General features: G+C 37.3%; 3 protein-coding genes and 2 long non-coding RNA genes across 7 annotated transcripts; 2 read left to right on the top strand and 3 right to left on the bottom strand.

Moving 5' to 3' along the window:
* Positions 1–11,013: 11,013 nt before the first annotated feature.
* LOC143217583 (uncharacterized) lies at positions 11,014–12,015 on the bottom strand. The gene is made up of 3 exons (XR_013010859.1): positions 11,714–12,015; positions 11,453–11,515; positions 11,014–11,254 (listed from the first exon to the last, which is right to left on the bottom strand). It is a non-coding gene; the product is annotated as an uncharacterized LOC143217583 (long non-coding RNA).
* An 8,618-nt stretch (positions 12,016–20,633) lies between these two features.
* On the top strand, positions 20,634–21,242 carry LOC143217527 (uncharacterized). Its single transcript, XM_076441911.1, has one exon. The coding sequence runs from the start codon at positions 20,634–20,636 to the stop codon at positions 21,240–21,242; it is 609 nt and encodes a 202-aa protein (XP_076298026.1).
* Positions 21,243–29,030: 7,788 nt separating this feature from the next.
* Positions 29,031–31,867, bottom strand: LOC143217522 (uncharacterized). Of its 3 annotated transcripts, none has more exons than XR_013010836.1 (3): positions 31,254–31,867; positions 30,740–30,798; positions 29,031–29,358 (listed from the first exon to the last, which is right to left on the bottom strand). It is a non-coding gene; the product is annotated as an uncharacterized LOC143217522 (long non-coding RNA). The 3 variants fall into 3 exon arrangements; XR_013010837.1 differs by lacking the exon at positions 29,031–29,358 and adding an exon at positions 29,944–30,542 and having other exon boundaries at positions 30,740–31,055; XR_013010835.1 differs by lacking the exon at positions 29,031–29,358 and adding an exon at positions 29,944–30,542.
* A 6,564-nt stretch (positions 31,868–38,431) lies between these two features.
* Positions 38,432–39,393, top strand: Cox7b (Cytochrome c oxidase subunit 7B). The gene is made up of 3 exons (XM_076441867.1): positions 38,432–38,605; positions 38,988–39,154; positions 39,236–39,393. The coding sequence occupies exons 1-3, from the start codon at positions 38,560–38,562 to the stop codon at positions 39,290–39,292; spliced, it is 270 nt and encodes an 89-aa protein (XP_076297982.1). The 5' UTR covers positions 38,432–38,559; the 3' UTR covers positions 39,293–39,393.
* A 254-nt stretch (positions 39,394–39,647) lies between these two features.
* Sec3 (exocyst complex component Sec3) lies at positions 39,648–45,885 on the bottom strand. Its single transcript, XM_076441866.1, has 12 exons — positions 45,280–45,885; positions 44,673–45,218; positions 44,122–44,276; positions 43,504–43,731; positions 43,151–43,387; positions 42,826–43,066; positions 41,844–42,061; positions 40,976–41,166; positions 40,512–40,879; positions 40,290–40,435; positions 40,013–40,207; positions 39,648–39,944 (listed from the first exon to the last, which is right to left on the bottom strand). Exons 2-12 carry the CDS (start codon positions 45,118–45,120, stop codon positions 39,792–39,794), a joined length of 2,580 nt encoding a protein of 859 aa, XP_076297981.1. The 5' UTR covers positions 45,121–45,218; positions 45,280–45,885; the 3' UTR covers positions 39,648–39,791.
* Between the last annotated feature and the right edge of the window lie 26,204 nt (positions 45,886–72,089).

The following is a 72,089-nucleotide window of genomic DNA, read 5'->3' as shown; positions in this document are numbered from 1 at the left end:
TTGAGCGCAGTTTATAAATTTTGGGACAATTTAAATTAACAGTATCGAAGAAAACCAAGATCACTACTGCAAACCCGGATAATGAGGAGTTGTATCGTTTGCGAAAAACTAATTAAGACAATTTATTTTGCAACATTAGTATGCTATAACAAGGAACCAAGCGAGCAACGAGCATACGATGTTGGTTTAATGTGACGCCATATAGCAAACATTTTGATAAGTAGAAAACGTATAATCTTCTTAAAACGTACACTTAATAATGATAATAATATACTGCAACTAACGAATCGGGAAGTTCTTTGTGTGGCTCGTGAAGAGTCACACACCAAATAAAAAAAAAACATTAATAGCTATAGGTACTACTAGCCATGCGTACCACTAACCCTTTCCCAAGAGCAGTCCTATCCGCGAGCGAGCAAAGCGAGCGAGCAAAAACAACCCTACTCGCGAGCGAGCGAAGCGAGCGAGCAACAATAACCCTCTAGTTTCAAAATTTAAATCACTCTGGCCCCTCATCTAAAAAACGTAAAAAAAGAAAGTATTTAAATTTTTCGACATTGTAAAGTCGATTATCGAGGCTGAAAAAATTATTTTATAATAGCTCAATCCTTTCCGAATACAACAAAAAAAATGTAGTTCAATCGGGCCGGATATAAAAAATCGCAAATTTTGAAGGCATGTAATTTCTAAAAAGATATAACAAAAGTAACATTCGTTGATATTATGTAAGGGCTTTCAAATGAAAAAGTACGTCCGATACCGTGATAACAAAGTATATAATATCTACTATCGTACCTCGACTTGCAATCCGAGCCACGGGTCTCACAAGGTGACGAAACATGTTGATATACTTCCTCTGTGCGAGAGAATCACACTTTTCGAAAATCTAAGCAGACGATAAAATACCACGAACGTTCAATAGCTCGGCATACGTACCATGCAGTACCAGAGAGTATATGAGAGTGGAGAGTGCTCACGCCCGGGTTATGGCCGTGCCACTTTTGTCTGCCATCATCTCTTTTAGTCCGGACAAGAACCCGTCTCGACACTTAGTCCGGATAAGACTCCGTCTCGACACTTAGTCCGGACAAGAATCCGTCTCGACACTTAGTCCGGACAAGAATCCGTCTCGATACTTAGTCCGGACAATAACCTACATCATCTTTGGCCTTGATCAGAACGAACAGTTTATATCGTTTTATATAAAATATGTAACTAAGATATAGATCTAATATACAAGTCTCTAATTAATATAAATTAAATATAACATTAATTATAATGATAGAGGTGTATTTTAATTTTTCCGAATCTTGTAGTTGCAAACTCTAGTTGTAAAAAAAAAACCCGGAAGAATTCGAAGAAATACAGATTTCATATCGAGGCGTAAATGCAACCATCTTGAATATTATTAATTGAATAATGAGGTATTGTCATCAACACTATCTCCGATTTTTTCATATTTTTAGCTACAGTTATTATTAAGTGGGTATTCTAGTCTACACCACTAAAAAAATTGATTTTTTATTTTTTGCATTTTCTGAAAGTAAACAGGACTTTTTGAACACGAGGAAGGACCATTGTATGGACCTGGGTTAGCAGACTAGTCGTAAGTATGCCATTCTCATATAACGGGTATGAGAAACTTTAAACACGCGTTTTTCTCGAAACAAAGTTTTTTTACATGGCTGACATGATATCTCAAACTCTAGTGACTAGAGTCTAGTCGACCGATTGACTTCAAAGACGTACACCTTCAGTGGATGTGCCGATATCGTCGCTGAATCAGAGTTATAGGAAAAAATGTCTTATTTTTTTTAGCTCGCTAAACATGAAACAAGCCAAGAAAATCGATATTCAATATTCAAAGTGCTACCATTATGTAAATCTCAAGAAAAATGCCACGATATGTTGGTGAAAGTTCCATAAAAATATGTTTACACTTCTCGGCGTTCAGAAAAACTCAAAGAATAGTATCCCTGGCGTATAAATGACCCTCGGCAGACCCGTGTTGGGGACTTATATCGATAAATAAAATACGTACCCCCCGTTTCAGGTAGAGACGAGTCAAGCGGACCGCTATTATGAGCCGTTGTCTATACCGCTGGTCTCGAGTTGGTATTTTTACCAGCAGACTGTATACGACTAAGGGTGAGCGCATACTAGAGGGTCTCGAGAAGGCCGCGGAGCTTTGCTCTCCGTCTACCTGCTAGAGATTTGTTGCCGCATGGACTCCTTGCTCCCTTCCTCCAAGGCCCCTGCCTTCTCGAAACGATCCGCGGCCTTCCCGCGACCATCTAGTATGCGCTCACCTTTAATGACCCTATTTATACCTCGAGAACAATATTAGTAACCACTCTTGGCCATCGATACCTTTTTAATGAAGAGGTAAAAACCCCGAAACCCTCATCGCACAGTGGGCCCAAATGCCAATCTAGCTGATAACAAATCATAGTGATCAAACGCAGCTTCTTATTGCAACTTGTATGGAGTCGTTGTAACCGGGAGACTTCAATCTTTAAATTTATGGTAATTTGGACCACAAAAAAATTTTTTTAACTTTTTATAGTCATTTACATTAATGTAATTTTAGAGAGAAGGAGCATTTCTGCGGAAATTAAAGTTACTAGCGTTTTTAGTCACAAAATGAACTGAAACGGACACTAAAATAAAAACCTCATATATATTTACAAACATACACACTTGATTAGTTTTATACACACATCCATGCACTGAATACACACCTACACTATAGGAGAGATACTGACGATCTCTGGACAGGGAAATATAGCCGTTTTTTCCAAAAATTCGTGTTTGTTACGGGAAAAACCTTACGACCGAGGACTATTCCTCCCAACCATGATTGAGACTTCCCGGCCGCAGCCGAGGCCCCGCGGTCGCGCCCGGTCGCGGTCCTTATTTTATGATAGACAGGTAATTACCAGTTACTTGACTTGCACAGAAAACCGAAAGTCTTGGATTCTAAAAACATTTATAATAACCAGAATCCTGTTCAGAGTTTTCATCGATTACTGAGTGTTCATCTATCGCCGCGTGGACACACAGTTATCAATGCTTGTCATATTTACTCGTGCAATTTTTACTCTAATCCTGTCAATTTTCAGAATATTAAAAAAAATCTTTCACAAAACATTCTTTATATCAAATACAATTAAGTAAGTACTATAAGGTATCAGTCTTTTAAATCTTATACAGCCATCCTATTCGTTTATGTGCTGTCACAATAAAACATAAAATTCCGTTTTACACTAGAAGTATTAATTTTATGACCTACATTGATTAAACATTTTTTTACTCCTCTCAGTCAGTACTATGAACCACAAAAATCTTAAACCCTCTTTATGAGTGATCGCAAACTGTTCCAAACTTTAAAGTTACATTAAACAATTTCTGGCAAATTCTGGCAGCTGATTTTTACAAGAATTAAAAAACAGAGTCTACATTACGAAATCAAACAGGAAATTCGACGAATACGCGTAAATTTGGTTACTTACATTCGAAAAACTGAAATGCATGAAGTAAAAAATTGTCTACCTTTGAACACGGGTATTTGGAAAATTCATTAACTTTTGCAAATTCTGTAATTACAGAATGAAAGTACGTACTTTCTTCTACAAAACCCATGAAAGGCAAAATATTCGCATTTAATATTAACGTTTACCAGTAGCAAAAGCACTGACCGTTCTGGGGGACTCTTTATAAAGGCCGCAGCGACTATAGACTTTTGCGTAAATATTACCCTATATAAAAAGTATTCAGAGCAAAACAGAATATAATTTAAACATCTACAGGGGTTTAAGAATGGAAACAAATAAAAAAGTAAGTAATAGTATGTGATTGAAAATACGACTTTATATCAGCTAGATTGGCGTTTGGGCCCACTGTGCATCGGTTTGAATGGAATGAAGTCGTTCTTTACCATCGCACTAGTGTCAAGAATGGTTCTTTATTACTTTATTGTCGGTGCCACCAAGAATGACTCGGACATCTTTCTATGCCTCAATAGCAATGATGTGTTATACATATACTTTGCAGACCTCCAGGGTCAGTTGAGAGCTGCAGCAATTCATCTTGGGCTTTTCCCATCAACTCGCACACCGTGTGCAGTGACTCTTTGACCTTTCTTCTATCTCCATGGTGGACATATTGGAATGGATATACGAAATATGGATTTTTTTAAGATGTTAGAAAAGTCACTTTAATAGATAATGTATAAGAATTTTTTTCTTAAATTACTATTGCTTGGAATTTTGAAGATAAATGTACAGGTTACGATTTTTAACTTTTTTATCTATGCCTATAATGAAAATCTAAGATATGCCTTCTAAACAGAATTGGGAAAAATATGTACTTAGATACAAATTTCGGATCACGACTAATAGATACAAAATTTGTAATTAGTTACTCTCGAAGATATAAATACAAAAGTAACTTGTATCCGACGTTTAATTAGATACTGTTGTATCCGAAGCAGAAGGATCCGAAGCTACGGATACATTTGTAACTAGTTTCTGTATCTAATTCAAAGATCCTTTCGGATCCTTCAAAATCCTTTTGACCAGGTCGAGGCTTGAATGAACACGTTCCGAGGCCCGAGGGCCGGGGGATTGCTCGGCCGTGTTTATTGCACCACTTGGCCTAGGCGCCCGAGGCACCGATGATGGGCAAAAATATTGAATTAGATACTTTTTCCAAGATATCTTCACGAGTAAAAGCAGTAAGCAGTGACCGAATTCTATCGAGTTTAGACTTTTCTTAATCGGAAGAACGCCACGAACTGTCTCGTGGCACTTTCGTGCGGGCATCGCGGAAAAATAAACAAGTTCAGGATTCACTTGTCAGGGGTTTCATGCCGAGCTACCTGGCTTCACGAGTCGTGAAGATATCTTGGAAAAAGTATCTAATTCAATATTTTTGCCCATCATCGGTGCCTCGGTCGCCTAGGCCGAGTGGTGCAATAAACACGGCCGGGCGATCCCCCGGTCAGCCAGGTAGCTCGGCATGAAACCCCTGACAAGTGAATCCTGAACTTGTTGATCTTTCCGTGATGCCCTCACGAAAGTGCCACGAGCCAGTTCGTGGCCTTCTTCCGATTAAGAAAAGTCTAAACTCGATAGAATTCGGTCACTGCTTACTGTGTTTACTCGTGAAGATATCTTGAAAAAAGTATCTAATTCAATATTTTTGCCTATCATCGGTGCCTCAGGCGCCTTGGCCGAGTGGTGCCATAAACACGGCCGGGCAATCCCCCGGCCGTGTTTATTGTACTGCTATTGTGTTCTGGGCTCAGGTCTAGGGGGCCCAACCCTCGGGCCTCGGAACGTGTTCATTCAAGCCTCGAGCTGGTCAAAAGGATCTTGAAGGATCCGAAAGGATCTTTGAATTAGATACATCGTCGTACATTAGATACCATCGTCGCCAATTTTTCCACGCTTCTCCGAGCTCGCGTTTCGGTGGACCGAGTAGCTGAAACGCGAGTCGGGAGAAGCTGAGTCAACGATGGAAATGATCAAGATCCGCTAATGTAAGTTTAATTAATCATTTACAATTCAATCAAATATGTTTTTTATTTAAATGTATTAGATAATCAAATATTTCATAAATTTAATTTTTCTAACTATACAATCTATTTAAGCAAGTACAGTTTTTAAATATGTTAAATTTTGCAACAATCGTTTTGAAACAAATTAAGTTTAAAACAAATATTTTTTTATTAGTTAACATCCTTTTTTAACAGAATCTTGCAAGAAAAATTGTCTAAACAAAGTATATTTTTGCTCAGATAAAAGTTTTCGTATCCTTTTATATATAAACAGAATTTTCTAGGTAAATTAAATTGTTTCAACAAATATAATTTTTTGAACATGTAAATAATCTGTATTATTTTTTAAATAGGTTTAAGTAGATAATAATACATATTTAAATAGAGTAAAAAAAACCTTCAGATTTGAATAATAAAATGCATTTTCCTATATGCAGAATCATCGCTGTCATCGCTGCCTGCCAAAAGGTCAATACTTCCTCCATCGGCTTTCACCTAGTTAATTGTTATTGCATCCCTATCAATATATAGTTGTTATGTATTATAATAGTTATTTATTTGTTTTATATTATTTGGATTATATTTGTCTATGTATTATAATATTTGTGTTTTTTGAGTGTGTGTGTAATAAATGATATTAATTTGTGATAATAAATGATTTTTTGATTTTCGATTAATTGTTTTGTTTCGCCTTTCTTTTATTTTCCAGTCCATAGTTATATTCCGACTTTCAAACTAAATATAATTTCTAAAAGTCCTAAGTAAATAGTACCTTGTACATACATTTTCTAGTTTGTTGCAAGAAGAGCTTAAATGTTGTTCGATCTTTTTTGTTTAAATAAAAAATTAAATTAGTTATTCCGTACAACGTGTCTACTTCTGCAATCCTGTCTTTTATTAGACCTTATTAAATAATTGTTTTTTGCAGTTATTTTAATACACGATATTTCCTTCACTTCGTGAAAGAATCTTAGTTACATATTTTATATAAAACGATATAAACTGTTCGTTCTGATCAAGGCCAAAGATGATGTAGATTATTGTCCGGACTAAGTGTCGAGACGGATTCTTGTCCGGATTAAGTGTCGAGACGGATTCTTGTCCGGATTAAGTGTCGAGACGGATTCTTGTCCGGACTAACAAGGAGACCCCGCGTATCGAGACACCCAGATCTGAACGAAATTTTGTGTGAACATAGCTTAGACATCCTCATGAACTATCCCATTGGCTTTCTCTTGAATGGGCAGCCGTTTTCGAGATAATCGATATTGAAATGCGACATGTAAGTTATATTCAATGAGTGAAAGCCTCTTGTCACAGCGGTCCGCGGCCGAGTGGGTTGAGCGAATGTCTACCACGAGGTTGGTCGGGGTTCGCGTCCCGTGTCGGCATTTTTTTCACTTTTTTTTTATTTTTCTACGTTCTACACATTATTTCTAATATAATAAATAACAAGTAATCTAGTTTTACGATAGACAAGATATATGTTTGATAAAAATCTAACATATTCGTTGTGGTAAGTATTATAACGCAAATTATTTTTGCTGTGTTGAGGCCTTTAGCCAAAATACGAAGACTCTAATAAATTATCATAAAACAGTATCTTTTCAACTTCAGTATTTTTAAGTAATCGCCCTGTAGCGGCCATCGGCACGCACAATGAAACATTTGGCGAGCAAATGGTCTGGACGGTTTGCGAGGCAAGCAGCAATAAAGCTATTTTTGAGCCGTTTTTAATGCGTACAATTTATTGTTAGATGTTGTAGACCAGACCTGGGCGACGATGGCCCGAAAAACACATGTTGCTCTACTACTTTGGGACTGTCTTACCGAGCAAGAGAAGGAGAGAAACAGCAACATGTGTTTTTCAGGCCACCGACGGCCAGGTGAAGGGATAAAAGAAAGGAAAAGAAATGATAAAAAAAATATAAAAGATAAAAAAAATATTATAATTATATAATATTATATTATAATTATATTATAATTATATAATATTATATTCATTTACGCCAACGTGAACGAGGTAGCGTTTCCGGAAGATTTAAAAAAAGAAAAGTGCAACTGCAACGAAAGTGCAACAGTATTTGTGCGGTGTTCGTGGTGCAGAATATACTTATGTTTCGGGTGCTTTTTCGACGCTCATCACCCCACTACGTGCTGGCGGGAATCGTGGTGTTAATATATTTAATTTCTTGCTTATTTGTTGTAAACTTATTTTACATTATTGCAAAAACTTCGAAAAAGAAACAAAAAAATTTCCCCGCGCGGAAACATATATCTTGTCTATCGTAAAACTAGATTACTTGTCATTTATTATATTAGAAATAATGTGTAGAACGTAGAAAAATAAAAAAAAAGTGAAAAAAAATATTTAAAAAAAAATGCCGACACGGGACGCGAACCCCGACCAACCTCGTGGTAGACATTCGCTCAACCCACTCGGCCACGGACCTCTGTGACAAGAGGCTTTCACTCATGGAATATAACTTACATGTCGCATTTCAATATCGATTATCTCGAAAACGGCTGCCCATTCAAGAGAAAGCCAATGGGATAGTTCATGAGAATGTCTAAGCTATGTTCACACAAAATTTCGTTCAGATCTGGGTGTCTCGATACGCGGGGTCTCCTTGTAAGTGTCGAGACGGAGTCTTGTCCGGACTAAGTGTCCAGACGGGTTCTTGTCCGGACTAAAAGAGATGATGGCAGCCAAAAGTGGCACGGCCATAACCCGGGCGTGAGCACTCTCATATACTCTCTGCCACAATCTATTTTTAGCACTTGCCATGTTGCCACGTTGTATTGCTTTACACGGAAACGAAACTGAAAGCACAGACTTAACCCTAGTAGCATTTACGGTTGGCCAACGGTGGCCAACGGTTGGGAGTTTGTTGGGGAATGGTGGGGCATGGTTAGTGGTTTTGCCGACAAATCCCCAATCTAGGGCCAACGAAGAAAAATTACGTCAGTTTGCCGACGAATACCCAACATTGGGCCAACGACGAATAACCAACATAGGGCCAACGACGAATACCCAACATAAGGCCAACGAAGAAAAATTACCGTCAGTTTGCCGACGAATACCCAACGTTGGGTCAACGACGAATACCCAACATAGGACCAACGACGAATACCCGTCGTTCAAGATATATGTAGCGTCGATCGTCATTTGGTATTTGTCGATTTTCACTATTTCATTCTTCTGTGCTGTGTCGAACTGTCGAAGTGGTCGTTCTTTGTGTCGCGTGTTTTACTTCATTTCATTAACAAAAAATTTTGATAATGTACAAAGTGGTGGAATTTAATTCAACACCATTAATTTAATTCAATTCAGCATCATCGTTCGGTAGAACAGCAGCCATATGGATGCAGCTACGCCAAATATTTGTAAGTATATTGTTAAATTAGTAATGAGTGGTTTAGTTTAACAATTATTTATACCTATACTTAATTATATGTGTTACCACGTATTGTAGATACTTTCTAAAGACTGTGTGTAATTTATGCATGCATTCAATTGCAATTAACAATTTTGTTTCCTTTTGCTTTTCTTGTTGTAAGATTAATTTCTATGTCATTTTTCAGATTTTACTGAGGCACAAGTGTTCGATTGATCATCAGCCATGCAGCTACGCCAATATCTATAACTGCGAAAAACAGTTGTATTTTAAGTACGTCTTTATCCGATTCTTGTTTCACCATCTTAAGCGGAACTGTTGTAATTATCAGAACTATTGAAGAGGTGTAATATGAATGTAATATCATATTAATAATGTGCAACGTGTTATGTATGTAATATGAATGTAATGTCATATTACTAATGGGCAATGCGTGTTATGTACATAATATAATATGTAATGTAAGGTATCTTACTTTTATAATATGTAATATATGTATACATTTCGTACATATATATGTAAGAAATCCGTTATATGCTAGCGTGCATAATAAGTTAGTACTTATATATTAATATAATATGTGAGGCAAAAATTGTTACCTCACAAAATGACTGATTGTGAGATATCAAAATAAAATATTTTTATAATACACATATATATATATATATATATATATATATATGTATATAATTAATTGACCCTACAGAAAGAATCCTTTTGTTGGCTTTTCGTATTATAGTAATGTAGGCCCTACGTTGGGTATTACCGTTGGCCCTACGTTGGGTATTACCGTTGGCCCGACATTGGACGTGATCGTTGGCCCTACGTTGGGTATTACCGTTGGCCCGACATTGGACGTGATCGTTGGCCCTATGTTGGGTATTACCGTTGGCCCGACGCTGGCGCAACGTTGGCTGAACGTTGGCCCAACGTTGGCCCTGACTGTTGGCCCAACTGCAAAAAAGAGCGACATTTCTAACGGTTGCCCAACGCAAACCCCCAACGTAGGCCCAACGAAACGCCAACCGTAAATGCTACTAGGGATGCATTCACGTAAACCTAATTATATATGTACGACGTTCACTTAAGTAATCTACAGAACAAAAGTATAGTTTTAAAAATTATGTTTTGTTCATATTGGTAACAAATGTTAACGTACCAAACTAATTAATTTAAATTTGAATACGAAAGGTATTATTTTCCGATACGGAAGTATTAAGAAAAGTGTAATCAATCATGCACGGCATGTGTAGGCTGATATTTGTATATTTTTCGACTTATATTCAAACCGATGCGAGTTTCAGGGTTTTTAATTTTTACTTAAAAAGGTGTCGTTGGCCAAGAGTGGTCACTAACCCTAGTAGCATTTACGGTTGGCGTTTCGTTGGGCCTACGTTGGGGGTTTGCGTTGGGCAACCGTTAGAGATGTCGCTCTTTTTTGCAGTTGGCCCAACAGTCAGGGCCAACGTTCAGCCAACGTTGCGCCAGCGTCGGGCCAACGGTAATACCCAACGTAGGGCCAACGATCACGTCCAATGTCGGGCCAACGGTAATAGCCAACGTAGGGCCAACGATCACGTCCAATGTCGGGCCAACGGTAATACCCAACGTAGGGCCAACGGTAATACCCAACGTAGGGCCTACATTACTATAATACGAAAAGCCAACAAAAGGATTCTTTCTGTAGGGTCAATTAATTATATACATATATATATATGTGTATTATAAAAATATTTTATTTTTATATCTCACAATCAGTCATTTTGTGAGGTAACAATTTTTACCTCACATATTATATTAATATATAAGTACTAACTTATTATACACGCTAGCATATAACGGATTTCTTACATATATATGTACGAAATGTATACATATATTACATATTATAAAAGTAAGATTCCTTACATTACATATTATATTACGTACATAACACACATTGCACATTAGTAATATGATATTACATTCATATTACATACATAACACACATTGCAAATTAGTAATATGATATTACATTCATATTACATATTACAATAGCACGATTTCTCTCTCTCTCTCTCTCTCTCTCTCACATTACATATTATATTACATAAACAACACGTTGCACATTAGTAATATGATATTACATTCATATTACACCTCTTCAATAGTTCTGATAATTACAACAGCTCCGCTTAAGATGGTGAAACAAGAATCGGATAACGACGTACTTAAAATACAACTGTTTTTCGCAGTTATAGATATTGGCGTAGCTGCATCCCTAATGATCCATCGAACACTTGTGCCTCAGTAAAATCTGAAAAATGACATAGAAATTAATCTAACAACAAGAAAAGCAAAATGAAACAAAATTGTTAATTGCAATTGAATGCATGCATAAATTACACATATTCTTTAGAAAGTATCTACAATACGTGGTAACACGTATAATTAAGTATAGGTATAAATAATTGTTAAACTAAACCACTCATTACTAATTTAACAGTATACTTACCAATATTTGGCGTAGCTGCATCCATGGCTGATGATCCATCGAACACTTGTGCATCAGTAAAATCTGAAACATGACATAGAAATTAATCTTACAACAAGAAAAGCAAAAGGAAACAAAATTGTTAATTGCAATTGAATGCATGCATAAATTACACACATTCTTTAGAAAGTATCTACAATACGTGGTAACACGTATAATTAAGTATTGGTATAAATAATTGTTAAACTAAACCACTCATTACTAATTTAACAATATACTTACAAATATTTGGCGTAGCTGCATCCATATGGCTGCTGTTCTACCGAACGATGGTGCTGAATTGAATTAAATTAATGGTGTTGAATTAAATTCCACCACTTTGTACATTATCAAAATTTTTTGTTAATGAAATGAAGTAAAACACGCGACACAAAGAACGACCACTTCGACAGTTCGACACAGCACAGAAGAATGAAATAGTGAAAATCGACAAATGCCAAATCACGATCGACGCTACATATATCTTGAACGACGGGTATTCGTCGTTGGTCCTGGGTATTCGTCGTTGACCCAACGTTGGGTATTCGTCGGCCAACTGAGTAGGGTATATACACGGGTTCTGGGACACTTCCCAATTCAGGCGGTTCTGAGGAACTTTCCAATTCACAGGAGAGCGGTACCGCAGAGCGCTATTGCACAAGCATATATGAAACATGATACTCCTTTGGTATTGCACACGCATTACGGCATCTAGGCCAAGGACAGAGCCGTTAGGCACCGCCCCCTTCTTTCTTACGTCATCTAGGCCAAGGACAGAGCTGCTGAGTCATCACTTAAGGGCAGAACGCTATTGCACAAGCATATATGAAACATGATACTCCTTTGGTATTGCACAAGCATTACATCATCTAGGCCAAGGGCAAAGCTGCTGAGCCATCACTTAAGGTTCGCGGTACTCCCCCATTCTTTCTTACGTCATCTAGCCCAAGGACAAAGCTGTTAGGCACCGCCCCCTTCTTTCTTACGTCATCTAGGCCAAGGACAGAGCTGCTGAGTCATCACTTAAATTTTTTCGCGGGGGGAGGGGGGGGGGCAATCCCTCTGAAAGATTATACTCCTTTGGTATTGCACAAGCGTTACGTCATCTAGGCCAAGGACAGAGCTGTTAGGCACCGCCCCCTTTCTAAGAAAATGTAAAAAGGTGGGGGCCAATGCATCCTATAAGAACATTGTATTCCAAGCGTTGCGCTTCAGATCGAGACAATCAACACGAAAAAAGCATGATGTATTACAACAATCATCCGCTCACTGAATGTGATCATTCAAGCATCGAGGAGTCACACAAAAAGAGGAGACTAAATAATATGTAAGTAGAAAGATGAAAAACTTGTGAAAAAGAAATTTTGAAAAACATCTAATTCTTTTAAAAAAAAATCTGTTGCAGGAGTTTTGACAACAGCGACTCCATTTCACAATCATCGAGTAGTTTGCACAGAATCTTGAGTCGAAGATATTCCATAGCTGGCAATTATTTTAAATATCTCGAAATTGGTGTACACGTTGGCGATGATATTTGTGTGGAACTAACTATGGGGGATAACCGTGGTAACGAGATCACATTTTCCCGGGATGCATGGACAGAGTTGTTGCGCACGAAGGAGTGTATTTCCAATTTACTTTCTATGCAGAAACAGTGTAGAAAAATGAGTGATGATTTAACATTGCAAACAGTTAATCTCAATGGTATGAATCTAGTGAATTTGTCGAATCAGTTCACAGCTCTATACATCACGGAAAAAACTATGCATAACTTGTACAATCTCGAATTCTGCATACACAACATGTATTCATGGCTGATCGGCAATGTTCCCACGATTACCGATAAATTTATGAATTTTGTCATTGTGGTGAGGGATACCAACGCGAAGAATATCGTGAAAGCGATTGTCGAGAGCGAATTTTTTTATCAAAGTTCATTGATTGATTGTGAACTGGTGGCTTCATGCACTAATATCATTGCAGTCGAGGCGCAAAAAACGGATAGGTTAAAATATTAATGTTGTGTGAAAATTGTCTTTTGTAACAATACATTATTTTAAAAATAAAATTATTCAAGAATATCTCTTTTATACTTTTTTATAACAACATTACATACAATTCCTACAGAGAAATGAAGCAGAATTATCACAATATAATAAGTATAGTCGTTTTACAAAAATTAATTATCATAACTAAAAATACAAGTAGAAAAATATAATTAAAGTATATTCGTTTTAGATATCCACGAATTATGTGACGCATCCATTCCCAGCCATTTCACATATACTTTATTTCCTTTTCTGCGTAATATTTTTTCAACTAAGTATATGTCAGGATATTTTGCCGCGCGTATCTCATGTTCATAAAATCCTCCGGCGATAGGTTTGTTCGTAGAGTCGACCAAGAGATATGTGACAGGATTCGTTCGTTTTACCGCGATAATCTTGAATATTTCAGTTGACCAGTTTGGCGTGTATCCTTTGTCGAATAGGGTTTTAAACTTGCTGACACGCACACGATCATCGACCTTGAATTTGGCAGAACCAGCAATCTTCACGTTACTGTACACGGTGGACAGAAGGTGTCCAGCATTTTTACGGCTCACGTCGACAGGTCGCATGCGGATTGTACGATGTTTTCGATTATTGTAGTCCTCAGTCAACGTGGGAAGCGCATCGATCCAGCGATATTTTCCACTCAACGAGAAAAATTTCCACATGCTATTCTTCAGCGTGCGATTGAAACGTTCCACGACGGAAGCTTTCATAGTGCTAAATGTAGAATAATGGTGTATGTTACGACTCCTCAGATAGTCTTGAAACGTTGCATTGTAGAATTCTTTCCCCATGTCGGTCTGCAAGTTGTTCGGGGCTCTACCATCTTTCTTCAACGCTGACGCGAAAGCTTTGCACACGTCGCTCGCATTTTTACTATTCAAAGGAACTGACCATGCATATTTGCTAAATACATCGATTATCGTGAGAATATATTCTTGCCCTCCATTGTCTCGCGCATATTTTTGAACTTCAACGATATCGGCTTGCCAAAGATCATTGAATCCCCGCACGATCACACGTCTACGCGGGTAAAAACGTCTCGCCGGAGCATGCAGTTCTTCCACCACGTTTTCTTTACTCATCGTCGTTCTTGTAGCGCTCTCTCATTAACCGATTATTCACTTTTCAATCCAACTATTGAAGCGATGACTGATTCAGCTATCCAACTCGTTGAAAGCGACGCGTATCGTCTCTTGCTGTCGCTACTCAACTCGCTTTTCAATAGAGTCTTTACCTCATATATACTTTTCTTAAAATCTTCAGTTATATTTCCATCCCCTCATTTTTTTCTCTCAAGGTTGATGATTTTTATGATAACTTGATGACTCAATAATGCTACTTAATATTGATAATACAGATACAGGTACAGACAGGTACAGATACAGCTACAGACAGGTACAGACAGGTACAGGAACAGCTACAGGCAGGAATATGAACAGCTACAGACAGGTATGGACAGGTACAGACAGCTATAGACAGGTATAGACAGGTACAGGAACAGCTACAGACAGGTATAGGCGGGTACAGGAACAGCTACAGACAGGTATAGACAGGTACATGAACAACTACAGACAGGTATGGACAGGTACATGAACAGCTACATACAGGTACAGGAACAGCTACAGACAGGTACAGACAGGTACAGGAACAGCTACAGACAGGTATAGGCGGGGTACAGGAACAGCTACAGACAGGTATAGGAACAGCTACAGACAGGTACAGGAACAGCTACAGACAGGTACAGACAGGTATAGGAACAGGAACAGGTACAGATACATCTTGTACAGTATGTTCACGTATGATGATTGCTATCCATGGATTCCCTTCAAGGACCGTCGACACGTTTCTTGTCAATATTTCAAACTCGTCTTCTTTTTACTTTCTCCTTCAAGGTCTCGTTGATATCAGTTGATTTCATATTTTCATTTACATCATATCGAATGCCTTGTATCGTAGCCAGTATTTCAGACTTTATCGTTTCTTTAATGGTTTTCAGGTCTTTGATCAGTTTTTCATTCTGTTCAGCTAATATTTCAGACTTTATCGTCTCTTTAGCGGTTTTCAGTTCTTTGACCAGTTTCTTCACAATCTCGGACTCAAGCTTCACGTTAAGCATGTCCACGTATACTTTGGTTGCAACATGATCGTTTGCTTCAGGATTCGCCACGCGTCCGATCCTCATACCTTTCGCATCATACAATTTAGCATCATCATTTAAACATATAGCATTATCATGCACATAACTTTTAAAAACGCCGGGATAGAAAATCGAAGAAACATTTGACTCGGGTTTGTTCGCTTCGCGAAACATCATACCAAATTTGTCGATAGACATTGTTTCAAGCTAGTCCTCTTCTTCGCTTATCATCAACTCATACAACCGTTTGACCTGCTCTTCAATCCACAGTATTCGTTGAAATATCTCATCCAGTTTTATCCATAAACTTTGAAATCTCAAGTTCCAGCTTTCACCGCTGTCCTCCCCCGAGGATATTGTTTGATTCGTTTTACAACAATTAAGACGAATGCGCATTCTCTATCGAGCTGTAACAATGTCACCAATTGACATTTCATTCATCACTAACTCAATGAACGCACGCGCTTTAATTTATAATTATACCGGCTTCACGAAGTTCTTCGATTATTGACATTATTTCATTGTTATGGCTGGAATGTCCGGCATTCTTCGAAGCGGTTAACAATTTCACACGATCGACGAGTTCGTTTGGATCATCCCAATGCACGTAATCAATCGGATTGTTAGTCACACGCATAGAAGTTGGAAGTTGTATCCCCTTCCCACCACGTGACGAAAACATCGGTCCTATAATTTTCTTATACTTGTAACCTTTGTTTCCCTTTAGCTGATTCCCACGTCGATGCGCTTGCGTGAGAATGAGAATTCTTTTGTACACATTCTTATCATCCTCGGTGTACAACTGCTTGTCGGGTATTCTATTGAATATTAATTCATAAAGACCATGAGTCCCCTCGTACCTTACTCCGTTAATGATGATATCATCATTGCTGTTCACTTCAAACATTGAATTTCCCAGCATCAGTTTATTGTCTTGGAAATATACCCCGAACACGTTGTCGGAATTTTTCATTGATCCGGTAAAAAATTTTTCTAAATATTCACGCGCCAAAGGTCCGAAATTCTCGGTTAGATGTTGATTTTCCTCCCGATAAGTTTCTGGATTTTCAAAAATATTACGCATTGAAGATTCCAAAGATACTGTGCTCGGTGATTCGAAGGTATCCTGTTGCGATATCGTTGACTCGATCTCATCGTCAGCGAGCGTTACTTCATCATTCTTTTTCTTCTTTATTCTTCTTCTTCTTTTTTTCATAGATGACGATGGCGTCGTTCCCCTAATATCTGAGAATCTTCTTTTTTTTTGTATGGGAGACGGTGGTGGTGTTTCCTTAATATCCGAGAACGTGGTGTCACTATCCGGTTCAACAGTAGATGTATTTTGAACTAGCTGTTTCAACGGTTCGACGATCGGCTGTAAAGTTGTTCGCAAATTCGTCTCGGCCATCATTTTCCCAACTTTCAACGCTAAATACTTTTTACGTATGGTATCACTGGTCTTCGCTATTTCATTCACGACTGAAGCTCGCAGCTTTTCATTCTTTTCCTTTTGAGTTGACATATTGGAAGCGCAAGAGAGAGATTTACAGCCACGATACAGCACCGACCACCCTTACCGAGCAACTGTGCTCGTTACAATACAACAAACTCGTTAAATCCACGTCTGTAACGACCACGATTCGTAGGACTATCTTTATCGATTACGAGAAATCCATACTTCTTTCGCCAACAATTCGCACATAACGCGCTAAACGTTTCGAATGACATATCGGTATTTACATGATCCTGATGAATGTGACGCAAGTTCATGGTATCCTGTTTGAACAAAACCAGTAGATTGGCGTTGTCACGAATTAAATGTTTAGGTATTCTCGCATACGACTGACCCAAGTAGAAGCAATCAACGTGTGAATGTCTACCCATCGCAAAATACTCTCTCATGATATCCTGCTCGTCACACGCCACATCGTCGAAGATAAATATTGAATCGGGGCGTACCTCTGCAGGGGGTATTACGTCAGCGTTGTCTGCGAACGCGAAGTAGCCTACATCCTTCCCCACGGATGAGAACAGTTTGCTCAAGTATTGATATTTTGGTTGATTCAACGATTTTGAATACACATAAACGTTTGCAAATCGTAGTCCGTTCGCACTCTCTAGCAGGCTGATCATAACGTTTGTTTTACCACATCCTGACGGACTGCTTATGACACATCGTACATTGCCTGGTAACAATGATCCATGTTTTCGCATCGTCTCGCCACAATCGTCGAACGCGCGACACGTTGGAACACGAATATCCAAAGATTGCCTTACAAAATGCATGATTTGATTGATTCGATGAGGGAGGGGGAGGTAGTATTTATACGAGAGCTCGAATACCATCGGTATCAGTCACTCCCCACCCCCCGAACGTGTTCTTTTTAAAAGAGATAGTAGACAAAATAGCTTATGAATCATCGTTCACAACGGTGCCTCAGTTCGCATACGGGCAAGGGGTTTTTAAACAGAGCTATAAACGCGCTACCATTTGAATTGCATATACCTGGATATCAATTCTGTGGTCCTGGTACAAAACTAACTGCGCGATTAGCTCGTGGGGATCGAGGAATCAATCCGTTGGATACAGCCTGTCGAGAGCACGATATAGCGTATTCGCGATACAAAGATCTTGAAAATCGTCACAAGGCCGATCACGTTTTGGCTGATCGAGCGCTGCATCGGATAACGTCCGGAGACGTGACGTTGGGAGAGGTGTCCGCGACTGCAGTGTTTGCAGCCATGAAAGCTAAAACGAAATTGGGCATGGGTTTGATAAAGAAAAAAGGTGAAAAGAAAAAAAAAACAACGAAACGAATTCTCCCGATCGCCAAACGTGGTGGTTTTCTACCGTTGCTGTTACCCGCTTTGTCGGCTATAGGCGCATTGACGGGTGGTGCCGCGGGAGTAGTCAAAGCTATAAACGCTGCAAAAGCTGCTAAGAAACAATTACAAGAAGCGGAGCGACACAATCGAGCCATGGAGGGTTGTGGGATACATCTCGCACCGTATAAGCATGGAAAAGGTTTGAAGGAAAAAAAAAACAACGAAGAAGGACAACACGACGACAGATACCGAATTGATGGTCATGTGTAAAGGATTACCGTATTTTCGTGGAGTTTTTATGCGTGACGATTTACCGCTGCGTGCGTGGGTAAACGAGCGAGGTATAGTCAATCTAGATAATAGTCGTGGACCGGGAACGCACTGGGTCGCCTATATAAAACACGGCTCGCGTGTCAAATACTTTGATAGTTTTGGAAATCTTCGACCACCGATCGAGTTGATTCGCTATTTCGGCGCGAACGTGGCGATCTTATATAACCACGAACGTTTTCAAAACTACGACGACAGCGTGTGTGGTCAATTGTGTGTGAAATTTCTCCGAGAATAAAAACGCTGGAAAGAGTCTCTCTACACGATGTATGCGAAAAAGTCATTTACGTTTACGTTGTCGGGAAGAAGCAGCATACTATCATCAAAGTACTTTCCCCCCATAGATCTGAGCAATGGCGAATATGAGCTGGGATTGCTCGATTTGCAAACTTATTATACGATACCGACCATCAGCGCCAACATTGGAAACAATAGATTCTACTTCGGTGAAAAAGATGAGGAGATCATCATCCCCGACGATTCATACGAATTGGAGGCAATCAATGCGTACTTGAGGCGAGAAATATGCGCACGATATCCCCCAAAAAATGTTGACGAGACTGCCACCTCAGATATCGAATATCCCCTGGTCTTACGGGCGAACAACAACACCATGAAAAGCGAAATTAAAAGCAAGTATCAAATAAACTTTGCAAAGCCTGGCAACGTGGGATCCATCCCAGGATTTTCCATAGATCGTGTTTTACCACCAAACGTGTGGCATACATCGAACACACCAGTGAATATCATCAGCGTGAATATCGTACGAGTGAAATGTAACATAACCACCGGATCGTACGACAATGGTAAACTCGTTCACACGATACATGAGTTCGCGCCTCAGGTACCACCAGGGTATAAATTGTCGGAAACGCTTGCGCGAGTCATTTACCTTCCGATCGTTGCACGAGTAATTGACGATTTAACCATTCGCATAGTTGATCAATCCGGACGTTTGATTGATTTTCGAGGTGAAGAAATCACGGTGCGACTACACGCGCGACGAAGCAATGCTAATTCATAATACGGTATTCCATACATTGAACAACAGCATCGGCAACAACAGCAAGAAACTAACCGCAGAAGAGAGGTTGACGATTCGTAAGAAATTAACTGTGGAAAACGCAAAGTATCTACAATCTTTGGGCTTTATTGTTAAAAAGTGAGAGATCATGTTTGATGACATTTTGAACATCTCCGAAGCGCCGATCTTCGACAATCGTATAACGAAGATTGAGCTGCACGCATACAATCCGTATGCTAACACAACGTTTGAAAACAGCGATGAGATAAGGATACCCATTCAACAACAAGACCTATACACGCTCCCATGTAAAAGCTTCCTATACGTTGAGGGAAAACTTAGTTTACCAGGAAAGCTCGAATTACCGGTTGAAGGAGAATCCCACATCGATACGGTAACTCTCGAGAACAATACTGTTGCGTTTATGTTTGAGGAAATACGCTATGAATTGAATGGAGTGGAAATTGATCGGTCCAGAAATCCTGGCGCGACGACAACTTTGAAGAATTATGTGAGTCTGTCTAGAACGAGAAGCAGCGCATTGTCCAACGCTGGTTGGCTGTATGGTGATGATGGACAGAAGCAGACTGCAACGGCCACGGCTGCAATATATTTCAACTTTTGCGTACCTATGGTGTTTTATTAGGCTTCTGCGAAGACTACAAACGCATCGTGATAAATGCTCGGCACGAATTAATTTTGATTCGCTCGCGTACCGACGCGAATGCGTTGTACAGTCCTTCCAACAACGCGAAACCTATTCTAAATCTATACAAAATTCAATGGCGAATGCCTCACGTCACATTGGATGAAGTACATAAGCTGTCCATGCTACAGATTTTAGACAGCGACAGACCGATCGACATGACCTTTCGGTCGTGGGATCTGTACGAATATCCTCTACTACAAACAACTACGAAGCATACATGGGCGATAAAAACGGCTCTACAAATGGAAAAACCGCGATACGTGATATTCGCTTTGCAAACCAATCGAAAGAACAACTTAACGAAAACGGCTACACGATTCGATCATTGCGCATTGACAAATATTCGACTTTACTTGAACTCGGAAACCTATCCGTACGATGATCTAAATATCGATTTCGAGAAAGGTAAATACGCGTTGCTCTATGACATGTATGCAAAATTCCAAGAATCATACTATGGAAACGGTGAAGCGCTACTCGATGTCACGGATTTCTTGCAATACGGTCCACTCGTCGTTCTCGATTGTTCTCGACAAAACGAAGTGTTAAAAAATGCTACGGTTGACGTGCGAATCGAATTTGAATGTCGAACCGACGTCCCCCCATCGACAACAGCCTACTGCTTAATAATACATGACCGTATCATGGAATACAATCCACTAACGAACGTTGTTCGAAAAATTACTTAAAAAACGCTTGTACAAAAAATATATACTTTATCAAATAAAAAATGATGTGAAAGATCTTCTTTTTTTATTTAAAAAAACAATCCTCCTCCTCCTAGAAACAGCATCATTTCGCTGTTGATACCGAGTTGTCAAGCTGGGAAACAGCTGAACACAATCCTACATGCATCGAGAGAATTTCTACTTCACTTTTTCAGAGTGGTATAGAGTTTCCCCTTAGCTTTTTGCCGCATGTAGGATTGTACCCTCGAACGTGATTCATGGTTCTTATCCATATCATTGCAAGAGGTGCGTTTCATAATCTGTAGCAGCATTATTTTGTTACTGATGCTGAGTTGTCAAGCTGGAAAACATCTGAACACAATCCTACATGCATTGAGAGAATTTCTACTTCACGTTTTTTTCGGAGTGGTATAGAGTTTCTCCATTATCTTTTGATACATGTGGGGATTGTATACAGATGTTTCACGGTTCTTATCCATATCATTGTAAGAGGAGCGTTTCATAATCTGTAACAACATCCTTTCATGGTTGATGTCGAGTTGTAAAGTTAGAGGAATTTTATCTTTCCCTTATGAGACTTTTCTAATCCAGCAAGCGCAGTAGTGACATTCTTTAACGGTTTGGAGTTGCCAAGCCGAAACATCTGGACACATCAGTTCTCTCGATTAGCACCGATTGAATTTCGCTAGTTCAGATTTCATTATCTACTGCAACGAAACGTTTTTTCTAATCTCACGAGATTTCATTGCATCTTTTCCGGAGGGGGTACATGTATAAAACAAGGGGTGTTGACGATGTCCAAGCACAGTTCATCAAAATGTTTTATTTAATCATTGAATCAGAGGTATCAGTAAGCGGATATTTGGAGTTGGTTGTAAGTATAAAGAAACAAATAATATTTTATTAAAAGATTTTTTATTAATAAATATATTATTACAGATCTTTAATACCGAAGAGGAGCGAACGGCGTTTATACGCGGTTGGCAGTACGCAATTAGACGTAACGTCGATGAATGGAATGAATTCGCAACAATCGACGTACCATTAGATATGGTGAGTAAAGTTTTTTTATATTTATTAATAATTAACACTTAAAAAATAATTTTTATATTTATTAATTTTTAAAAAAAATGATTAATATTTAAAAAACTTTTTTTTTCTTTTCAGGACATCAATGAGCAATAATCGGTGCCGTAAAAGAAGGAATCCTCAACCCCGGCTGATATTTTGTTTTTGCATCAAAACTCAGTTGCGCCTATGGCAGGTGCCTCTTTCACCACACCCTTATTATGGCATATACAATAATGAGATTAAATAATGTTTTAAAATTTTTAAAAATGTAAAAAATTTTTTATAATAAAAAATCATTTTTTTTAATTAAGATTTATTTAAAAACAATCCCTCATACTTCTCAATCTACTACTCAATCCTACTTAATGTAATAAAATTTTTTTTTTATAATAAAAAACATTTTTTGAATTATGATATATTTTTTATTTAAAAATCAATCCTCCTCCTATGTTTTCATAGGACGCGTCTCCATACTTTTTTTCTTTTTTATAGATAAAAACTTCTCAATTGATACTGTAATGTCCCCAAGGAAGAGTATTGATCAAATTATTACATATATATCGCTTATCGTCGTACGGGCTCAATGCTAATTTTATTTCCGACATCGAATACACCTGATGTCGTACAGACGCTATACAATTACTGCTAACACTCTTTTCGGTATGATTATTAAGACATTCGACATAGTCTTCGAAACTTATATCTCGAGCGGTAACGTTTGTCCTAATACCTTTAATCTTTTTAGTTTCACAATCATCATGCACGCGAATCGCATACATTTTCGAACGAAGTCCTACGAACTCTGTCATGATTTTACCGCCATTCTCATCCTTCATCAATCCTAGTTGTTTCTTGTTTGCAATCGGAACACCGCAAACGTTGTTCTCTGTATAATTACTGGTGTCATATCGATGGATATCACGTTTCAGCAATGTCTCATACGCGTCATCGCAAGTGATTTCATATATCAGACTATCCGTGTCCGTGTATAAAATCTTACAATTTTGCTGGAATTTCGGATACATGTACTCGTAATGAAAAGTGTATAAATGAAATTTTGATATATCCAATATGGACATGCCTACGTAGATGGGCTTGTAAAATTTAATGAGCAGCTTTTTCATCTGAATTGCGACGAAGTCTTTAGAAAACACTGTATAACTGTGAAAATTTGGTCTAGCTATCAATCGTTCAACTCCGTGTCTACCATTCCATCGAGAAAGTAATTTCACGATCGCATGATTTCGAACGTTCTCCATCGTTTTTCCAAACACAGCATTGTTCATTAATTTGAATAAATTCTTTAAAAAATCGTTGGTTGCGTTGGTGCGTAATTTTGTATTCAAGTCGATATATTCATGCAACCATCGCGACTGTTGAAACTCTAGAATTCGATGAATTTTCTTCAATTTCAGATTATGTTTTAAACTTTGCTGGAGGTATCGATAATGTATAACGTATCGCTCCTTATTGCGAAGTGTTGCCAGCAACTTTCTTTGACTCGAGCTGGTTGCTGCATTGTGACTTGGACAAAATGGAAGATCTGTGTGAGCATCGTGAATTTCGCGTGGATAGTCTAAATCAACCTCCAAAATGTATCCTACAGGGCTATCGATTGGAATGGATTCAACGTTGAAATTATCGATATCCTCCACCCATCGAAAGTCTCTGTGCGGTAGAGGTTGCGACATAGCCCAACCATACAAATTATTCACGTCAAAATACATTAAATAGGTGGATGGTTTACTCGAATCGTGCATATCTGTGAGAACACTGGCTCAGTCCACCACGTATTCCTCGCTCCACGAACAAAAGCATATCGACGTCGGTGAACAACTCCAATTCAATCTTCGTCATTTTCAACATCACATCCCACGCGAAACCGGGGAGCGTGTAATAATGTGCTGGATCAAGCTTATAATTCTCGAGACAGTCATCGCGAAAATTTTCGAAAACATCTGCCAACAACAATACATCCAATTTTAGATATAAATCACTGTACTCTCCTAGCGTTTGTATAGTGAAACGCGACCAAACAGTATTTGCATGAATGTAATCAATGTTGGATATCTCGCTACCATTTAACCGATTGTAAAATGCTTCGCGCGGCGGTAAACATGTATCATTTAATTTATTGTACGATGCCAGATAGTCGTATGGAAACACGCCTTTTCTGGTCAACAGGTTGAAATCATCGTTAGAAAGATGTGTAAATTCGCCTCGTACGATGCGTAATTTATTTTTGTCCAAATACGATGACAGCTTGTCCAGACTCGAGTTCAAGAATTTGAATGAGTCGATGAAGCGAAATTTGAAGAACTTTACATACTTTCGTTCTTCACCCGGCTGTCTCTCGATGGAAACGTTTCTTGTGAATGAGATATACTTCTCTTTCGTCAATGGTAACACGTCTATTCGTCCCTCAAACGAATTTGCTAATTCTTTTATAATGAAATGTGCATCGTAGCCTGATAAATTATGGAAAACCACTGGTATCACGTACGAAGATTGATAGCTTAAATTGCATCCGTTATGAGCTGGACCACGATATGCGCCCGTGAAATGACAATGGTCACGCACTCGTATATCGTTTTCCTCAAACGTTTTCTCGCAGACATGACAATGTGTGGCTGTACGAAAATTTAATTTTTCCGCTTCAGTTAGTGGATTCATTGGCACCGTTTTATCAAATATCGGTTGTAATTTCTGACTCAGCTCGTACAACCTGTTTGCAAACCATGCAGCGCATCCCGCTTTATCACGATAAACCTGATACTCGCACAGCGATTCATCGTAGCGACAATGTATATAGTATCCTATACTAAACGCGTGGTGTTGTTGATATTGTACGCGTGCCGCACGGTCTTCTCCCTCCTGTTCCTCAGGCAGCAGCAGACACTCCAAGTCATCATAGATAATGAATGGTGCCTGTTCTTTGTTTACAAAATTTTTAAAGTGCAACCACTTATCTTCGCTCGTTGGAAGCGTCAGAGCACAATCATTCATTCGTTCACAGTCGATTGTATGAATGTTTAATCTCTCCGGCGTAGGGAAATATTGCAGGCACCTGTGGGAAGAAAACTTTTCTTGCTTCAAAGAATTTTTAAAAAACAAAAAACGTGCAACTTACCGATCACAAATATGTTTATGATTTTTCTGCTTGCTAAGCTGTGATGAAACCAATCTTGACAAATTTCGTATACATGTGAAATGGCCTTGCGTCTTTGCAGCATTCTGGATAAACAGCAAATTGACATGTCTTCTCCGTTTCTTCTCAGTCAAATGAAGTGTTACACATTTCTTGCGCACCCATTCGAACACATTTATGGAAACATCGTTTTTTCGTTCAAATTTTCGAATGTCTTTGAATAGCATGGGTGATTGAAAACCTTCGGTTTGAAGCACTGTTTTGTAGTGTGGATATGATGATGAACGCGATGGATTTGTTGTTGTCTTGGCCGGATAGAGACCCACCACGACCGCCCAAAAAAAGCATGCCTCATCCTTGTTATTCACATTCACGACCGCTTTTTTCAGCGGAATCGTTCGAGGCAAGTAGGTTTCAGTGGTGCAGCCGGCTTGCAATGGCTGGTATTTGCTAAAGTTCACAATCAAATGCAGTATCTTCGACAGTGCCCACCCGCTGTCTCGCTCTTGAAACTCTTCCAACGATGTCAAAATCATTGGCACAACGTCTCTCTGATACCACTGTCGTAGATTGCTTGTCCGAAACAATGCAACGTTTCGCGTGCCGAAACTTTTCACGGAAACCTCGTTGGTGTGTTGCATGAATTCTGCCTCCAACGTCACGCTAGCTTTCAGCGATGAATGTACGTTTAAAAATTCTGTAACGCGCCCTGTAACCATTCGTTTCGCATGTTGTAAAAATTGTTTAGGATCGATATGTTCCACGTTGATAACGATGCCAGTCAATATGCGACTTTTAAATGCCGACTCGACATTTTCCCAACGGAGCGTCGAGGCTCTCGCACCGCCGCGATCATATAAACCTCTACCGGTGTGCGGCGAGGAAATACGTTTGTGCAATGAAACGTTTAAAGTTTTCATACGACACATAGTTGATGTTAAACTAGATTTCATGCTTCCCGACAATTCATCCTTTGCACTGGATAGATAATTGATGCAGCACTGCAGAGACTCGATGTACGAGCGATGCCATTCGTGATACTCGTCCATAGTTTTCACTAGCATTGACATGCTTGTCAAACACCTCAACATTTCTTTCCACGTTTCAATCATCTTGCTACCGCACGGTTGTTGACCAAAATATTCCTTTCAACTTTGATTTGCTAAATTTCCAGTTCACAAAATATAATTGCACTTTGCAATGTAACGTTCGCCCCGTTTTTTAATTATAAATATCAAAATAACTTTTTTGTCACGGCAAACGCTTGCAACGATGGAACGTTTGCAAAGCTACAATTCACATTCCATCGTGTGCTATTTATTCATTGCTACCCTTAGAGATAAGGGTGATGCCTAGATGACGTAAGAAAGAAGGGGGCGGTGCCTAACAGCTTTGTCCTTGGCCTAGATGACGTAAGAAAGAAGGGGGTATGACTCAGCAGCTTTGCCCTTGGCCTAGATGAGGTAATGCTTGTGCAATACCATTAAGTGATGACTCAACAGCTCTGTCCTTGGCCTAGATGACGTAAGAAAGAAGGGGGTATGACTCAGCAGCTTTGTCCTTGGCCTAGATGACGTAAGAAAGAAGTGGGCGGTGCCTAATGAATCAACAGATTTGTCCTTGGCCTAGATGACGTAATGCTTGTGCAATACCAAAGGGGTATCATGTTTCAGAGGGATTGTCCCCCCCCCTCCCCGCGAAAAAATTTAGGTGATGACTCAGGAGCTCTGCCCTTGGCCTAGATGACGTAAGAAAGAAGGGGGCGGTGCCTAATGAATTAACAGCTCTGTCCTTGGCCTAGATGACGTAAGAAAGAAGGGGGTATGACTCAGCAGCTTTGTCCTTGGCCTAGATGACGTAAGAAAGAAGGGGGCGGTGCCTAACAGCTTTGTCCTTGGCCTAGATGACGTAATGCTTGTGCAATACCAAAGGAGTATCATGTTTCATATATGCTTGTGCAATAGCGCTCTGCAGTACCGCTCTCCCGTGAATTGGAAAGTTCCTCAGAACCACTTGAATTGGGAAGTATCCCAGAACCCGTGTATATACCCTACTAAACTGACGTAATTTTTCTTCGTTGGTCCTATGTTGGGTATTCGTCGTTGGCCCTATGTTGAGTATTCGTCGTTGGCCCAACGTTGAGTATTCGTCGGCAAACTGACGTAATTTTTCATGGTTGGTCCTATGTTGGGTATTCGTCGTTGGCCCAACGTTGGGTATTCGTCGGCAAACTGACGTAATTTTTCTTCGTTGGCCCTAGGTTGGGGATTTGTCGACGAAACCACTAACCATGCCTCACCATTCCCCAACAAACTACCAACCGTTGGCCACCGTTGGCCAACCGTAAATGCTACTAGGGAATATTGTTCTCGAGGTATAAATAGGATCATTTAGTCGTAAACAGTCTGCTGGTATTTTCTCGAGGCCTGCGGTATAGACAACGGACCATAATAGCGGTGCGTTCGACTCGCCTCTACCTGAAACGGGGGTACACCGCGTACTTTCCCAGCTCATTGTAACACCAATTTTCGAATCGCCATCGTTTCCAAGTGCTCTTTTTGAAGGGGAAACTTCAAGGAATATATTTTTACCATATTTTTTTCAAAATTTAAATCACTCTGGCCCCTCATCTAAAAAACGTAAAAAAAGAAAGTATTTAAATTTTTCGACATTGTAAAGTCGATTATCGAGGCTGAAAAAATTATTTTATAATAGCTCAATCCTTTCCGAATACAACAAAAAAAATGTAGTTCAATCGGGACGGATATAAAAATTCGGATGTATGTAATTTCTAAAAAGATCGAAACCGGCTAAATATATAATGTTTAAAAATGTTGTAAATCAAATAAAATTTATACATGTGAACGTATGCAGAAATAATCAAAGTAAACACCATAAACTTGTGGAAGTTTGTTAAAAAAATTAACAATGCAAGAAACAAACTTGCATAACTATATAGAATAACTGCGTAGAATTATCAGATATTATTGCATATATCAAATTTTATTGTAATTTTGTAATTAACAGAAACGGGATCACATTCTTAACAATCATATAAATGTACGCAAAGATATTAATGCTCATGAATCTATTACTTTACATTACTTGTATGTAGTACTTCATAATTATCCTACTACATAATTTTTACCATTCAAATACACGCGCCATATACATTTGTAATCTTCAAATCATATTAAGTATCCGTAGAAGAAATTGGGTATACAGAATATCCGGTACTTGCTAATACGTTGCTATCGGTAACATTGGGCGCGACACCGAAGTGGTATTGGGGCCGCTTTGGCCCCAGCAAATCCGGCGTGACAGAACAATAGCATGAGACGTCTGAACAAATCTTAAGTCTGTGTTAATAGAATCTCGTCGGTGCTGGCAGTCTTTAACAGTATCTCGTCGGTGCTGCCTGCCCCTGTGTTATTCAGCGGGACCGGTAAGTGGGCGCGAGTGGGCGCGGTGATAACGTGAAAGTTACAGTGATCTGATATGCCACAGCGGTAAAAGTTCCACATATATTCCGTTATATGCACGCTAGCATATAACGGATTTCTTACATATATATTTACGAAATGTATACATATATTACATATTATAAAAGTAAGATTCCTTACATTACATATTATATTACGTACATAACACACATTGCACATTAGTAATATGACATTACATTCATATTACATACATAACACGTTGCACATTATTAATATGATATTACATTCATATTACACCTCTTCAATAGTTCTGATAATTACAACAGTTCCGCTTAAGATGGTGAAACAAGAATCGGATAACGACGTACTTAAAATACAACTGTTTTTCGCAGTTATAGATATTGGCGTAGCTGCATGGCTGATGATCAATCGGACACTTGTGCCTCAGTAAAATCTGAAAAATGACATAGAAATTAATCTTACAACAAGAAAAGCAAAAGGAAACAAAATTGTTAATTGCAATTGAATGCATGCATAAATTACACACATTCTTTAGAAAGTATCTACAATACGTGGTAACACATATAATTAAGTATAGGTATAAATAATTGTTAAACTAAACCACTCATTACTAATTTAACAATATACTTACAAATATTTGGCGTAGCTGCATCCATATGGCTGCTGTTCTACCGAACGATGATGCTGAATTGAATTAAATTAATGGTGTTGAATTAAATTCCACCACTTTGTACCCTAGTAGCATTTACGGTTGGCGTTTCGTTGGGCCTACGTTGGGGGTTTGCGTTGGGCAACCGTTAGAAATGTCGCTCTTTTTTGCAGTTGGGCCAACAGTCAGGGCCAACGTTGAGCCAACGTTCAGCCAACGTTGCGCCAGCGTCGGGCCAACGGTAATACCCAACGTAGGGCCAACGATCACGTCTAATGTCGGGCCAACGGTAATACCCAACGTAGGGCCAACGATCACGTCCAATGTCGGGCCAACGGTAATACCCAACGTAGGGCCAGCGATCACGTCCAATGTCGGGCCAACGGTAATACCCAACGTAGGGCCAACGGTAATACCCAACGTAGGGCCTACATTACTATAATACGAAAAGCCAACAAAAGGATTCTTTCTGTAGGGTCAATTAATTATATACATATATATATGTGTATTATAAAAATATTTTATTTTTATATCTCACAATCAGTCATTTTGTGAGGTAACAATTTTTGCCTCACATATTATATTAATATATAAGTACTAACTTATTATGCACGCTAGCATATAACGGATTTCTTACATGTATATGTACGAAATGTATACATATATTACATATTATAAAAGTAAGATTCCTTACATTACATATTATATTACGTACATAACACACATTGCACATTAGTAATATGACATTACATTCATATTACATACATAACACGTTGCACATTAGTAATATGATATTACATTCATATTACACCTCTTCAATAGTTCTGATAATTACAACAGTTCCGCTTAAGATGGTGAAACAAGAATCGGATAAAGACGTACTTAAAATACAACTGTTTTTCGCAGTTATAGATATTGGCGTAGCTGCATGGCTGATGATCAATCGAACACTTGTGCCTCAGTAAAATCTGAAAAATGACATAGAAATTAATCTTACAACAAAAAAGCAAAAGGAAACAAAATTGTTAATTGCAATTGAATGCATGCATAAATTACACACATTCTTTAGAAAGTATCTACAATACGTGGTAACACGTATAATTAAGTGTAGGTATAAATAATTGTTAAACTAAACCACTCATTACTAATTTAACAATATACTTACAAATATTTGGCGTAGCTGCATGGCTGATGATCCATCGAACACTTGTGCCTCAGTAAAATCTGAAAAATGACATAGAAATTAATCTTACAACAAGAAAAGCAAAAGGAAACAAAATTGTTAATTGCAATTGAATGCATGCATAAATTACACACATTCTTTAGAAAGTATCTACAATACGTGGTAACACGTATAATTAAGTATAGGTATAAATAATTGTTAAACTAAACCACTCATTACTAATTTAACAATATACTTACAAATATTTGGCGTAGCTGCATGGCTGATGATCCATCGAACACTTGTGCCTCAGTAAAATCTGAAAAATGACATAGAAATTAATCTTACCACAAGAAAAGCAAAAGGAAACAAAATTGTTAATTGCAATTGAATGCATGCATAAATTACACACAGTCTTTAGAAAGTATCTACAATACGTGGTAACACATATAATTAAGTATAGGTATAAATAATTGTTAAACTAAACCACTCATTACTAATTTAACAATATACTTACAAATATTTGGCGTAGCTGCATCCATATGGCTGCTGTTCTACCGAACGATGATGCTGAATTGAATTAAATTAATGGTGTTGAATTAAATTCCACCACTTTGTACATTATCAAAATTATTTGTTAATGAAATGAAGTAAAACACGCGACACAAAGAACGACCACTTCGACAGTTCGACACAGCACAGAAGAATGAAATAGTGAAAATCGACAAATACCAAATGACGATCGACGCTACATATATCTTGAACGACGGGTATTCGTCGTTGGTCCTATGTTGGATATTCGTCGGCAAACTGACGTAATTTTTCTTCGTTGGCCTTATGTTGGGTATTCGTCGTTGGCCCTATGTTGGGTATTCGTCGTTGGACCAACGTTGGGTATTCGTCGGCAAACTGACGTAATTTTTCTTCGTTGGCCTTATGTTGGGTATTCGTCGTTGGCCCTATGTTGGGTATTCGTCGTTGGCCCAACGTTGGGTATTCGTCGGCAAACTGACGTAATTTTTCTTCGTTGGTCCTATGTTGGGTATTCGTCGTTGGCCCTATGTTGGTTATTCGTCGTTGGCCCAACGTTGGGTATTCGTCGGCAAACTGACGTAATTTTTCTTCGTTGGTCCTATGTTGGGTATTCGTCGTTGGCCCTATGTTGGGTATTCGTCGTTGGGCCAACGTTGGGTATTCGTCGGCAAACTGACGTAATTTTTCTTCTTTGGTCCTATGTTTGGTATTCGTCGTTGGCCCTATGTTGGGTATTCGTCGTTGGCCCAACGTTGGGTATTCGTCGGCAAACTGACGGTAATTTTTCGTCGTTATACGTTGGGTATTCGTCGTTGGCCCTATGTTGGGTATTCGTCGTTGGCCCAACGTTGGGTATTCGTCGGCAAACTGACGGTAATTTTTCTTCGTTGGCCTTATGTTGGGTATTCGTCGTTGGCCCTATGTTGGTTATTCGTCGTTGGCCCAACGTTGGGTATTCGTCGGCAAACTGACGTAATTTTTCGTCGTTATACGTTGGGTATTCGTCGTTGGCCTTATGTTGGGTATTCGTCGTTGGCCCTATGTTGGTTATTCGTCGTTGGCCCAACGTTGGGCATTCGTCGGCAAACTGACGTAATTTTTCTTCGTTGGCCCTAGGTTGGGGATTTATCGGCAAAACCACTAACCATGCCCCACCATTCCCCAACAAACTCCCAACCGTTGGCCACCGTTGGCCAACCGTAAATGCTACTAGGGAATATTGTTCTCGAGGTATAAATAGGATCATTTAAGGGGGTAGTATACCCTCGATTTGTAACTAGAAAGGGACTAGAATCTTACTAGAAAAATGGCTCGAAACATGGGTTTGCGCGCTGTCGGTTTTCGTCCTTATTTCAGAAAATTTTGGGCTGAGTGAGGGCTTATTCTAAAGAGGAAGGTTAAACACACTGCGCCCTGGTTACGAGGTTAACGAGATTATGTTTATAACTAATAATATGAGGGCCCAAAGTAGAGAAAAAATCTAGGAAAAAAAACCAGCACATTTCAATGCATTTTTCTGTCTCCAAAAGACTTTATGACTTATGAGATGACCAGGGCGCAGCGCGTTGAACCTTCCTCTTTAGAATGAGCCCTCACACAGCCCAAACTTTGCTCAAATAAGGACAAAAACCGACAGCGCGCAGACCCACTTTTTCGATCGAAAATCTGGTAAGATTCTAGTTATTTGCTAGATATTTGCTATTTACTAGGATCTTACTAGATTTTGGGTCCGAAAAAGTGGGTCTGCGCGCTGTCGGTTTTTGTCCTTATTTGAGCAAAGTTTGGGCTGTGTGAGGGCTCATTCTAAAGAGGAAGGTTCAACGCGCTGCGCCCTGGTCATCTCATAAGTCATAAAGTCTTTTGGAGACAGAAAAATGCATTGAAATGTGCTGGTTTTTTTTCCTAGATTTTTTCTCTACTTTGGGCCCTCATATTATTAGTTATAAACATAATCTCGTTAACCTCGTAACCAGGGCGCAGTGTGCTTAACCTTCCTCTTTAGCATAAGCCCTCACTCAGCCCAAAATTTTCTGAAATAAGGACGAAAACCGACAGCGCGCAAACCCATGTTTCGAGCCATTTTTCTAGTAAGATTCTAGTTCCTTTCTAGTTACAAATCGAGGGTATACTACCCCCTTAAGGAGGTAGTATACCCTCGATTTGTAACTAGAAAGGAACTAGAATCTTACTAGATTTTGGGTCGAAAATATGGGTTTGCGCCCAGACGTTGATTGACCTTATTAGAACAAATTGTGGGCTGTGTGAGGGCTCATTCGAAAGAGGAAGGTTAGATGCAGCGCGCCTTTCTCATCTCATAAGTCAAAAAAGTCTATTAGAGACAGAAAATGCATTGAAATCTGCGGGATTTTTTCCTAGATTTTTTCTCGACTTTGGGCCATCATATTATTAGTTATTAACATAATCTCGTTAACCTCGTGAGAAAAGCGCGCTGCGTCTAACCTTCCTCTTTCGAATGAGCCCTCACCCAGCCCACAATTTGCTTAAATAAGGTCAATCAACGTCTGGACGCAAACCCATATTTTCGACCCAAAATCTAGTAAGATCCTAGTAAATAGCAAATATCTAGCAAATAACTAGAATCTTACTAGAAAAATGGCTCGAAACATGGGTTTCCTGGTTTTCACTTAGTGTCCTTATTTGAGCAAATTTTGGGCTGGGTGAGGGCTCATTCGAAAGAGGAAGGTTCACTGCATGGGGCTCTGGTCATCCCATCAGTCAAAAAGTCTTTTGGAGACAGAAAAATGCATTGAAATCTGCTGGTTTTTTTTCCTAGATTTTTACTCTACTTTGGACACTAATATTATTAGATATAAACATATTCTCGTTAACCTCATGACCAGAGCCCCCTGCGGTGAACCTTCCTCTTTCGAATGAGCCCTCACCCAGCCCAAAATTTGCTCAAATAAGGACACTAACTGAAAACCAGGAAACCCATGTTTCGAGCCATTTTTCTAGTAAGATTCTAGGTATTTTCTAGTTACAAATCGAGGGTATACTACCCCCTTAACAGTATGTATCTCGTCGGTGATAGCAGAGAGTATATGAGAGTGCTCACGCCCGGGTTTTTTTTTCTTTATTAATAATATCCTAGGCCATTATTGACCCATAGATACATGATAGCTTACAAAAATGTAAAATACATATGTACATCTTATGTCTTAAGTTAACTAAGTCTTCCTTATAAATTGATATCACATTTCTTACAGAAATTATTAATTATTTTTAAAGCATTAATGTTGAGACTTTTAAGGAAGTTTTCAATACTATAGGGAGGAGCCCACTTTAACACTTTAAGATTCAACAACATCTCCTCTCTTTGTTTGTAATATAATGGGCAATTCCATAATAAATGGTTAGCATCCTGACTCGGGTGTAAACATTCACAACTTGGGTCACTGATATACCCAATTCTGGTCAAATTTTCTTTAGCATTATAATGATAACTCCTGAGTCTTGTAAATCTTACTATCATTTCCCTTGGTAAATTTAACTTACAAAACCATGGTTTCTTTCTTGGTTCATAAAAGTTGTCAAAATAGGCTCTACCCTTAGATACAAAAATATTCTCTAGGATCTTATTCGTTCCTTTCCACATATCCTCTTTAAAACTTTCCTTAAAATCCGTATAAGGTACCTTAAAATTATTATCACTCTCCATTAGGGTAGCTTCTTTGGCTAAAATATCCACCTTCTCATTGCCTATAATACCCTTATGTGCTGGTACCCATAAGAATACAATCTTGCTATTATTAGTTGTTTCATATCTGAATTGTCTTAATCTAGTCTTAATTTCTAATAAATAACTATTATATTTAACGCCTATACTTAGACATTTTAAGCTTTGTAACGCACTTAGAGAATCGGAACATATTACATAAGATCTCTCACAATTTAACTGAGCTACTTCTACTGCCTTCAGTAGGGCTACACACTCTGCCGTAAACACTGATATAATCTTATTAAGCCCTACCTTATATTCATATTTCATACTTGGGCAGTATATACCCACTCCTGTAGATTTATTCTCTTTCTTTTTGGACCCATCCGTATATATCTCAATATACAGTAATTTCTCATTCGTTGCGAATAATGTACTACGCGCTCGTTGCGACGTGCCTACCCACTCCACTGCCTGTCAACGCCGAGTCGGCCGAGTCGCTCCGCACGGCGGCAACGACTGTCCGCTGTCTCTTTCTTTCCCATACGCTCTTCTTCGTTGCGTTCGAAACTTTCATCGTCGATTAAACCACTAAATATTGGCCAAATTATATCGTGTTTGGTATCATTTTAATCAGAAAAATGTCAGAAATGAGTTAGTGAAAGTCCCATAAAAGCCTAATGGAAAATTAACAATTCCATCACTGCCATTACATACATTGTAAGAACTCATGGGCCTTTAAATTGTGCCGGCGACGGCGACACGCTTCGGTCACCCGATCCGTATTTCATTCTGTCCTTCTCTATGTTCGGCTCCCTATTGAAGTCTCGCTCGGCGCGGTCGGCGTGTATCTGGACGCAGTCATAAATCACAAAAGGCTTCCCTATTTGCTCGTTGCGAACTCAAACCCCCGGCAGTTTCGCAACTAACGAGAAATTACTGTAGTCTGCAAAATATCTATCCATCAAAGTAATTGTTAGAAGAAGCTATTGAAATGATATATAATAGACTTACAATTAGACAAATTGGACTTAATATGGCGCCAGAAAAATCAGAAGTCGTAGTTTTTAATGATAGAAAATTTACCCCAGGAAAATTATCAATCAAAATAGGTCAGGAAGGGAGGAGTAATATCTCAGTACCTGTTTCAAATTTTGCCAAAGCTCTCTATTCTCTTTATTGGTATACCTACTCAAAATATTTATTGCAACACTTAAGTCAGGTCGCGTACATACCATTATGTACATTAAACTACCAATTAAATTTCTACATGGGGCCTCAAATTTTTCATCTGAATTTAATGCTAAATGGTTCAATTTACTCGGAAGAGGTGTACTAACAGGTTTACAATCATTGATATTGAATTTCTCTATTACTGTTTTGAATTACTTGGCTGGCCGGTGGATCGCCCGGCCGTCTTTATTGCACCACTCGGCCTAGGCGACCGAGGCACCGATGATAGGCAAAAATATTGAATTAGATACTTTTTCCAAGATATCTTCACGACTCGTGAAGCCAGGTAGCTCGGCATGAAACCCCTGACAAGTGAATCCTGAACATGTTTATTTTTCCGTGATGCCCTCACGGAAGTGCCACGAGCCAGTTCGTGGGGTTCTTCCGATTAAGAAAAGTCCAAACTTGATAGAATTCGGGCAGTGCTTACTGCTTTTTCTCGTGAAGATATCTTGGAAAAAGTATCTAATTCAATATTTTTGCCCATCATTGGTGCCTCGGGCGCCTTGGCCGAGTGGTGCTATAAACACGGCCGGGCAATCCCACGGCCGTGTTTATTGTACTGCTATTGTGTTCTGGGCTCAGGTCTAGGGGGCCCGACCCTCGGGCCTCGGAACGTGTTCATTCAAGCCTCGAGCTTGTCAAAAGGATCTTGAAGGATCCGAAAGGATCTTTGAATTAGATACAGACCATCTCTCGTCGCCAATTTTTCCACGCTTCTCCGAGCTCGCGTTTCGGTGGACCGAGTAGCTGAAACGCGAGTCGGGAGAAGCTGAGTCAACGATGGAAATGATCAAGATCCGCTAATGTGAGTTTAATTAATCATTTACAATTCAATCAAATATGTTTTTTATTTAAATGTATTAGATAATCAAATATTTCATAAATTCAATTTTTCTAACTATAACAGTTTTTAAATATGTTAAATTTTGCAACAATCGTTTTGAAACAAATCAAGTTTGAAACAAATATTTTTTTATTAGTTAACATCTTTTTGTAACAGAATCTTGCAAGAAAAATTGTCTAAACAAAGTATATTTTTGCTCAGATAAAAGTTTTCGTATAAACATCCTTTTATAAACAGAATTTTCTAGGTAAATTAAATTGTTTCAAGAAATATAATTTTTTGAACACGTAAATAATCTGTATTATTTTTTAAATTGGTTTAAGTAGATTATAATACATATTTAAATAGAGTAAAAAAAAACCTTCAGATTTGAATAATTGCATTTTCCTATATGCAGAATCATCGCTGTCATCGCTGCCTGCCAAAAGGTCAATACTTCCACCATCGGCTTTCACCTAGTTAATTGTTATTGCATCCCTATCAATATATAGTTGTTATGTATTATAATAATTATTTATTTGTTTTATATTATTTGGATTATATTTGTCTATGTATTATCATATTTGTTTTTTGAGTGTGTGTGTAATAAATGATATTAATTTGTGATAATAAATGATTTTTTGATTTTCGATTAATTGTTTTGTTTCGCCTTTCTTTTATTTTCCAGTCCATATAGTTAAATTCCGACTTTCAAACTAAATATAATTTCTAAAAGTCCTAAGTAAATAGTACCTTGTACATACATTTTCTAGTTTGTTGCAAGAAGAGCTTAAATGTTGTTCGATCTTTTTTGTTTAAATAAAAAATTAAATTAGTTATTCCGTACAACGTGTCTACTTCTGCAATCCTGTCTTTTATTAGACCTTATTAAATAATTTTTTTTGCAGTTATTTTAATACACGATATTTCCTTCACTTCGTGAAAGAATCTTAGTTACATATTTTATATAAAACGATATAAACTGTTCGTTCTGATCAAGGCCAAAGATGATGTAGGTTATTGTCCGGGCTAAGTGTCGAGACGGATTCTTGTCCGGACTAAGTGTCGAGACGGATTCTTGTCCGGACTAAGTGTCGAGACGGAGTCTTATCCGGACTAAGTGTCGAGACGGGTTCTTGTCCGGACTAAAAGAGATGATGGCAGCCAAAAGTGGCACGGCCATAACCCGGGCGTGAGCACTCTCATATACTCTCTGGCGTGAGCACTCTCATATACTCTCAGGCGTGAGCACTCTCATATACTCTCTGATAGTATCTCGTCGGTGATGTAAGTTATTGTCCGGACTAAGTGTCGAGACGGATTCCTGTCCGGACTAAGTGTCGAGACGGGAGCTGATCCAGGCTAAGCACTAGTGTAGGGGGCAGCACTATAATGGGCACGGCCAAAACCCGGGCGTGAGCACTCTCCACTCTCATATACTCTCTGGTACTGCATGGTACGTATGCCGAGCTATTGAACGTTCGTGGTATTTTATCGTCTGCTTAGATTTTCGAAAAGTGTGATTCTCTCGCACAGAGGAAGTATATCAACATGTTTCGTCACCTTGTGAGACCCGTGGCTCGGATTGCAAGTCGAGGTACGATAGTAGATATTATATACTTTGTTATCACGGTATCGGACGTACTTTTTCATTTGAAAGCCCTTACATAATATCAACGAATGTTACTTTTGTTATATTTCGAAAATATTTAATAATCCTTCATGTATGTTATACTTCAAGTATATTTCTTACAATCAGAAATTCTAATCTAATTTTTGTCAAATCCGAAACCGACTTTTCATCATTTTCAATTTTAAATTGGCATTCTTTTCTCGAGAAAATGTTGACATGATCAATTGTTAAATGGAATGCGTAAGAACAAATTTAGACATAATGAATTTTTATATTAATACTTTACGTAAGAAAATGTTTTCGTCTCTTATTATTTTCAAAAATAAACAAGTGTTAAAATGTGAAGGTGCTCGGTCAAGTCACCATGAACCTCCTCATATTTTACGGCCACCGCACATGGATGAACTGCCAATACCACAAGGTTGTTGGAAGGAAGCGCATGAAAGAAATAATAGAAGATATAACATGCAATTAATTGCCGGTGTTGTTGGACTTATCGGTACCATTGCATTTGTATGTAATCGTATACTATAATTGTTTACACATACATTTCATGACAGTATTAATTTACAATTATAATATTTCAACTTTCAGGGTAGAGCCACTGGACTGCTCTGGCTGAATTACACTGTACCAACTCCAAAAGAGTAATTCTTTAATTACAGTAGATATATGTACAAAACTTTGTAGAAGATACTGTAACTTATTACTATTCAATTTTATGAATAATATAATACTTTGTTCACAATAAATATCATTTGTAATATTATCTTTGATCAGATCGCCTGATGAAAAGGAGTCGTGAGCATTCAGTTTATCGCATCTGCAGAGTTTCGCAATGAGCAGAATCTTAAATTTCTGGCACATGGCTCACCTGCTGAAGTTACTCTTTATGTAATTTCCTGATAGAGAACCCTCAAGAACATTCCTTTAAGATTGACTGCCTAAGTATTAATATGAAAATAATAATAGCAATAATAAAAAATAGCTGTTATTAATCTTCATTTTAATTTATTTCATGGGATAATGAATCTTTTTCAGTTTCTTTTTATAGGAAATTATATTACTTTATTATTTTATTACTTCAATCTAAATACTAATATGAATTACAAAATTTTATTCACATTACGATTTTAGTTTATTAAGTTCCTCAATGAGATCGAGCTATCTCAGAGAAAAATTCTAATATGTCCTGTATGGTAAATTCAAGGGTTACCATACTGTCTGGATAACATCGTTGTATCAATTCCTCTATGTATATATATTGTGCAATGAATTCACCTTGCATTTCACGCCAGACAACCTATAATGAAGCTACGTATAGTAGACAGACAAGTATGCGATATTGCTATATTAAATATTTCCATTTACTTGTAATAAATTTTCTTCCTCGCACAGATGCTTTTCAACTTTTCTATACAGATTTTCCAAGCCCTTTTTCACTTCTCGAGCTGGATATTCCTTTACAACACGCCTAAGTTCTTGTTTGCTGAAAGCCATTTGATAACTAACTTCAGATTCTTTAACTCCAGCACCAACTTTCGCTTGTACACCTTCAAAAAATAGCTGTTGACAGAATAAATATTTCTATTGAGTAGAAATTACAAAATCGAAGATTCAAAATAATTTAAAATTGTAATAAACAAACATTAAGTTTCTCAAGAGGTCTTCCAAAATATTGTGTAACATAGGCTTTCAAAGCGTCATGGTATTTCTGTTTAGCTTCCTTACGTTCGTGGTCAAGTACAGATATTTTTAATTGCGACAGTAGATCGTACAAATGATGAAAATTTTCTGTAATGTAATGTACGCGTTATATTTAACTCATATGAATAAGAGAAGAAACAAATGTAAGATTTCACAGACTTACCCATCTTAATAACTTCTGGTGGAGTTTTATGATGTTCTCTACTATGGATAACAATTGCTTCAAACATTGCACTTACTAATTTAGTGTACCATTTTTCAAGATCAACTTTTCGATCGGAATTTTTGAAGATTTTCTCTGCTGTTTTTGCAAAATGTTCAAAATGTTCTACATACGACAATATACCACACTTGTTTCTGCGATTAACTTTAGTATCAGATAAAATCGCCTGTGACTGAGTTTGCATAAATTTGTCGAAAGATCTTTTAACTTGAATCAAAGCTGAAGCAAATGTCATTGATAGAAACGAACCAGTATCTTGTGCTGACATAACATGCTGGGACAAACGTACCAAAACATACATACACCAACTATAAAAATTGCGTTAAAAATTAATATACAAGTAAACAAGCAAATTTAATATTAGATAATTGCGTAGAAAATGTAACTATTCCAAATATACTTACAAACTATCAATTTTATCTAAAAAGGCAATAAAATTATTTAATTCAATTTCCAATGATGGAAATATTGCTGCCATCGTTGCACGTACTTCTTCATTTACTTGTCTTTCCAACTTTTTACTTGCTGTGGAGGTAACTGATCCAGGACTTGCTGCTCCATTGCTAACGTTATCTGTTTCTTCTAATTCGCTGCTCTGACACATTTAAAAGAATATCATACAATACCATACAATCACTCACAGTAATATTCTGTCACTTTTAAAAGGACGATAACATCTTCAATATTGAACCATATGCGCGACCTGAATTTTTTGGGAAGTTGAACAATTAGTTTACTGCATGACGCGAAAAAAATTGCAATTAATCGGAATTACAGAAAACTAAAAGTGTTTTCAACTTTTTTATGTGAGCCTATATTGAAAATTTTTTAAATAAACTTTATACATCCTATTAATTGTATATATGCTGAAAATTTCATTAAAATTGGATGATGCGGAAAAAATGACAGGCATTGAAAAACTGCAATTTTTACCATCTTTAAACATTTGTAGCTCATTATAATGTTGACCGATTTTGATGGAACGTTGAGAACATGTATACTTGACATAGATCTACAGAACGTATTTTTTAAATTTTCAATATAGGACCACATAAAGAAGTTTTAAACGGTGACTTTCGAATTCCGATCAATTGCAATTTTTTAAAAATTCTTTTTTCATGCCATGCAGTAAACTAATTGTTCTAACTTCCCCAAAAATCCAAATCGTACAGTTCAATGTTAAAAAAGTGATCGTCCTTTTAAAAGTGTCCGAATATTACTGTAAGTCATTGTATACGTTATAATGGATATCTAATAGTAAAATTTACATACTTTCGATGGAGAAAGAACAGAATCTAACTGTAGAAACGAAATACAAAAGGCTTGCTCTGCAAGACAAACTGGTTGCATTTGTGAAAGCATACAATCAAGAACTGAGTCTAAAAGATTTCCATCTCCTACAGGTGCCCATACTTCACTGCTTAACAAACAGATAGGTGCTGGATTTAGTAAATCTTCTGCCTTTTGTCCGCTAGACCTTGATGTATTTGCTTTAAAAAGAAATCTTATTAAAAAATAATATGTATCATTATTATAATTAGAGGTGTGCGAGAACCGGAAAATGTTGGGTTCCCGATGGTCGGAACGGGTCAAGAATTTTATTTCAAGAGGAATAGCTAGCCACACTGTTGTACACTTTCCAGAGCTGTTGATAGTAGTTAGTAGTCTTCCGGGATATCTATTACTCTATTCCTAGATAGGTATGGATTCGTTCATAGCTATTCCTTTTTAAGGGGTAGACTCGTATTTCCAGGATTGCGAGGGTACGGGATGCGCCATCTCATTTCACGATAATGCAAAGATAGAGTTTTTCAGTAGTCAAAAGCGCTAGATAAAAAATCAATCTAGGTTACGATCACCCTCAAAAGTCCTATTTTTACTTATAAAGCTGCTATTTTCATAAAGCTGTGACAGCTACATGCTGCTGAATAATGCAAATTATGCCAAGTAAATGTAAAAATAGGAGTTTTGAGGGCGATCGCGGCCTAGATTGATCTTTTATCTGGCGCTTTTGACTACTGAAAACCTCTATCCTTGCTATATCGAGAAATGAGAAGGCGCATCCCGTAGCCTTGCAATCCTGGAAACGTGAGTCTACTCCCTTAAGCTCGGGACGGATTTCCCAAAATTTCGAGCATCCCCATATATTCGTGAATCCGAAAATTTTCAAGAACCTGACTCGTATTGACTCGTCCCAACCATCGGATCGTTCTCGTACATCTCCAATTACAGTAAGCAATGCATGCTATTGTACCTTGAAGACGCTTAGAAATCAGTTTATTCCTTGCTTCTTCAAAAAATCGTTTTAGATCTCTTTTATATAATTTACTCATTGTATCTGTATAAACTTTGGTTAATTGTATAAAAGCTTTATTGTCCAATGCTCTTAATAATTGCATCAACTCAGTATATGGCTCAAGTTCGTGGTGAACTGCTTGATGCGTTGGAAGAATCAAATCTGTTGATGATGTTGGTATTTCTCCGACGTCATTGCCCTGTAAAACAAAAAATATAGAATGACATAGCTGTTTTCAATCGATTAGAATTAAATTATATGAACAACTAAAGCATATATCTACCAAATGTATAAAAAGATTATTCAAGTGCCTAGCCACAATTATAGAAAATTTTGCTCTATGCTTATCAAGACGTCTCTTTTGCTCGGTTACTGCACTTAATTTATCAAGTCCCGATGGCAAGGGAGCTGTGGTGGCTTTTAAAAGAGCAGCACCTGCTTGACTGAGTTCTTCTTTTTCTCCTGGTAGCTCAGCTTCGTTCAAAATGTGTTGATGGGTCGGTGAAATGTCCAATTGTGACTTGTCAAGAAAAATTAAAAATTGTATATGAATATAATGAATTGTCAAGTACATGTTTCTATGATTTTTAAAATTGAATTTTTCTACTGTAACCATCTTATACATATATTCCTTACAATGACGGTATTCAACTGATCTAGCAGAAGTCTTGCATTACTGTTAGCAGTATGAATAGCTTGGTTCTTTTGGCCTACACGAGCCATAACTTCTCTAATTCTGCCAAGCGCTTCGTCGTAAGCTGCAAGACGAGCTTCCACAATTGAAGCTTCAGTTATTGCAGCTTCAATGCTGTTCATCAATTGAGTTACACGGGCTTCCGATGCCAAAACTGATTGTACATTCTCCTGTATCCATAAACAGTGCAAGCTGAATTAAGGTCAAGTTTAATAAGAAAAATGATTAAATCAAGATTGTTAACCCTTTGCACTTCGAATTATTTTTTGATTTTGTTGCCAACAATTCCCTACTATTTGAAGTACTTATTTTAAACAAATTTGCTTACCAATTATATTAAATATAGCTCTCAAACTTTGTTGTAATTTATATTTGTGGAACTTATATTTGTTTTTAACTAAAACATACGACTTCAATAAATAAAGGAAGAACCAAATTCATATAAAAACACGTTTCATTTACATTTTCTGAGTGCAAAGGGTTAAAACTTGTTAAAAATTTAATTTTATCTTGTTTAAAGAAATAAAATGTGATTATTTCCCAGAAATGTGTTATTTTACCCCATCAAGAATAGAGAGATCTTTGGAAAGAGTTTCCATAAAGAGTTCCGCATTAGCAACTGCATGTTCGCAATTTTCCATCATCTGTTTTAAATCAATAGCTTCTTTTTCAGTAATAGGTTGATAATCTGATGAGATGGGTGATGAGAGCAGTTCTAAAGCCAAAATATGAAAAATCTATTAAACACTTTTTGGAGAATATACTGATAATGGGAGTATTGATTTAAGGGGATAGACTCGTTTCTAGGATTGTAAGGGCACAGTATTTGCCTTCTTATTTCTCAATAATGCGAAGATGGAGATTTTCAGTAATTACAGCGCTAGATAAAAGATCAATCTAGGCTGCGATCACCCTCAAAAGTCCTATTTTTACGTTTATGAGGCATAATTTTCATTATTTGGCAGCATGTAGCTGTCGCAGCTTTATGCTTCTGAATAATGCAAATTACGCCTCGTATACGTACAAATAGGACTTTTGAGCACCTACTGCAATCTTGGAAACGAGTCAAATTCTTAAATTTCTGATACAATATTTTCATAAATACGTTTACCTGGTGTAAAAGTGATACTATCGCTTTCCTTCAAGGAACTTGGATCTATAAGCCATTCTTTAGGAATATTTTTAAATTGCGGTCGTTGAGCTAGACTACAAGAATAGGTATACAAATTGCTCAGAAATGTTCTTCGTTCCTGAGCTGTTGTTACAGACCATTTGTATACTTTATCAATATGTAATTCTATATCCATAGAATCATTCTTAACTCCGTCAACAATTTGAATGTCGCTCAACGACCATGACTGCTTTTTTTTAAATACATTCTTATCGTTCTTCTTTACTTGATACAAAAGTAACGACGGAGGCGTATCTGTGGTCGTAGTTAAACAGAGAAAGCTCATTTTCTTCTTTTTATATGCTTTACTTACATAAGATACGCTTAATAATTTCTCATCGCCAGGAGTAAACACTTCCCTTTGCAATGTATGCCGTATCGCTGCCATAATTTCGATTATATTTCCAAATACTTTCTATATACAACTTAATTGACACTTATCAGTTTGAATCTTCTCATGAACCACTTGTTAATTTCAATGTATATCTATAAAAAGACAATGCAATGTCTTTCCATAAACTTTTATAAAATTGTGTAACCAAAGTACCTTGATATAGTCTGAATCTTTACAATTTTTCTAAGATCAGTGTATCTGAACTTTTGATGCATGTTCTCGCGTTGTACTCTCAATAATAAATTGACATAGGTACGTTTTAATTGTGCTGATATTAAATTATGTTTGAATAAAATACTTCTTTTTGACAGTTCTGTCACATTGACATAATACATGTCACTGAATATATACACGTATATGTATAAAGCAGTATAAAGTAGCCGAGCACGTGATCACTACATCTTTTATTAACCAGTAACAAAATAGGTAACGCAGCCGTTCACACGAGTAGACCAATTAGAAATGTTTGCTATTATCACGAGTGGGCATTTAAATTTCATGTGTGTCGACTACTTATGTATATATGTTTACCCGCTGATGACATATATGTATATTTTGCAAGGTGAAAGTTGGCGTGCAACACGATGTAAAGTCAAGAGAATTTTTTCCCTCACTTCTCTCATCTAAATCCGTTTGTTATGTCATCTATTTCATTGACAAATATTATCGACAAATATAAAGAAATAGAATCACACCTATACTCATTTTAACTTTCCAGCTTCGCAGAGAACTGTAAAGTATACTATGACTAGAGGTGACTAGAGGTGAAACTCTTGTTAGAAATGTTGATATTCGCATTCCCGAACTGGGGATTGGCCACATTAGTGTGATACCGTGCTGCCCTCTCAAAAACAGGCTGAATCCCAGCCCGGCCGGCAGGCCCTGGGCTCGAGCCACTGATATATATACCAGAGAGCAGAGAGTATATGCAGAGAGTATATGAGAGTGCTCACGCCCGGGTTTTGGCCGTGCCGCTTTTGTCTCCACATCATGTTTAGCCTGGAACAGCTCCTACATCATCTTTAGCATGGAACAGAACCTACATCATCTTTAGCAAGAAACAGAACCCACTTTACTGTTAGCACATCTGACGACATCTGTGTCGCTCGAATATTTCTCTTACGCCCTCTAGGATATATTCTGACTGGAGTGAGGAACAGGAGGCCACCAGAGGCCACCACAGAAGACACTGTATCGTGTTAGCAACGCGCCCGCGCGCTACACTCCCCAGCGTACCTTTACTATATCCGTGTGCGCTGCTTGTCGAGCCACAATCTATTTTTAGAACTTGCCATGTTGCCATGCTTTACGGCTTACGGAAACGAAACTGAAATTCGACTGTCGAGCCGTCGAGCGTATGAATCGCAATCTGGAGCTAGCCATCGGGTCCCCGTGCAGCGAGGATTTTTTTTTTTATTTTTTTTTCATTACTTTTTTAATTACATTTTTTAACCTTCCAAAAAATTAAAAATGTTAAAACTATGTTCAAAATATGTATTCATTTTAAATAGAAACGTTTTGTTACTGTCATAATTGCATTAATAAAAATTGGTATATGATCGAGAACAGGTTGATGGTATTTATTTGGACTGATTGGAGAATACGAAAATGCAGGAAGTATTTTTTAGTTTATGAAACAATTTGTAGATTTATTAGTTGTCAAACAAATAATAAAATAAATTGTATAATATATATAAATTGATTTTATACTAGCATACACAAGTTTATTTATTAAAAAATATAGTCATAACTATAATTATAATAGAATTTCATAAAATGTATATTGAGGTTATTGCAAACTCATCTTTTTTCGCAATGATGCTCTAATTTCATTGCTTCTCTCGAATGTCCATTTCCTTCCGAGACAGTGGCGTTTCTAGCAGGTGTAAATAAAAAATGTTGATATAAAATGTATCATAATTAAACTACAATTATTCTAATAACGTGGAATGTAGTACATATTAAGTTTTAGTTACCCGGATTTTCTTCTTCGACGTTAAGCACTCTTTACTGCTTCTCGTAATTTACGTATATGCAACATTAGGGTGGACCTTATTTTTCGACCATGCAATTTTTTTGGTCCCGTAAACCAGAATTGTGACAAATGTTGAGAAAATGGTCTGGAAAAATTTTGGGGCCGTTTGAATAATGGGAAAATGAGTTTTTAATGGAAAATGGGAATTTTTTAAATCTTGACATAAATAGACGTTATGATATATCGTTGAATTTGTCTTTTTTCTCTTTAAGAATCCATATATAGCATAAACAGTTGTTGATAGAAAAAACATCCGTGACCTTGAAAACTTTAAATAATGACTTTGAAAAAATTTTTTTCCTTTGATACCATATCCACCTCCTTATATACTACAACTTTTGTTTGAAGAGTTTTTTCATATATACATAACTGGCAGAGATATTACATATAAATAAATTCATTAATACGCTCCAATCTACAAAAGAACAAGAAAGCGAGCTAATAAAAACGTGGTAAAAATAGTTCTAATATCGGAAAAAGAAGTTATTATGAATAATAAGTAGTCTGACTGAAACATGGACTGAAGGTGGTCAATGATACCGCTGAACGGGGCGTTAAACTAATGGAGGATCATAATAAAATTTTATCTAGAAACAAATAGAAGAAATAATATATGTATACTATACAAACTGTGATGGAAAGCAGTATCCTGACGCCACAAAGCAGAATTTGTCAAAGGATTTGTAAATATTTTTTAATATCGCGAGAAACACCTGATCAATCCCTACATGATTAATTGCATTTTTAAGAGGCATTGAAGACTGCTTGTTAACTGGGAGTTATTAAATTTTTCATTTTCCTCAGAGTCAGTAAGTTCTTTATTTTTTTCGAAGTCACATTAAGTTTTAAATTTTTCATTTTCTTCAGTGTCGTCAAGTTTTTTCATAGAGTCATTGAAGTTTCCATTTTTCTTGGAGTCATTCAATTTTTCATTTTCTTCAGCGTCATTAAGTTCTTTATTTTTCTCGGAGTCATTAAGTTTTTCATTTTTCTTGGAGTCATTGAAAAGTCCCTCTTTGTCGTTTACGCGCTGTCGTTAAAAAAGTTCTGGTATGTTGCTAGTCTAAAAATATGATCAATGCTATTTTTCAGTTTCTCTAAAAAATCTGCATTTGTCTAATTTTTGCGTGTTTTTCAGTTTGTGTAATTAACATTTTGAACCAAAAAATCGGGAAAAAATCTCAAATATCAATTTCACTTAAATGCAGTTATATGATTAAATTAATGCAAGTAAATGGGAAAAATTGACCGAAAATTGAATGGCGCAACGGCTGTTTTAATAATTCGAAGGACTACCTCGTCCGGCTAGACCCTTCATTCCAAATTGTAATATTCCAATATTTCGGTATCATTTTAAATATTTCAAGTACTATTTAAAACTATTAATGAGTTTTAACAACAAAATATTTTAAATGGAAAACTAAATTTTGACAAATAAAATACGATTATAGCAAGCTTGGTATAAATGTCGAAAACTCGAGTCTGGCCAGAGACATTATTTTCAGGAAACACTATTCTATGATGACGAACGGAAAAAAGGGAAGTGAAGCTCGAGGGCTTCGGTTGCCGCGGAGTGGAGTGAAACATTGTAACATGATACGGGTCGGGTCGGGTATATCGATGTAAAATAACACAATATTTTTTAAGAATTATTATTTTATATTAAAACGTTTGTAGCTTATTGCAACGTTGACCGATTTTGACGAAATTTTCAGAATATGTTTAATTGACACATATCTATAAAACGTATTTTTTAAATTTTCAATGTAGGCCCATATAAAGATGTTGTAAAATGCAACTTTTAGTAAGTAAGTAAATACGTATTTATTTATTTATTTCAGCCTCGTGGCCCAGAAATTGGACTTGGATTATAATTCTCGAAGCCATTCATCCCTCTATTTATCCATTCATCCGTTCCTCCACCCATCCATCCATATCGCATGCCACATCAAATACCTTATTGTCTATGTTGATCTATCCCAATCCCAATGTCTCCCCGCTAATCCCGCCTCTCTCTTGATTATCTCTTGTGATTAATTCTTTCCTTTTTTCTCTATACTCCTAACCCATTCTACAATTTCTCCCACTCTTTTCTCCTGTACTATCTTTTCTATACTTATGTTAATTTTTTCTACCTCTTCACAGTCTTCTGCCAGGTGTTTTAGTTTCCCCAAGTGTCTCTCATTTTTTCTACAATTCCGATCAGTTGCTATTTTTGAAAAAATTATTTTCACATCCTGTACTAAACTAATTGTTCTAGCTTCCCAAAAAGTTCAAATCGTATAGTACAATATTAAAGAAGTTATCATTTTTAGAGCGTCCGAAAATTTTTGCGAGTCACAGTATGTACATATATCGCACAGAACACAATTCTTCTTTCTATTAAATCGCATTTCTTAGGTCAAACAATTGCATTTTGTAATGTATAATAACATGTAATAATAATGTAAAATGTAATAACGTTAAAAATTACTTAATATACACCCGCGGTAAAATCAGTAAGTATAACTTTCCTCCTCACAGCAGAAACGTCGAAAAAATTTTGACAATGATGTCCCACAATAAAAAAAATCTGAAAAAACTTGACGACACTGCCTGCTGTAGTACTTTATCAAGGAACCAAACAGTAGAATAGCATGTTTTCATATTTTCTAGAAATCTGCATTTTTCCGATTTTTGGGGGTTTTTCATTGTTTACGACTACAGTTTGCAACCAAAAAATCTGAAAAAATTCTATAAAATGCGTCTTAGGATCCAAAATATGTAACATTTTTTTTAGAATTTTAGAACGTATTTGAGACCGGAAAATTGCGCTCGACTGTGCAACAGGCCTAACGGTTCTGGAGAACCGATTACACTGTCCAACACCAAATTTGTTTTCAATATACTGTTGGGTCCTTCTTATAGAGTTTTTTGCGCTGATTCCGAATCTGTCCTTAATTTTTCTCCTATACGCACAGTTTTTGAAAAACATGGCTTTGAAAAAAAACATATTTTTCAACTTTAAACAAATATTGTGGTTATTATAAAAGATATTGAATTGTTCTTTACAGCAAAAGATTCTGTAGACTTTCCCGAATACAGTGATATCCATATTAATACATTATGATTGTTTAAACATGTTTAAACAATGATTAAAGACGGAGAGACACTACTTTTGCACCAATTTTTGAGGATATTTTTCAATTTATCTCAAAAAATTAGGGTCCAGCGGAAAATCGAACTATACCACGCGATAGAGCAGACTTTTATCTTGAGAAACCACCCTTTCAAGTTTGTAACGTCGACGCTTTTTTCGAACCAGAAAACAAAATAACTAATACAGAATATTAGAATGTAATGGAGAAGCGTTTGAGCATCTTCTTCAATAAAGACATTTTTTGAAAATATCTCGAGATCTAATAATTTTTTGCCATGTGTACCCCAATCATTTTTTACGTAGAATGAACAGAAGAATCGATCTGTGTAAAAAACAATATGCATTTCTATATAAAGAAATGATGCAATTGTTAATTGCACATGCACTGCTGCATCCAAAAAAAGTTAGAGACCTACAGATGTAGTTTTCTTCGAACCATTTATCTTTCTCCTTTTGCATTTTTTTGTAAGTGCAATAATAACCGAGTTATGACTTGTAGCAATTGCGTGAATCACCCGGGCCTGTATACTTAAAATTTAAAAAATACGTTTTATAGATTTGTGTCAATTAAACATATTCTGAAAATTTCAGGGTAACCCTAAATAAAGTTATTCTTCTAAATTTTCGTAGAAAAAATTGGTTTTCAATTTGGTTTAATTAATAATAACTGTGCCTAAAAATATGAAAAAAATTGGAGACAGTATTGATGACAGTAAGTATTTCATCATTAAATTAATTTCCAAGATGGTGGCTTTTAAACTTCGATATAAAATCTGTGTTTCTTCGAAATCTTCCGGCTTTTCTATTTTTTAAAACTAGAGTTTGCAACAAAGGCTCGGGAAAAATTAAAATACTTCTATGAATATAATTTATATTATTAGAGATTTGTATATTAGTTACATATTTGATATAAAACAATATAAACTGTATGTCCTAATCCTGGCCAATGATGATGTACGATCTGATCCAGTCTAAAGATGATGTAGGATCTGATCCAGGCTAAAGATGATGTAGGATCTGTTCTAGGCTAAAGATGATGTAGGATCTGATCCAGGCTAAAGATGATGTAGGATCTGATCCAGGCTAAAGATGATGTAGGATCTGTTCTAGGCTAAAGATGATGTAGGATCTTGTCCATGCTAAAGATGATGTAGGATCTTGTCCATGCTAAAGATGATGTAGGAGCTGATCCAGGCTAAGTACTAGACTAGGGGGCAGCACTATATGGGCACGGCCAAAACCCGGGCGTGAGCACTCTCATATACTCTCTGGTATATGAGAGTGCTCACGCCCGGGTTTTGGCCGTGCCCATATAGTGCTGCCCCCTACTCTAGTACTTAGCCTGGATCAGCTCCTACATCATCTTTAGCATGGACAAGATCCTACATCATCTTTAGCATGGACACCGACGAGATACTATTAAAGACTGCCAGCCTTATGGGAGTTGGCGAGCCCGAATTTTTCGGTGTTTCTTACGCCCTCTAGGATATATTCTGGCTCCATCCAGAGAAACAGAAGGCCAACGACGGCATTTTGTCGGTGAAGAAGACCACTGAGGAGATTCTCGTCGCGATGCATCGGCGAGAATGCGAATTATCACGAAACTATATCGATTATTATTAAATGTTACATTCTCCGCCATATTTCAGACGATGTTTTGGCATTATTGTGGCACTATTTCGAATTTTTAGCGACGTGGTATATCAGATCACTGTAACTTTCGCGTTATCCCCGCGCCCGTTGCGCCCGGTTACCGGGCTCGCTGAATAGCACAGGGGCTGGCAGTCTTTAATAGTATCTCGTCGGTGGCATGGACAAGATCCTACATCATCTTTAGCCTGGATCAGATCCTACATCATCTTTAGCCTAGAACAGATCCTACATCATCTTTAGCCTGGATCAGATCCTACATCATCTTTAGACTGGATCAGATCGTACATCGTCATTGGCCAGGATTAGGACATACAGTTTATATAGTTTTATATCAAATATGTAACTAATATACAAATCTCTAATAATATCAATTATATTCATAGAAGTATTTTAATTTTTCCCGAGCCTTTGTTGCAAACTCTAGTCACCGACGAGATACTATTAAAGACTGCCAGCCTTACGGGAGTTGGCGAGCCTAAAATTTTTCGGTGTTCTCTTACGCCCTCTAGGATATATTCTGACTGGAGTGAGAAACAGGAGGCCACCGACGGCATTTCGTCGGTGCAGAAGACACTGTATGTATCGTGTTAGCAACGCGCCCGCGCGCTACACTCGCCAGCGTACCTTTACTATATCCGTGTGCGCTGCTTGTGCGCTTATGGGGGCCGTCTCCTAGCAGATGACGGTCGCGCGTGAACACTCACACACCGCTAGAGTACACTCACACACCGCTAGAGTACACTCTCACACCGCTAGACCACGTATACGTACGCGAGAATTGCTAGGATCAGGGAAATGCGTTCTGATTTCTCGATAATGCAAAGACGGGGGTTTTTATTAGTCAAAATCGCTAGATAAAAGATCAATCTAGCGCGCTGTTTGCTTCAAAAGTCATTCTTTTACGTTTCCGAGCAATGATTTTGCAATATTCGGCTGCATGTTGCCCGTCGCATGTTGACCGTTAGATGGCGCTGCAGTCACGCCGGCGTACTAGCCTCTCCGACGGGCAACATGTAGCCGAATATTGCAAAATCATTGCTCGGAAACGTAAAAGAACGACTTTTGAAGCAAACAGCGCGCTAGATTGATCTTTTATCTAGCGATTTTGACTAATAAAAACCCCCGTCTTTGCATTATCGAGAAATCAGAACGCATTTCCCTGATCCTAGCAATTCTCGCGTACGTATACGTGGTCTAGCGGTGTGTGAGTGTACTCTAGCGGTGTGTGAGTGTTCACGCGCGACCATCATCTGCTAGGAGACGGCCCCCTTATGCCAGCCACAACCTATTTTTAGCACTTGCCATGTTGCCATGTTGTATTGCTTTACGGCGGAAACGAAACTGAAATTCGGCTGTCGAGCCGTCGAGCGTATGAATGGCAATCTGGAGCTAGCATTCGAGTCCCCGTGCAGCGGGGATTTTGTTTTATTTTTATTTTTCATTACTTTTTTAATTACATTTTTTAACCTTCCAAAAAATTAAAAATATAAAAACTATGTTCAAAATATGTATTCATTTAAAATAGAAACGTTTTGTTACTGTCATAATTGCATTAATAAAAATATATTAATACCTTATTATACCTATAGGTATATGATTGAGAACAGGTTGATGGTATTTATTTGGACTGATTGGAGAATACGAAAATGCAGGAAGTATTTTTTAGTTTATGAAACAATTTGTAGATTTATTAGTTGTCAAACAAATAATAAAATAAATTGTATAATATATATAAATTGATTTTATACTAGCATACACAAGTTTATTTGATCTTCTGTCTTCCTATAATAAAAAAATACAGTCATAACTATAATTATAATAGAATTTCATAAAATATTGAGGTTATTGTAAACTCATCTTTTTTCGCAATGATGCTCTAATTTCATTGCTTCTCTCGAATGTCCATTTCCTTCCGAGACAGTGGCGTTTCTAGGTGTAAATAAAAAATGTTGATATAATTATATCAATTTTAAAATGTATCATAACTAACCCGGACAGCCAAAATCCTTGATTGTGTCCAGGCCACAAATGCGCGTGTGGGCTCGTAGTGTTCCCCTGGACACAATCTTGGCACATGATGTCGTTGCCACAATCCGGGATATCGTGCCCAGATTAACGATCGGGCCGTTGTAAGATGGCAGCACATAGCCGCACTAACTCTTCCTTTTTACTTATTTTGTACGCATTCGAGGCGGGAAAATTAAATGATAGATTTTGTTTATTGTAGTATTTGTAGTAGTTTTCCTAGACTGCGGATCTTTATGCAAAATAAAAATTGTCTGCATCGATTGCAAGAGATAGAAACTAAATTGAATGTGACTCAGGGGAACGACCCACGGCCCACGAATATACCATCACTGGTCCCAAGTCCCAAACAGTCCCAAACCTTCGCGGAAAAAACCGTTACGTTTATTACTCAGGTATAGATCGTGGGGGAGAAGTAAAAGAACGACTGGCGACGAGAGCCCTTGACGAAGGCTAAATCAGTGATGCCAGAACAGTGATGGGATTGTTGGCGCTTTTCACGCGCACGCGCGACGACTCTAGCCTCAGTCAAGTACGAAGATCGGGTACCTTGGTCGCCCTGCTAATTTCCCGCCATATAGTCTCCCACTACTTTCCCCCAGTAGTTCCCCACTTTCGGACGTAGACGTAGACACGGCCCTGACGAAACTCGCGCATGCGTGCGAAAAGCGCTAACAATCCCATCACTGTGCCAGAATCGGGGACGCGAGGACGCTTCCCCTCCAGCACAGGTTCCCCCTCTCTGACGGACCGTCCTCGCCGTAGCTTCTGCTGCGCACGCGCTACACACGAACGTACTTCTACTCTGCCCGTGTGAGTGCATGCTCGATTGCACGCGCGCTACACAAACAAGCGTACCTCTACCATGTCCGTGTGACTACCTGCTCGACCGAACGCGTCGGCGACGCGTTCCTTCGATTTTCACCAATTTTCATGTTGCCGAAGTTTCGGAAGCACGAGTCGGAAAGTCGGGATCTGGAGACGGCGCGCATTTGATTCCCGGGACGGCGCGGCGCGGCGCGGTACACATTTTGCTATAACTTTTGATCTAAAAAAGATATCGAAGCGAAATTTGGACTAAATTTTTTTTTTAAAAACCGGGTTTAATGGTTCATCCTAAAATATGTTTTGTATTTCTTAAAAAATTTTTCTCGTTGATCTTTAAAGTTAAGGTAGTCCAGAAGGCCCCCAACACAAATTGATTTTTAGTCGAACCATGCTCAATAAACAATTACGAAAAAATTTATAAATATTCCACTTAATAGCACACATGATTGAGATTTTTTCAGATTTTTCAGATTATGCAGACATGTTTAAAAAAATTGAAAATCTCGAAACATTCGAAGAAAATGCATATTTCGTATTGAACTTTTCGAGATACCAGTTTTATAAAAATTCATTAGTCCGATATTATTGAAACAATTGTCCTTAATTTTTCTCAGAATTTTTTATAAATTGTATCGTTGTTAAAAAATCAAAATCAATTTTTTCGATACTTCTTTGTTGATGTATTATGTAATACTGAATATTTTTATAATCAGAAAAATAATGTACAGACTTGATAATGCAATATAAAATATTTTATTTACGTTATATTTCAATATACATATGTGCATCACTCCTAACAATTTTGGTAATCACATAATTATTGTAACGACATTTTACATATATCAGGTCGTTAAGTATGAAACTAGACAAATAAAACACAAATTTCAAACACATTTGTCAAGTTTCATACATCTCCGGTTACGAAAATCGATTTTAAATGGTCCCTGCCTTACTGTAACATAACAAAAAAAAAAATTAGTTAAAGTCATGATTGCAAAGTATAGAATAAAATATTAATGTATAACTTTATAGTATAGTTTATACTTATCTTTTCTTTGAAGTCATTCTCTTGAATCTGCTAATATTGATTTTACGTTGTCCAGAAAGTCCACTCCAGCTGACACACACGCGATTTTGAATGGGCCTCTGCCTTTCTATAGCATAAAAAACACATAGTTAAAGTTATAATTATACAAAGTACAGAATGAAATATTAATGTAATCATACACTTATCTTTTTTCTTTCAAGTCATTCTTGAATCTGCTAATATTGATTTTACGTTACCGCGATTTTAAATGGTCCTCTGCCTTTCTACAACATAAAAAAACACATAGTCAAAGGTATAATTACAAAGTACTTACAGAATGAAATATTAATGTAACGATACACTTCTCTTTTCTTTGAAGTCATTCTTGAATCTGCTAATATTGATTTTACGTTATCGCGATTTTAAATGGTCCTCTGCCTTTCTACAACATAAAAAAACACATAGTCAAAGGTATAATTACAAAGTACTTACAGAATGAAATATTAATGTAACGATACACTTCTCTTTTCTTTGAAGTCATTCTTGAACCTGCTAATATTGATTTTACGTTATCGCGATTTTAAATGGTCCTCTGTCTTTCTACAACATAAAAAAAACACATAGTTAAAGTTATAAGTACAAAGTACTTACAGAATGAAATATTAATGTAACGATACACTTCGCTTTTCTTTGAAGTCATTCTTGAATCTGCTATTTCATTACCGCTGACACCCACGCGTTGCTATATTCAAAGAAAAAGTAGACATAATTAAAATCGTAATTCTAATTGCAATCTTGTAGGACTCAATATAAATAGTAACGTATACTTATCCTTTTTTATCGATGAATATGGTCACTCACTAAAATAAATTCCTAATAAGATAAAAAAATGTTAAAAACCCATTAAAAAGTATTAAAAACGCGACAAAGAAACTGTAGGCTGTTTACTATAATAATAATAATAATAATAATAGTATTTTATTTCCCATTTCGGGGTACAAACACGGACCTCCGCTCGACCACGGCTTACAAACTTCACCTTCCTTATCGCTTCATTCTTAACTTAAATTTACACTTAAACACGAGAGAGAGAGAGAGCACACCGTTCACTCATTCCTCACATTCTTCTTCACTCATTCACACACTCTGGACCCCCGGTTCCGCTGCTCATCCTTTCTCTCATCTCTTCCACTCTCTTCATCCATACTGTTGGCTGTTTACTATATGAACTAAGCTATCGAACGATTAACGAAGAAAACACGACCTCACTAGTTCGAAAACGAGTGCAAAGTTAATTGATTATAACTTTGCGAGGGCGATGAATTTTCATATAAATGCTTTCCCGACATAAGGGATAAATGTCTGTCATCGACAAATGTGTTTGAAATTTGTGTTTTATTTGTCTAGTTTCATACTTAACGACCTGATATATGTAAAATGTCGTTACAATAATTATGTGATTACCAAAATTGTTAGGAGTGATGCACATATGTATATTGAAATATAACGTAAATAAAATATTTTATATTGCATTATCAAGTCTGTACATTATTTTTCTGATTATAAAAATATTCAGTATTACATAATACATCAACAAAGAAGTATCGAAAAAATTGATTTTGATTTTTTAACAACGATACAATTTATAAAAAATTCTGAGAAAAATTAAGGACAATTGTTTCAATAATATCGGACTAATGAATTTTTATAAAACTGGTATCTCGAAAAGTTCAATACGAAATATGCATTTTCTTCGAATGTTTCGAGATTTTCAATTTTTTTAAACATGTCTGCATAATCTGAAAAATCTGAAAAAATCTCAATCATGTGTGCTATTAAGTGGAATATTTATAAATTTTTTCGTAATTGTTTATTGAGCATGGTTCGACTAAAAATCAATTTGTGTTGGGGGCCTTCTGGACTACCTTAACTTTAAAGATCAACGAGAAAAATTTTTTAAGAAATACAAAACATATTTTAGGATGAACCATTAAACCCGGTTTTTAAAAAAAAAATTTAGTCCAAATTTCGCTTCGATATCTTTTTTAGATCAAAAGTTATAGCAAAATGTGTACCGCGCCGCGCCGCGCCGTCCCGGGAATCAAATGCGCGCCGTCTCCAGATCCCGACTTTCCGACTCGTGCTTCCGAAACTTCGGCAACATGAAAATTGGTGAAAATCGAAGGAACGCGTCGCCGACGCGTTCGGTCGAGCAGGTAGTCACACGGACATGGTAGAGGTACGCTTGTTTGTGTAGCGCGCGTGCAATCGAGCATGCACTCACACGGGCAGAGTAGAAGTACGTTCGTGTGTAGCGCGTGCGCAGCAGAAGCTACGGCGAGGACGGTCCGTCAGAGAGGGGGAACCTGTGCTGGAGGGGAAGCGTCCTCGCGTCCCCGATTCTGGCATCACTGGGCTAAATAGGCATAGTGGCTCTGGAAGCAGTGCTGCCAGATGAGGGGAATCACGCCGATTTTAGGTACCCCCTCTCCGACGACCACCAGAGTAAGTGACACGTTGCGCGTGCGCGACGGGGATTGAGTAGGGGCAAATGGGGGACACGTTGCGCGTGCGCGATGGGGACGGGGACGCACACACACGCAACGATGACAGATGAGATGATATGACATTTCGCAGGGTTTAGGTTATTGCCGCGTATCGTATCGAACTCATGTACATATACGTACTTAATGAAATTAATAATATGAATCGATCTAAATAGACATTGTAAACATTCTTTATTATAAATAAAATGAATTGTGGGAGTTTCAGTCGTGAAGCGAAGTATGAAGTATGAATTTTCACACTGTGGATTTTGAAACTACCTTTTTCAATGCATATATTCGAAAGTTTGGTATTGGGATTATTGGGAAGGCGAAACGAATTGTAGAATTGAATACTGAATATAATAAATATATTATACATAATAATATACACCAGCTCGGTTGGTTGAGCGCGTTAGGTATTCAAGTGTAGACGTACTTGTACGTAATAGTATACAATAAAATACAATATGATATAAATATACACATACACACACACACACACACACACGTAATAATCAAACTAATATTCAACATGTATCACTCTCACTGCTGCTATTTTCAGTTTCGTCAGGGAGCAAGATCCCATCTAATTCGGAAGGTACTTCTTTGCTGTGGTACATGTCAGAATTAAAATATTCCAACACATTGTCCGGTACATTGTAGCTGCATGCATCAACGTTCTTTGACTTTAAATATAATTTAATTCTAGTTATAGCGGAAAGCATCTGCGTACCTAAGCAATTTCTTTTTAAATTTTTCATGTCCGTGATTATTGAAAAATACCTTTCCACAACTAGTCTTCATCACGAGGCGAATTTGAAAAAATACATGGAAGGAACACCAAATACTAGTTCAGCTGTACAAGAAGTTTCCACTAACGACGGGAAAAGAGCAGAAGTACAATATTGTTTACTTGCATGTGACCGCAACATTAGCTTCTTAACAATGCAATGGGTGAATAAAATGAATCGGATTGTAGGTTCAGAATTACCATTAATGCGAAACATGAGATTAGGTAGGACTAAGATTGGTGTTATTATCAAAAATGTGATAAATAAGTTTGTACTTTTAGACATTGAAGCAACACTAGAAGACAAATATTTCTCTATAATTATAGATGAATCTACAGACATTGGAAATATAAAAAATTTAAGTATTTTACTAAGATTTGTAAGTAACGAACGTACAGAAACTCAATTGTTAGATTTAATTGCAATTAAAGACGCTACTGCCGAAAATATATTTAAATGCGTCATGAATAGTTTGGAGAAGTTACATTTGTCTGTTAATAACATAATTGGGATAGGAGTAGACAATGCCAATGTAATGGTAGGGCGTTTCAATTCTGTAACGACTAAATTTCAGAATAGGAATAGGGAAATTATAAAATTTCCATGTTTGTGCCACAGTATCCATTTAGTTGCAAGACATGCAACGAAATGGATACCCGAATCGGTAGAAAGACTGTTGCAAGACATATATAAACACTTCTCGAATAGTTCCAAAAGGGCAGCCATATTAGGCGATATACAGGCATTGATGCGGGTAGAAAAACAGAAGATTCTACGCCCATCAAAAACTAGGTGGCTAGCTCAAGCTGCATGCGTCGCGAGAGTACTAAGCCAATGGAATCCATTGTTCAGTGCATTCGCAGAGGAAGTTGTAAGTGGCAGTGAGGGTTCTTTGGATGGAAACCAGATTTATTCTCAACTTACAGATGATTTCACAAAGCCATATTTGGAATTTTTAAATTATATATTACATAAATTTCACAGATTTAATATTTACTTTCAGTCTAATGAAGTTTTAATACACAGAATTAGCGAGGAATGCAAATCATTTATAGGAATACTAGCGTACGGGTTCGTTAAACCGGAGTTTTCGGTGGATAATAATGTAGACAAATTAAATGTAGAAGATACAACGATATTATTGCCGTTAAATGAAATTTATATTGGGGCAGCAGCAACCAAATTGATAGATGTTTTAAGAGAAAGTCAGCCCCAGGAAGTCACACAATTCTATACAAATATTCAACAATTTTATAAAACTGCATACAAAGAGTCCATCAAAAGACTTCCGGTTAACGACAAGTTTGTAAATGCATTGAATTTTTTAGATCCAAACGTAGCATTAGATCACAGTAAACACGTAGGTCAAATCGATATCATTGCAGAACATTTTCCATCCAAAGTGACAGCTGAAATAGCAATTGACCAATGGTTTACATTGTCTGCGGGTTCAACATATGAACAAAAAGAACAGTTTAAAAAATTAGATGTTATAGCATTTTGGAGCACCGTAAGAAATTTAAAAGATTGTTCAGGTGAATTAATGTATGGCGAACTTGCAAAACTAGCATTTATATGCCTATCACTACCGCATTCCAATGCAGATGTGGAAAGGTATTTTTCAATAATCACGGACATGAAAAATTTAAAAAGAAATTGCTTAGGTACGCAGATGCTTTCCGCTATAACTAGAATTAAATTATATTTAAAGTCAAAGAACGTTGATGCATGCAGCTACAATGTACCGGACAATGTGTTGGAATATTTTAATTCTGACATGTACCACAGCAAAGAAGTACCTTCCGAATTAGATGGGATCTTGCTCCCTGACGAAACTGAAAATAGCAGCAGTGAGAGTGATACATGTTGAATATTAGTTTGATTATTACGTGTGTGTGTGTGTGTGTGTGTATGTGTATATTTATATCATATTGTATTTTATTGTATACTATTATGTACAAGTACGTCTACACTTGAATACCTAACGCGCTCAACCAACCGAGCTGGTGTATATTATTATGTATAATATATTTATTATATTCAGTATTCAATTCTACAATTCGTTTCGCCTTCCCAATAATCCCAATACCAAACTTTCGAATATATGCATTGAAAAAGGTAGTTTCAAAATCCACAGTGTGAAAATTCATACTTCATACTTCGCTTCACGACTGAAACTCCCACAATTCATTTTATTTATAATAAAGAATGTTTACAATGTCTATTTAGATCGATTCATATTATTAATTTCATTAAGTACGTATATGTACATGAGTTCGATACGATACGCGGCAATAACCTAAAACCTGCGAAATGTCATATCATCTCATCTGTCATCGTTGCGTGTGTGTGCGTCCCCGTCCCCATCGCGCACGCGCAACGTGTCCCCCATTTGCCCCTACTCAATCCCCGTCGCGCACGCGCAACGTGTCTCCCATTTGCCCCACTCAATCCTAAAGCGATGGAATAGGATAGTGGAAGGGGAAAAGTAGGAGAGTACCTGGTTGCGATCTCACAACCATCTGGCAGCACTGTCTGGAAGTCAATGCGAGCAGATCGAACTGCACAGCGTAGAACCAGTGATGCCAGAATCACGCGTCGTGGGTTCTTTCCAGTTCTTTCCCCTCCGCTCGCTCAGCCGACTCGACCCCCCACTCTGACGCACCGTCGTCGCCACGCACCGTCATCTACTCTGCCGAGATACTCTGATACAGATAAGCGGACCCTACACGGTAATCAGGAATGACAGTCTGATTGAACAGTCAGACCAAGTCGGACTGTCAATCCTGACCAATCCTGACTGATCCTTACTTCAATCACGATTGACAGACTGATTATCAGATTGACAGTATTGAATGTTGAAATTTTTTAACCAATAACTAAGTCGCAATGTCTTTTAAAGAGAAAGCCTGTCAGTCTCCCCTCCACTTCCCGTGATTGAAGCTCGGATTTCCAAATATCTGGAAATCCGTCAGTCCATTTCATCAGTACATCAGTATTAATCTTTCACGATCAATCCGAATGTCAATCTTCGACAAAACTGTCATTCCGATTGACCGTGTAGGGTCCGCTTTACGTTCGTGTGTAGCGCGTGCGCAGTAGAAGCAACGTGGCGACGACAGTGCGTCATAGTGGGGGGTCGAGTCGGCTGAACGAGCGGAGGGGAAAAAACCCACGACCCATGATTCTGGCATCACTGCGTAGAACAGCTTAGTACCGAGTGGACTTTTCTTTTCGATATAGTTAGTTTAGGTTAGCTTAGTATCGTTAGATCTTAAATAAAGTATATTTAATTTTACGTTATCTTACCCTTGCAATCCTGGAAAAAGGAGATACTGGAACTGCAGTTACTCGAATTAATATTCGGACGTTCTAAAACAGACGAGAACTTTTTTAATATTGTACTAAACGATTTGAACTTTTTGGGGAGCTAGAGCAATTAGTTTACTACAGGATGTGAAAAGAAATTTTTTCAAAAATTGCTATTGATCGGAATTGTATGGAAAAATACTAAGAGTTGCATTTTACAACTTTTTTATGTGGGCCCATATTGAAAAATTGAAAAATACGCTTCGTAGATCTGTGTCGACTAAACATATTTTGAAAATTTCGTCAAAATCGGTTAACGTTGCAATGAGCTACGTTTAAAACGTTTAAAAATGGTAAAAATCGCAGATTTTCAGCCTATATCGAAGAATTCTTACATCTTTCAAGGCCTGTCGTGTTTTTCCCGCATCAACCGATTTCGATGAAACTTTCACAGTGCATATTATTTACGCAGGCCTAGAAAACGTACTTTTTAAATTTTCAATATAGGCCCGCACGAAAAAGTTGTAAAATGTAAGATTTAGTATTTTCTCTGCAATTCCGACCAAATGCAATTTTTGAAAAAATTTCTTTCCACATGATGTAGTAAACTAATTGCTCTAGCTCCCCAAAAAAGTTCGAATCGTATAGTACAATATTAAAAATGTTATCATCTTTTTTAGATCGTCCGAATATTAATTCGTGTAACTGTACGTATTAGGGGATAATTAATGTATTACTAGTTTATTGATTTATGTGTAGGTTTACTCTTAATGTAACTGTAAAGATAATGGAACGGCGAGGGGGGAAGAAGTAACATAAGGAAGAGATAACAAAAAGGAAGAGAGTGCCCTGTATAACTCACGGCATTCGGCACATTAGTGCGACTGTGCTGTGCTAACAAATAAGATTGTCACGCCTTCCTTTTTAAATGAAATAAAATTTGATTCGTTTCTAATGAATATTTATGTGAGCATTATAAAATAAATGTAGCTTTTATATGACGAGAATTTTTTTTTTGCATAAAAAAGTAACATTCAATTTAGTTTCTATCTCTTGCAATCGATGCAGACAATTTTTATTTTGCATAAAGATCCGCAGTCTAGGAAAACTACTACAAATACTACAATAAACAAAATCTATCATTTAATTTTCCCGCCTCGAATGCGTACAAAATAAGTAAAAAGGAAGAGTTAGTGCGGCTATGTGCTGCCATCTTACAACGGCCCGATCGTTAATCTGGGCACGATATCCCGGATTGTGGCAACGACATCATGTGCCAAGATTGTGTCCAGGGGAACACTACGAGCCCACACGCGCATTTGTGGCTTCGACCCGCTTGGTTGTCTGGGTAAACTACAATTATCCTAATAACGTAGAATGTAGTACATATTAAGTTTTAATTACCAGGATTTTCTTCTTCGACGTTAAGCACCCTTTACTGCTTCTCGTAATTTACGTATATGTACATTAGGCTGGACTTTATTTTTCGACCATGAAATTTTTTGGTCCCGTAAACCAGAATTGTAACAAATGTTGAGAAAATGATCTGGAAAAATGTTGGGGCCGATTGGATCATGGGAAAATGAGGCGCAGCAAATTTGAAAATTTTGAATTTTTTAAATCTTGACATAAATAGACGTTATGATATATCGTTGAATTTGTCTTTTTTCTCTTTAAGAATCCATATATAGCATAAACAGTTGTTGATAGAAAAAACATCCGTGACCTTGAAAACTTGAAATAATGACTTTGAAAAAATTTTTTTTCTCTGATACTATATCCACCTCCTTATATATACTACAACTTTTGTTTGAAGAGATTTTTCATACATACATAACTGACAGAGATATTAAGGGGCGTAATTTGCATTATTCGTAAGCATACAACTGCGCATATGTATAGCTATTTTCATAGCTACATGCTGCCGAATAATGCAAATTACGCCTCGTAAACGAAAGAATAGGACTTTTGAGGCAGATAGCGCCCTAGATCGATGTTTTATCTAGCGTTTTTGACTAGTGAAAAACCCCGTGTTTGTATTATCGAGAAATGAGTAAATGAATATTTTACAATCCTGGAAGTCTCTCTACTCCCTTATAAATAAATTCATTAATATGCTCCAATCTACAAAAGAAAAACAGTTATAATATCGGAAAAAGAAGTTATTATGAATAATAAGTAGTCTGACTGAAACATAGACTGAAGGTGGTCAATGATACCGCTGAACGGGGCGTTAAACTAATGGAGGATCATAATAAAATTTTATATAGAAACAAAGAGGAGAAATAATATATACTATACAAACTGTGATGGAATATCGACAGCAGTATCCTGACGCCACAAAACAGATTTGTCAAAGGATTTTTAAATATTTTTTAATATAGAGAGAAACACCTGATCAATCCCTACATGCGATTAATTGCATTTTTAAGAGGTATTGAAGACAGCTTATTAACTGAGAGTTATTAAATTTTTCATTTTCCTCAGAGTCAGTAAGTTCTTTATTTTTCTCGGAGTCATTAAGTTTTCCATTTTTCTTGGAGTTATTCAATTTTTCATTTTCCTCAGTGTCATTAAGTTCTTCATTTTTCTCGGAGTCATTAAGTTTTCCATTTTTCTTGGAGTCATTGAATTATTGCCATACTTTACCATATTGTAATCTTCTAGGTGTATTGTATAACTTCCCTAAGGATATTTTAATGATATTATCGATACATATCTAAGTTCATTCGGAGAAAATTCGTTAAAAAGCTAGAAATATTGTCTTTTAAGTTTTTCACATTAAACGTGCATTATTCAAGCTTTAATACATATAAAGAGCGGCACGTGTTTGGCGAATATACCTAATGTACCCAGACAACCAACTGCTCCGTTCTGCAGCTGTACTGCGCCGCAGCTATGTCGCGTTTTGGATCCCTGCTGCCGCGCCACTGCACGGAGAACGGGGCTCGATTTACCTCGATTTGCCGTAAGAGGGCAACACGGTCGCGCCAGGTCGCATTAATGTAGGACGTGCTATGTGGTAGATGTCGCTAAAGTAAATGTCTATTATACAAATGTATAGCAGCAGCAGTCTTTCTTTTTACTGACAAAATTAATATTTTTATTTAAATTACATACTACATACTATCAGGTCGTTCGGAAAGTAATTTCGTTTATCGTGTAGGGATGGCAATGCTTCCGTTTGTCATTACTAGACTGCGAATCTTTCTGCAAAGTAGAAATTGACTACATCGATTGCAAGAAATAGAAATCAAATTGAATGTTATTTCTTCAGCAAAGGAGAAAACGAAATGACTTTCCGAACGAGCTAATACATTAACATATTACAATAGGAGAGCTGCATAAAGTCTAAATAAAATCAATCTCATCATTTTCATACAAAGAAACATTTACCAGTTACTTTTAAGGTTCGGTAGGTGTAGAGGGTTGAAACGTCTTCGTGCAAAAAAAATGTGTCGTAGAAGGGAAAAGAAACTTAATTTATAATTTTCGGCTCGAGCGCGTTTCCAGCTACCCGAGTGCATCGGGCTGCCCGGGAGCAGTGCTGCCAGATGGTTGTGAGATCGCAACCAGGTACTCTCCTACTTTTCCCCTTCCACTATCCTATTCCATCGCTTTAGGATTGAGTGGGGCAAATGGGAGACACATTGCGCGTGCGCGATGGGGACGCAACGATGACAGATGAGATGACATGACATTTCGCAGGTTTTAGGTTATTGCCGCGTATCGTATCGTACTCGTGTACATATACGTACTTAATGAAATAAATCATATGGTTCGTTCTAAATAGACATTGTAAACATTCTTTATTATATAATAAATAAAATGAATTGTAACATGTGGGAGTTTCAGTCGTGAAGCGAAGTATGAATGCTTTCTTTTATATGTACAATTGAAAAAATTTTGAAATCTGTATGTATGTAGTACTGAGTTACATTCCAGTAAAATCAATAAATCATAATATATTTTAACACTGTTAACCCTCATACGCTTCTCAAAAATAGTTGCATAAAAGAGACTGGGATAATAAATTCACTCATTTTTCTTCTACACGATAAATTGACAAATTACGTTTTATTTGTAACGTTATATTTTAAAGAAATACAACTCACAACATAGACATAAAGGGATCAATAATTACATAGTATGTGAAATAAGTAAATGGGTGAATTTTACGCGGCAATAACCTAAAACCTGCGAAATGTCATGCCATTGTTGCGTCCCCATCGCGCACGCGCAACGTGTCTCCCATTTGCCTCACTCAATCCCCGTCGCACACGCGCAACGTGTCACATATTACTCTGGTCATCAGAGAGGGGGTACCTCATATCGGCGTGATTCCCCTCATCTGGCAGCACTGCCCGGGAGTGTCTCGATCTCGTCGGGCGGGTTCGGAAAGAATCGGACAAGTTCGGGCGAGCGAGTTTTCGCGCTACTCGAGATTCAATTCTGCGTTCGCACGAACTTGTCCGCTTCTGTCTGACGTCTGAACGCGCTCGACGAAGTCGAGCCACTCTCGGGCCACCGGGCCACCCGATGGTGTGTCACGGATAGACTGCGTATCTTTATGCAAAATAAAAAATGTCAGCGTCGATTACAGGAAATAGAAACTAAATTGAATGTCATCTCTTCCCTTAATGATTTTAATAGAGGAGAAATCATATATTGACATCTTCAATTTAAAAAATTTTCCAACAACTATCAATTTCATCTACTCAAGTTTGCTATAAATGCATAAAGATCCGCAGTCTATTCGTGACATATCAAGCGGCCCGAGAGTGGCTCGACTTCGTCGAGTGATTTGAAAATTACAGTCAAAACGTGTTGGTCGAGGAAGTGTCGACTTCCAGCTCAATAGTAATGACCTGTCATAAATCTCCCTGTAGAGAACAGCCCCGGGAACGGCACTGAAAGAAATCGAGTCTACCGGGTTGGGTCTGCCTGGGTCTGCCTAGCCCGACCCCAGCCGCGCGCCCGTGGTCTGCCTAGCCCGACCCCAGCTTCGCGCCCGTAGTCTCAATGTGTTGACTTCGATGGCGCACGCTGCGTAGTATGTGTGACCGCTGTAATAAGTATTTCAATACAGCCGAAAATGCATGTGAAACGAGTCCTGCCTCCTCCACTCTGATCCAATCGTCCGCGCATTCGCACCTAGACACGTCACCGTAATCCTGCCTGGGAACCTTCTTCTCAGGCTTACACCAAGTACAATGTCACCAGTTCGAATCCATGCGTGTTGGCGTCTTGCCGCCATCCCCTACAATTGCGTAGTATGTAGTGGGCGGTAACGGTATCGTATCCTAACCCACTGCTGTTCCGCTATCGCTCGTACTTACGAGGCAGTGTATTGGATCACTTGTTGGACATAGACAAATCTAAAATGTTTTTTCACTACGTGAATGAAATATGTAATTGCAGGACCGACGCTGTCGATCCTTACGTCAGAAAATGTCTGTTCCAGGGTTGTTACCTTTCACTTAAAAAGGCATCGTTGGTCAAGACTGGTTGCTAATATTATTCTCGAGGTGTAAATGGGGTTATTTAGTCGTATACAGCGTCCGTTGCCAGCTCCTTGTGACGCCAATTTTTATATCTCCATTTCTTTTGAAGGGCTCATTTTACAGTGGAAACTCCAAGGAATATAAACATATTTTGTTCAAAATTTAAATCACTGACGCACAGTGGTCTGGATTGGAAAATCGTGTGCCATTTTGTTATAACTTTTGAACCAGTAGAGATACTGCAATGAAATTTTCACTAAAAATATTTAAAAAATAGTCATTTTTAACTATAGGTAATTAAATATTTTTTGCATTTGTTAAACAATAATTTTTTATAAATTTTCATTGATATTTTTGATTTAAAAAAAAATTTTTGGAATATAATCGTACATACTATTTTTTACTTTCTAAATATGTATTTTTTATATTTATGTTTCACACATGTGTAACGTTTTATGGAATACGTAAAATATAAATTTGAAAAGTCTTGTTGCAATCAACATACACAAAAAAAATTACCGTAAAGGTAAAAACGCATTACAAGCGTGTCAAAGATATTTTTTATAATAATTTATAATGATTAAAAAACGAAACGAGCCTACTACCTTATATCTTTATTTTACTAGAGGTGAGCGAAATATCAGAACGAAACAGAATTGAAAAACTTCTATTATATTTTAATACTAAAGAATTACCTCGGATGCAATATTTAACACTAAAATCTTACATTTTTCGCTATGTGAAGTCATCTGATAATAATTTGTACCAACAATATACCTCGCAAACATTCTATTACCAACTTTAATGGCTTTAAACAATAATAATTTGAGCGGGCGGAGAGGGGCGGAATTAATTTTTTCATGATTATTTAGAAGGAAGGTGTACTAAAAATATTCCAATTAATTAGAAAGCTAAACTCGGCTAAACTTTAAAGATATACCATCTTAAATGGAAAGGACTTCACAAATTTTTCTTACGGCATTGAGCATTATTATATAAATAGAGTATTTACGTTAATAAATAATAGAAAGATATGATTTTTATCACAAAAGTCTGCTCTTCAATATAAAAAAAAAAGCGAGAGATAATATTAAATAGGAACGTCAGGGCACCGCATCACAGAGAAGCAATTTTTCTCGTGAAAAATCCTCCTCTTAAAATGTCCTATTTTCAATGTTTATTGCAACTATTATATTTATTAAATTGTACTATTTTCTTCATTTCCGAGGTCTGTGAACATTTGGGAAGCAATGTTTATAGATATCGATACGAGAAAGTTCGTTTTTGGGCAGAAAGGCACACGATTTTCCAATCCAGACCACTGTGTGACGGCTCATCGAAAAAGACGTAAAAAACGAATTAGTTTAAATTTTTCGACTCCATACAGTTGATGGTCGAGGTTAAAAAAATAATTTTGCAATAGCCCAATCCTTTCCTAATAAAACCACCAAAAAAAAAGTGTAGCTCGATCGGATTTCAACGAAAATATGATTTCATGATGTTTCGTTGACAAAAAATTCGATTTTTTGGAAAATCCTGAGGTGGTAGACAAATTCTGAGACCAGATTTGAAATAAGCGTGGAAGAATGTACGGGAAATGATGTACAGCATGTTGCAAAAAAGTTTTATTGAAATTGTGCAGGTTTAACGAATTTTGTCAAGGTTAAAAAACGTTCGTACCATCATTTCCCTACTTTCCGCATATTCTGCAAAGTTAGAGCTTTAATTTAAAAAAAAATTCATCGTTCTATCTCTTTTCTATCGAAAGTTATTCGACTTTAACACAGAAACTTGCGGCGACCCGTGCAGCGACCCTTGCAGCGACCCTTGCAGCGACCCAATAGCTGCACGGGTCGCTGCAAGGGTCGCCGCCTGGATCGCGACGGAATGGCCAAAAAAGGTGTGTCACAGCTCTGACCGACCAGTCCTGAACCGCTAGAGGACTCATCAGTAAGGCGGGCCCTGCCCGAGACCAGAGAGTATATGAGAGTGCTCACGCCCGGGTTTTGGCCGTGCCGCTTTTGTCTCCACATCATGTTTAGCCTGGAACAGCTCCTACATCATCTTTAGCATGGAACAGAACCTACATCATCTTTAGCAAGAAACAGAACCCACTTTACTGTTAGCACATCTGACGACATCTGTGTCGCTCGAATATTTCTCTTACGCCCTCTAGGATATATTCTGACTGGAGTGAGGAACAGGAGGCCACCAGAGGCCACCACAGAAGACACTGTATCGTGTTAGCAACGCGCCCGCGCGCTACACTCACCAACGTACCTTTACTATATCCGTGTGCGCTGCTTGTGCGCTTATGCCAGCCACAATCTATTTTTAGCACTTGCCATGTTGCCATGTTCTATTGCTTTACGGCGGAAGCGAAACTGAAATTCGGCTGTCGAGCCGTCGAGCGTATGAATCGCAATCTGGAGCTAGCATTCGAGTCCCCGTGCAGCGGGGATTTTTTTTTAATTTTTATTTTTCATTACTTTTTTAATTACATTTTTTAACCTTCCAAAAAATTAAAAATGTAAAAACTATGTTCAAAATATGTATTCATTTTAAATAGAAACGTTTTGTTACTGTCATAATTGCATTAATAAAAATTGGTATATGATCGAGAACAGGTTGATGGTATTTATTTGGACTGATTGGAGAATACGAAAATGCAGGAAGTATTTTTTAGTTTATGAATCAATTTGTAGATTTATTAGTTGTCAAACAAATAATAAAATAAATTGTATAATATATATAAATTGATTTTATACTAGCATACACAAGTTTATTTATTAAAAAATACAATCATAACTATAATTATAATAGAATTTCATAAAATGTATATTGAGGTTATTGCAAACTCATCTTTTTTCGCAATGATGCTCTAATTTCATTGCTTCTCTCGAATGTCCATTTCCTTCCGAGACAGTGGCGTTTTTAGGTGTAAATAAAAAATGTTGATATAATTATATCAATTTTAAAATATATCATAATTAAACTACAATTATTCTAATAACGTGGAATGTAGTACATATTAAGTTTTAGTTACCCGGATTTTCTTCTTCGACGTTAAGCACTCTTTACTGCTTCTCGTAATTTACGTATATGCAACATTAAGGTGGACCTTATTTTTCGACCATGAAATTTTTTTGGTCCCGTATACCAGAATTGTGACAAATGTTGAGAAAATGGTCTGGAAAAATTTTGGGGCCGTTTGGATCATGGGAAAATGAGTTTTTAATGGAAAATGAGAATTTTTTAAATCATGACATAAATAGACGTTATGATATATCGTTGAATTTGTCTTTTTTCTCTTTAAGAATCCATATATAGCATAAACAGTTGTTGATAGAAAAAACATCCGTGACCTTGAAAACTTTAAATAATGACTTTGAAAATATTTTTTTTCTTTGATACTATATCCACCTCCTTATATACTACAACTTTTGTTTGAAGAGTTTTTTCATATATGTATACATAACTGACAGAGATATTATATATAAATAAATTCATTAATACGCTCCAATCTACAGAAGAACAAGAAAGCGAGCTAATAAAAACGTGGTAAAAATAGTTCTAATATCGGAAAAAGAAGTTGTTATGAGTAATAAGTAGTCTGACTGAAACATGGACTGAAGGTGGTCAATGATACCGCTGAACGGGGCGTTAAACTAATGGAGGATCATAATAAAATTTTATCTAGAAACAAAGAGGAGAAATAATATATGTATACTATACAAACTGTGATGGTATGTCGAAAGCAGTATCCTGACGCCACAAAGCAGAATTTGTCAAAGGATTTGTAAATATTTTTTAATATAGCGAGAAACACCTGATCAATCCCTACATGATTAATTGCATTTTTAAGAGGCATTGAAGACTGCTTGTTAACTGGGAGTTATTAAATTTTTCATTTTCTTCAGAGTCAGTAAGTTCTTTATTTTTTTCAAAGTCATTAAGTTTTCCATTTTTCTTGGAGTTATTAAATTTTTCATTTTCCTCAGTGCCGTCAAGTTTTTTCATAGAGTCATTGAAGTTTCCATTTTTCTTGGAGTTATTAAATTTTTCATTTTCCTCAGCGTCATTAAGTTCTTTATTTTTCTCGGAGT

Source organism: Lasioglossum baleicum, chromosome 17, assembly GCF_051020765.1.
Source record: "Lasioglossum baleicum chromosome 17, iyLasBale1, whole genome shotgun sequence".
Classification (NCBI taxonomy): domain Eukaryota; kingdom Metazoa; phylum Arthropoda; class Insecta; order Hymenoptera; family Halictidae; genus Lasioglossum; species Lasioglossum baleicum.
The sequence above is the reverse complement of the archived record's forward strand: the minus strand, read 5'-3'. Positions and strand labels throughout refer to the sequence as shown.

Excerpts from the sequence above, each read along its gene's own strand:
- LOC143217527 (XM_076441911.1), top strand. The coding sequence starts at position 20,634 with ATGCCTCACGTCACATTGGATGAAGTACATAAGCTGTCCATGCTACAG.
- Sec3 (XM_076441866.1), bottom strand. The coding sequence starts at position 45,120 with ATGGCAGCGATACGGCATACATTGCAAAGGGAAGTGTTTACTCCTGGC. Across the intron at positions 44,277-44,672 it reads TAGTATCACTTTTACACCAG|AACTGCTCTCATCACCCATC; the intron begins GTAAACGTATTT and ends TTTTGGCTTTAG. Across the intron at positions 40,436-40,511 it reads ACCAGAAGTTATTAAGATGG|AAAATTTTCATCATTTGTAC; the intron begins GTAAGTCTGTGA and ends ATTACATTACAG.
- Cox7b (XM_076441867.1), top strand. The coding sequence starts at position 38,560 with ATGTTTCGTCACCTTGTGAGACCCGTGGCTCGGATTGCAAGTCGAG. Across the intron at positions 38,606-38,987 it reads GGCTCGGATTGCAAGTCGAG|GTGCTCGGTCAAGTCACCAT; the intron begins GTACGATAGTAG and ends TAAAATGTGAAG. Across the intron at positions 39,155-39,235 it reads TTATCGGTACCATTGCATTT|GGTAGAGCCACTGGACTGCT; the intron begins GTATGTAATCGT and ends TTCAACTTTCAG.